This window comes from Camellia sinensis, chromosome 14 (assembly GCF_055761805.1).
Source record: "Camellia sinensis isolate YWXY chromosome 14, ASM5576180v1, whole genome shotgun sequence".
NCBI lineage: Eukaryota > Viridiplantae > Streptophyta > Magnoliopsida > Ericales > Theaceae > Camellia > Camellia sinensis.
In genome coordinates, this window is record NC_138974.1 from 85,983,069 (window position 1) to 86,055,157 (window position 72,089).

Sequence of the window (72,089 nt, forward strand, 5' to 3'; positions counted from 1 at the left end):
CCAAGAAGGAAGTCGCGGAGCGGACCTTGCTCGCCTTCCTTGGAGTTCCTTGACCGAGCTGATGTTGCTCCCCAAGAAGCAAGTCGCGGAGCGGACCTTGCTCGCTGACCTTGGAAGTTCCTTGCCGAGCTGATGTTGCTCGCCAAGAAGGAAGTCGGGGAGTGGACCTTGCTTGCCTTCCTTGGAGTTCCTTGCCGAGCTGATGTTGCTTGCCAAGAAGGAAGTCGCGGAGCGGACCTTGCTCGCCTTCCTCGGAGTTCCTTGCCGAGCTGATGTTGCTCGCCAAGAAGGAAGTCGCAGAGCAGACCTTGCTCGCCTTCCTCGGAGTTCCTTGACCGAGCTGATGTTGCTCGCCAAGAAGGACGTCGCGGAGCGGACCTTGTTCGCCTTCCTCGGAGTTCCTTGATCGAGCTGAAGTTGCTCGCCAAGAAGGAAGTCGTAGAGCGGACCTTGCTCGCCTTCCTCAGAGTTCCTTGACCGAGCTGATGTTGCTCGCCAAGAAGGAAGTCGTGGAGCAGATCTTGCTCGCCTTCCTCGGAGTTCCTTGACCGAGCTGATGTTGCTCGCCAAGAAGCAAGTCGCGGAGCGGACCTTGCTCACCGACCTTGGAAGTTCCTTGCCGAGCTGATGTTGCTCGCCAAGAAGGAAGTCGCGGAGTAGACCTCACTCACCTTCTTGGGAGTTCCTTGCCGAGCTGATGTTGCTCGCCAAGAAGGAAGTCGCGGAGCAGACCTTGCTCGCCTTCCTCGGAGTTCTTTGACCGAGCTGATGTTGCTCGCCAAGAAGGAAGTCGCGGAGTGGACCTTGCACGCCTTCCTTGGAGTTCCTTGACCGAGCTGATGTTGCTCGCCAAGAAGGAAGTCGCAGAGCGAACCTTGCTCGCCTTCCTTGGAGTTCCTTGTCGAGCTGATGTTGCTCACCAGAAGGAAGTCGCGGAGCGGACCTTGCTCGCTGACCTTGGAAGTTCCTTGCCGAGCTGATGTTGCTCGCCAAGAAGGAAGTCGCAGAACGGACCTTGCTCGCCTTCCTTGGAGTTCCTTGACCGAGCTGATGTTGCTCGCCAAGAAGCAAGTCGCGGAGCGGACCTTGCTCGCCGACCTTGGATGTTCCTTGCCGAGCTGATGTTGCTCGCCAAGAAAGAAGTCGCGGAGCGGACCTTGCTCGCCTACCTTGGAGTTCCTTGCCGAGCTGATGTTGCTCGCCAAGAAGGAAGTCCCGGAATTGACCTTGCTCGCCTTCCTTGGAGTTCTTTGCCGAGCTGATGTTGCTCGCCAAGAAGGAAGTCGTGGAGTGGACCTTGCTCGCCTTCCTCGGAGTTCCTTGATCGAGCTGATGTTGTTCGCCAAGAAGGAAGTTGGGGAGCGGACCTTGCTCGCCTTCCTCGGAGTTCCTTGACCGAGCTGATGTTGCTCGCCAAGAAGGAAGTCGCGGAGCGGATCTTGCTCTCCTTCCTTGGAGTTCCTTGACCGAGCTGATGTTGCTCGCCAAGAAGGAAGTCGCGGAGCGGACCTTGCTCGCCTTCCTCGGAGTTCCTTGACCGAGCTAATGTTGTTCGCCAAGAAGGAAGTCGCGGAGCGGATCTGGCTCGCCGACCTTGGATGTTCCTTGACTGAGCTGATGTTGCTCGCCAAGAAGGAAGTCGTGGAGCGAACCTTGCTCGCCTTCCTTGGAGTTCCTTGACCGAGCTGATGTTGCTCGCCAAGAAGGAAGTCGCGGAGCAGACCTTGCTCGCCTTCTTTGGAGTTCCTTGGCCGAGCTGATCTTGCTCGCCAAGAAGGAAGTCGTGGTGCGGACCTTGCTCGCCTTCTAAGTGCGGTCACCGTCTTGCAGACTAAGAACCGAGGAAGAGTTACCCCAGTCAGATAGGTAATCCCAGTCACGCTTGCGCGGATTGAATTAAGGGGCAATTGAGAGGGAGATTTATGATCTGGATTAGGCCGTGGTAATGGCCGGACAGATTTGGGCCAGACAAGATTGGGCCGAGGTAGCGCGGTCCTATGATGAAAGGATTTGCTCGGTTAAGGCAAGGCGTGATTGGACCGAGCTACATAGCTGCATGGTATAAAGGCCAGTCAAGTGAGATGTCCAGCGCCAGGAAAGGCGTGGTGGACCGGGGTTCATGAGTTAGCCCAGCAGGAAGGCCGACGTCAAACCAGCATGAGCTGTCCCGAGTTCGGCTCTGTCGGGATGCAGCCGAGCTCGGTCCTTATTAAGCGCGACAAGCGGAGCGCTCTGGCTAGTTGCATAGCACGGCCGTTGATAGTCAAGAAGATGCAGCCCGGCTGCCGAGCTCCCAATGCAGTGGGCTGGCAATCAGGTTAGGTGATGTTCAGTAAGATTTATGCTGACAGATGGGGTAGCAGAACCACGTGTCGAGAGATCACTGGGAGTAGATTTGGGGCGCAGAAGGTATATAAACAAGTCTGCGCCCCTATGCTGGACAGAGGAACACTTGGTAAGGAAATTCTTATACTCAAACACTCCTCTCTCTCTCTCTATCCTAAGGTGTGTGCTAACTTGATCGTCGGAGGGTTTTTCCGGTCACTCACCGCCGGGTAGCTCACCGTTATTTGCTCGTAGGTGATCGGACATAAACGGAGCTCGGAAGAAAGGAGTACGGGCTTGCCGGAATATTTGCTCCCCGTACACCAGCCGTTAAAAATATTGAACATTTCACGGCACACAAAAAGCCAACCGTTAAAATTATTACACTTTTTACGGCGCACAAAAAGTCAATCGTTAAAATGTACACTTTCCATGCCACACATATGCTAGCTGTTAAAAGTATTTTATTTTTCACGACATGCAATTTTTGTCGTGAATAGTATGGCCAAAATAAAAATAGGCACCAAAATAAAAATTTGAGTGCCAATCACCAAACAAAAATATATTAAAATTTTGAGTTTTTACTAAATAACTCTTTTGCTTTCTAATTCGTCCAAACAGAAAGGGAACATAGGGTTTCAATCTCTCTCTCTGTGATGATGATGAAGGTCGAATGAATTGTTGAGGGTTACTAGGCTTATCTCATCTCCTTTTCAGCTGTGAATCTGAAATCAAAGGAAGGTTTCAATCTCTCTTTGGACACCGCTTCTTCTTCTAGGTCTTCATCTTCATCTTGAACAGAACCAAAAAATCTCTATCTCTCTCTCACTCTCTGTTCTTCTTGAGCAGAACCAAAAAACACTACCTAGAAAGACCCACTCTTTGTTCCCTTACATCCCTTACAATCCTACGGATTTCAATTTACAACTCGCAAGGGATAAGATTTGTATTCAGTCGCTGTTGTACCGACGCTGCTTCCTTCGAACTCGCAAGGTAATTTCGAGTCGCTGTTGTTGATTATGTTGTTTCTCTCTCCTCCTTTGAACTCGGCTGATGACTGTTTTTGTTTTTTGCTGTGTTGGGTTAGCGTTCTTCTTTATACCATAGTTTTCCCCTAATATAATTGATTGATTTTGTGATCCCTCCCTATTTTGTATGAGTTAGTTTGTGAAATTTCTGACAGCTCACCGATTCTCTAGCCTTAATCACCGCATAGCCCGTCATCCAATCGTAATCTCTCATCTCCTTCCCTTCTCCCTCTCTCTCTCTCTACTAATTCCTCTCTCCATTTTCCTCTTCTCTTCTGAACCCATTTCCTCATATGGGTTTTTACTTTTTTTGGCCTTTCTCAAAGTTTTGTTTCGTGATATCAATCTTTTTGTTCTGAGTTATACATTCTAGGGATTTCACAGTTTCGAATATGTTCGAAACTTGAAATCTTCACCTGCTTATTCTTTATTTAGCTCTTTTCTATAATTTCTTTTTCTAGGTACCACCAAATTCACTCACTTTTCAATTGGTTTTGAGTTTCCAATCATTATTTTAAAAAAGAAAAAAAATTAAAATTAGAATTAGGTTCTGTTCTGGTCTTGTGGAAACAGAGATTAATGGTTAACAGTTACAACACAATTGAATCATTTTAAGGTCTCATAGTTTTTGACCAATTTTTATTATTGATAAAAAAATTTATCTCAGCCCTTTGTGTTCATGGTCATTTTGGAGTTTCTTGGAATTAATTCATTTTATTGTTAGACAAGTGTTTGGCTTGGAGAATTGAAGTAGGTTAGGATGGGCCAAACATAGATGCATCAGGGGCATTGGTGTTTTATTGGGCTTTCTCATTTGTTTGCAATATGATGAGGGTTAAGTTAAAGATAAAGAGATTAGAGAGCACTAGTAATCGACAAGTGACCTATTCGAAAAGAAGGAATGGAATCTTGAAGAAAGCTAAAGAATTATCCATATTATGTGACATTGACATTGTCCTTCTCATGTTTTCTCTAACTGGAAAGGCAACATTATTCCGCAGAGAGCGCAGGTATTTTCAAGTCTCCAATTATGCCTATATAAAAATGTTCATGAAATTTGATGGATGGCATGACAAATTAAATAAAATTCACTAGGATTTATGTGCACCATTTATCATTTCTTGAAATCATGTGTTTTTTTTTTTCAACAACATTGAAGAGGTTATTACAAAATTTGCTCAACTGACACCAAAATTCGCTCAACAAATTTGCAGCTGGAGTTCTTCTCTCTCTTTGCCCTATAAATTGCAATTTTTGTGCCCTAATTGATTTTTCCTTGCCAAATGCATTTTTGTTCTTTCCAGATTTCTATTTTAGTGCTAATTCCTCTATTAGTTTCATCCATTAGATCTGTCAATTAAGTTCTGGACTAAAAATCTCAAAATATTTCAAAAAGGAAATGACATTTTAAAAACTGCATTTTTTCACTTCAATTAATGAAACTAATAAAAGTCACAGTCTATTGAATATGGCATCTGCTAAATGCTAATAGCGAGAGCTTAAACTATTTTCTCCTTTTCATCTTCCCTGGAGAGCAGATAGAGTGGTTTTATGGGTTTGAATTACAATCTAAATATTTGTTTGTCTGGTGTTCGACTAGACTGTACACTATTGTTTTGTGCCTTTATGGTTGAACAGTAGCACTTTAAATCTTTCGGGTTTCTATTTTTATGGCTATGAAAATTCTGGCAAACAAGTGTTTCGATTGGATATTTATTTCTTGGTGGTGATGAAAGTTTAGGGTGCATTGCGAAAAAAGTGGTGAAGAAAGCTTAGAGATGGAATCGGTGTATGCACCGAAGTGCCACATATCACATGAAGTGAACCATTTACATGAGGGCTTAAGCATGTAAGTGCTATTGCTAAATTGATAGTATTATTTCTTTTCTGTTAAATCCTTGGTTTTTACGATGTTCTTGACCTGATTAACTCTTGCTACTTGTGTCTGAGTTTGAGTTCTGGTGCTTATGAGATGGACTCCCCGTCTCTCCAACTTGACGATGTCTCTTTCCTAGCAATCGTAATTATTATAGCTTTAAAAAATTTCATAATTTCAATGGAGTTACCCTAGACCTGACTGGTTTCTTTGCTAGTTATTGCAGGATATAATTTTAAGTTCATAACACCTTAAAGGGGAACTTAAAATAAAAAATTTCAAAACTATGACATGTTTTGCATTCATGAGAGTTTTATGTTGGAAGTACACATGATTTTTACTTAGCTAATTGTATTGAAGTGAAATTGCTATGGTTGTATTCTAAAATTATGTTTAAAGAATCTTAGTTTAAGTCATTAAAATTTTCTAGAAGATGCTGTTTATGATTAGGTAAGTTTACATTAATGATATTTGTTTTGGCCTTTTCTGATAAATTATTTAGTTTGTATTCTTGTATCATCATTGAGAGGGCAATTTATGAGTAAATCGGGCCGAGCTGGGTAATGGGTCGTTCTATGGGCCATAATAAGAAGGGCTTAGTAAGTGGGCCACAGTCCAGGTGTTAGCTCGGTCCAGGTATGGAAGGGACCTAGCATGTGTTAGCTCGGTCCAAGAATAATCACGGTCACCACGGCCGGAGTAGAGATAGTTGGCTCGGTCAGGGTATTCGAAGCTGAGGTATGGTGCTTTGACTTGATAGACCTCGTTCTGGTTGGCGCGGTGGAAGCTTGCCGAGGTTAGTTCGGTCTCAATGGGCACAACCGAGGTAAAAACAGATAAAAGAAGGGATGAGCTAAGGCATAGCTCGGTTTGAGTTGTCATTTCCGCATGACAATACTAGCTCGGTCGTGGTAGGCATGACAATACATGCCCCCTCGCCATTCAGAATATTGTGGTAGGCATACTACGCCATCGCAAGCAGAGAGTAGGAGCCTCAGAACAGGCGACACTCAATCAAGGACTTCCAGGACTCGTTACTCCAGGTCTGAGAGAACGAGAACATTGAGGTCTTACACTGAGGGAAGCACCTATCGGCCCTCACGTATGCACCAGACATCATCCAGGCAAACGGAGTTGCCTAGATTGTTCGACTTACAGACTGTGCTTGAAGAAAGGGCACGATGAAATGAGGATACCAGGGCATGCGACCCTCGCAGAGTTTCAGCCCTTGAGCGGTTGGCTCCTCGGACGCATGGAAGCGTCGAGGTGGGAATGCCAATACCACGTCTTGCTTACGAACCGACAGACAAAGCATTAGCAAAGCTACATAGCTCGTCGTTCGTTCCGGCGATTGAGAACGCACCATTACCTTCAGGCTTCATCTAGCCTAAATTTACGACTTACGAGGGGAAGACAGACCCTTACATGCACCTGAGCCACTTTTGTCAGGTCATGGCAGTATACTGACGGAACGAGGCTTTGATGTGCATCCTATTCCCATCTAGCCATGGCGACCTAGGTTTAACCTGGTTCGAAAGGCTACCAGAAGACAGCATAGCCTCCTGGGCGCAATTAGCGGAGACGTTCGTGACAAGGTTCAGAACGAACACCAAGACACCAGTAGAGATTGATCAGTTACTCTCTATTGACATGGGCGACAAGGAGACGTTGAGATCCTACAACAGTCGTTATTGGGAGACCTTCAACCAGATAGGAGATTGCCCCACAAAACTCCCCATCGCGCAATACAAAAGAGGTCTTCCAGTCGAAAACAGGCTGAGGGACTCAATTACCATGACGCCTCCTGTAGACGGCGCCCGCGTGGGCCTCGCTGCTACAGTTCGGACTCGATTTGTGTCGCGGTTCTTAATCTGAACCAAAGAGTCCAAATCTGGCAAATCGTTTTGAGAAACAGATTTTTGAAAAAGTAGTGCCAAACATGGACTGCTTTGCCAGATACAGAGTCGCCACCTAAATATTTTTTGTGGGAGAATTTAGGAAACCCTGACTCGGTGCCGAAGGCCACATGTCCGTCATCACCGGAGTTGTCTCGGCTCGGGAGCTTGGGTACGATCGGGGAAGGTCAGCTATGAGCACCCCCTTTCGCCCGGTCCGAAGACCGGCCTCTACTAACCGTGATATCCTTTTTTGAAAACTTTACGTGTTCTAAAACCAATTATTAGCCTAGAATTACTATGTTATGCGCACAACAAACAAGTATAGACTAGATTGCCTAATTTGGAAATAAACATTGCATATCCGTTCGGTTTGAAAATGCTTTGGAATTTGCTACTCGCAAGTAGGCTAAAATACGGATTTCAACGAGTTTTTCCAACTCAAACAATCCAACCTTCACCCATAGGCGTTCAAAATAGTTTAACACATAAGCATCTAGCCACATGTTAAGCATGCTGTCATGGCAATATTCACACTCATGTGATATGCTAAAGCGGAAACACTTACATAGTACTCCGTGCCAAAACAAAGAACTTGTTAGCAAACAGGCATGATCCAAGTCCATGTGAAGTGCCTAATGCATCGCATACAAAATGTTACTAGAATAGGCTAGGCTATCCTAAACATGTTATGTGAAAATGCACAATTGTCACATATTCAATTTTTTGATTTGAAGTACGAATGCAATTAGCATGATGTACCGAGCTTAATGCATGTAATACAAAATGCATGAATGCACGCATGCATAGCATAAGGTATGCTGAATTTAAACATGCCCTAATCTACCACCGTAAGCAGGTAAATAAAAGGGAAGAAAGAAGTGGGGTTGGAAGACATACACACCACCCACACACACTTATTACAGATTTACCCTCACTCGGAGGGACCGAATAAATATTACAAATTAATTAACTACGCAAGCTAATTAATATTACAAATTAACTAATTTAATTAACAAATTAAATAAATTAATTAAAGCAGGAAAACGCCTCGGGAAGCGCGCCACCATGCATGGGCTGCTTCTGTTTTCCTTCCTTTCCTCCTCTGGAGGCTGTCAAAGCCTCAGGACTGATCCCTTGGACAGAGAGGATCACCACCGGCTGATTGAAATTGCCACCGGCAGTGTGGTATGGCCATCGGCACAAAATTGAATCTGTCGGCAGAGAAAATGGTGCCGGTCGGCACATTACACTGCCGGTCGGCAGAGTATTCCTGCAGAACCTGCAACTCACAGCAACAGAGGGCAAAACAAAGCATGGCAACACAATTCAAGGCATGTACGCACCAACCACGTCCCTTATCATTGTGATGACTCAAAGGGACATGTACCTCGGTTCTCGGACCACCAATCACGCATTTCCATGCATGATGGCCCAAAGAACCAAGTATGCAACTTTGATTTCAAATGTATGCAAACCAATCAAACAAAACTCCCAATCCCTATCACCCAAGTCAAGGGACAAGGAATGCATGCAAGATGCAATGCAACCTAGGCATACAAGCTAAGGATGCAACATGGCATGGCAAAGCACTTATGCAAGCATACAAGCATACATATGGCAATGCAAATAAATGGAAAGATGGACTTATACATGAATTAGGCAGCTCGAAAATAGACCTAAAACAGTGGCCATAAGTGCTAAAGAGTGAGGGCTAAATGGCATACACACACACATGCACATAAGGACCAACACTTAAGCACAAATCAAGCAACATTCAAACACACTTGAAAGGGACAAACATGAACAATTAGCATGCATTATAAGCCTTGAAATCATGCTAATACATGGTGCCAAACCAAGCAACAAATCAAGCCAAGCATGCACCAAATGGCCTAAGTGTTCAAAGCAAATCAATGAGGCATTGAACTACACTTAACATGACCAAACATGGCATGAAAAGAAGGACCAAAATCAGAGGTTTAGCATGTTAAAACAAAGCTAAAGGACTACTTAGATGTCATCTAAGTGACTCAAAAAACAAAGACATGCATAAACAACGAAACTTGGAGCATTGCTACACAAGCTTCCAAAGCATTAAAGAGGCATGCAAGGCAATCAAACAAGCATGGAAATGAGACTGAAATGGCATGTAGAATGATCCCAAATCACCAAAACAATGCAAAGATGGCATGCTACACATGCACATACTCAAGGCCAACAAGCCCAAATACAAAGGAGCTATATAATGCATGCTAAAATCAACCCAAATACTTATGGACAGACCTAGAACATGGCAAAATAAGCACATAATCTTCACAAGACTAAGGCCTCGTTTGGCAAGAGGCTATTTTAGCCAATTAGCCAAAAAGTTACTAAATTAGCCAAAAAGCCAACAATCCATACCAAAAAGTCAAAGATTCTCTTTTCTCTCTACTTTTTGCACATCTTTTCGTAATTAGCCAAAAAGTCATCCCAAACATACAAGTTTTTTTTACTTACTTTTTTAGCCAAATAGCCAAAAAGTTACTAAATTAGCCTGTTCCCAAACGAGGCCTAAGCCTAAAACATGCTCCAACAAAGGCTAACAACCTAAGGCACATTAAGGCATTACATGGCAACTATGCTAAACATGCATGGAGTTCCAAAACTAACTTGAAATCATGTTATATTATGGATATATAAGCATGAAAAACAAACCAAACATGCTCAACACACACTCAAGCATAGGCTTCCTTAAGAGGTCAAAATATGCCCTTTTCAAGGACAACAAGGAGAGGGGGTGGCCCTCTCCTTCTTGGGACTTCAAAGCATCATCTTCACCACTGAAATCCCTCAAGATTTCAGTGGTGAAGAGACCTCAACACCAAAATCCCGGAGCTAGCACAAAATGGCTCAAAAAGAGGCCTTTTGAGGTCTAAGGGTGGTCAACAACCCTCAAACAACAAAACACTCTTAATAAACAATAAAGAGGGCCTAAAAAAAGAACTTTTTTATGTTATACAATAATCACAAAAACAGCTCTAAGATAGGTATAAAATCAATGCAAAAATGGGGAAAAAAAGGACTAGAATCTCACCCTTGAAGACCCCTTTACAAATGATGCTCCAATGACCTCCTTTGGCTTGAATCCAACACCAAAATCTCAAAACAAACCCTTTAGAACCTCAGCTCCAAGAGGAAGGTGAAACACTAGGTGTTTGTGTGCAATAGTGAGACACAAAACACCTAGTGAACAAAATGAGAGGGAAAGAGAGATAGAATGTGTATCTCACCCAAACCCTAGAACAAGAGCTCAACAATGGCTGTTTTGCTCTCCAAAATATCCTAAGTCTAACCTTCTCTCCCCCCTTTTGCCTTAGAGAGAGCTTCTCTCTATATGTCTCTTGTAAAGCTTACAAGACAAGCTTTGCAAGAGGGAGATCCCTCCGTACACGTGTATGGAGGGATGCAATAGCAAGACAGCTGTCTAAAAATATCTGCAAAAGCAGATGAACAGCAATCGGCCGGCCAAAAATGCCATCTTGGCCAAAAAGAGTGCCGGTCGGCAACAAAAAGTGCCGGCCGGCAAACTATATTGCCGGTGGCAGCAGACACCAGCCGGTGGCCTCTAGCCAATGCCGGTGGTGGGTGGGGATGGTCTACAAGCCCCACCCTGCCTCTCAAGGGCAAGATGCAAGTGTTTGGTGCAAAACCAGACACTAAACGGTCAAGTTCGGAGATCCTGAGGCAAGGCGCGCGAGCTGAGGCCTCCGGGAACTCCAAACGAACACAAACATGGAAGATCACCGTGTGTTCAAACAGTGACGTCCAAGTCTTGAGGACGGTCAAAAATGGGGTGTCTACAGTTGCCCCTCTTTGACAGAACTCGAAAGTCATAACAATGACGGGAGTGAATGTCAAAGCCCAGAGACGACCCATTTTTGACAAGGCCGAAGACTTAGACAAACATGCAAGACAAACAAGGTATGCGCCCAGAGGCAGGGGCAAAATGCAAGACAATGCACGAAGCCGAGCATAACTTATGATCATGCAAAGAAAGCTGTAATGAAGCAAACATGCGACAGTTTTAAGCTAGCATACCAAACTACACTACAATGCAGAAAGGATGTAAGAGAATTATGGAATTCTCAATACGTCTCACTCGGGAGATACAATACCTGTGCGGCTCGTCTGGTTGCACCAGCTTCAAATGAACCGTACATACAATATCGTGCCTGCAAAGAAAACAAACTTAACAGGCACAATATGGTTAGCAACATGCATGACAATGCAAAATGGATGCAAAACGATATGCAATATATACAAAACAATGTATAAATAATGCAAATGAAGATGCAATGTAATTGAAACAATGCAAGCTACATGCAAAGCATTTGAATCGTGATCCAATCACGAACGGTTCGAAACCACACCTATGTCAAATAGATTGATGGAGATAACAAGTCTGTCTACCATAGAACGGTCAACTGAACTATGAGTATTGTAGACAGACGCAAGAACAAGTATTGGGTGGAATCAACATAAGTGGGGAAACGACCCACTGGAGAAAGGACTACGATCCTAATGCCAGATGCAAAAATTACACTACAATGTAATACATGAATATGGCACGCGGGCCAAACCAAATCTTGCCTAGGAAAGGCATGTACGCATACAGGCCATGTGTAACACAGAAAAGGTGCTGCAACCCTCAACCAACATACCAGCGTGGAATCGGCGCGATACACATGCAGAACTGTGTTTTAACATGAAAAGTAAGGGCACATACCAGACCAAGCTCAACCTGGAAAGGCACAAGCCATAGGCGGAAGATGATGCAATGAATGCATGCAATCTACAATGCAATATCTACAAATATGCGATTGAGTGGATATTTACAACATGCATGACAATGCAGTGCAATGCGACCTACTGGGGAAAATGCAATGGATGCATGCAAGCTACAATGGAAATGCATGACAATGCACTATGATGCAATGACTATGATTGCAACTTTCCCTATCTAACCAACAGGGTGATATACTAGGTTGGTTCAGTATCCAGAACTGAGGCGCAGACAAGCTGCCTCAACCTATGGGGCTTCCATACAGATTTCAAGCCGAGGGTAAACCTCTAGGTATTTAAACCAGACTTTAGTCTCGGAACTCTCGAACCTTTGCGTTCTTAGGCATAAGCCGTTCGAACTCTAGTTTCCACCGTCCCAGTTGGTCTTCTAGGAACTCATCGCAAACATAGGTAGGTGGCTTTACCAGACCACCGAAAGTCGTTCGGGCATGACAAACACCAAAGCAATTGCACCTTTAGAGGATTTAAGGTCTCCTAGACCGGAATGCAAAATGTATGCATGACAATGCATGTTTTGTTGTTTTTTTTTTTGTTTTTGAAATGCAAATGATGTATGAAATGCATGTTGCATGGAATGCGCGACAACACGCGGCTCAAGAAGTGCACGGCAATGCGAACACTAAAGGTCTTACACCTTCCAAGGATTTAAGGTCTCCTAGACCGTACGTGTTTAAGGTCTCGCCAGACCATGCGTGTTTAAGGTCTCGCCAGACCGGCGGTATTGCACGACAGTATGATGCGCAAAATAGCGCAATGCGTTAGGCAACACGAGTGCACAGGACAGTGCGATGGAATGCATGCAAAATGCAATGAGATGCGCAAAATAGCGCGAAATTTGAAATGCACAGAACAGTGCGATGCGCAGAACAGCGCGAGATTTGAAATGCACAAAACAGTGCGATGCGCAGAACAGCGCGAGGTTTGAAATGCACAAAACAGTGCGATGCGCAGAACAGCGCGAACAATTTTGAAATGCACAAAACAGTGCGATGCGCAGAACAGCGCGAGGTTTGAAATGCACAAAACAGTGCTACGGTTTGAAATGCACAAAACAGTGCGATGATTCGAATTGCACAAAACAGTGCTACGGTTTGAAATGCACAAAACAGTGCGATGATTTGAAATGCACAAAACAGTGCGACGGTTTGAAATGCACAAAACAGTGCGACGATTTGAAATGCACAAAACAGTGCGATGATTCGAATTGCACAAAACAGTGCTACGGTTTGAAATGCACAAAACAGTGCGATGATTTGAAATGCACAAAACAGTGCGACGGTTTGAAATGCACAAAACAGTGCGATGCGCAGAACAGCGCGAACAACTTTGAAATGCACAAAACAGTGCGATGCACAAGACAGCGCGAGGTTTGAAATGCACAAAACAGTGCAATGCTAAGTGCGACATGCATGCCATACGGAATGTAAATGGGCTTAAATGCGCAACAACGCACGTATTCCAGAATGCATGACAATGCATGGAATGGAAATGCAATGATGATGCATGAGAAATGTGCACGATAATGCAAAGGGGTGCGTGTTGCAACGCATGTAACACGTGCATAACAATGCAAATGTGTGGCGCATGACAACGCAATGTAATGCACCGAAGTAGTGTGATGAACTCGTGCAACACACATGGGGCAACTTTTGAATTAAAAAAAGGATACAAAAAGGATACACCTTGCATGAATTCGAGTGCCACGCACTGGAGACACGGCCCGCGGTCAAAACGGAGGCCGGTTGAATGCCGGAGATGCACTTTCTTGCACTTTCTTGAGCTATGAAGACCACGAACTTCTCATATGGCCTAAACAAGGCCGTGGGAACCCCACCGGCTGAAATATGAGGCCACCGGCTGGCCATCGGCACAAAAACAATTCCATCGGCACAAAAAAAGTGCCGGCCGGCACAAAACATTGCCGACCGGCAAACAGTTGCTGATGCGGGGCAGTTTTGACTTTTCACCTTGGGTGTTATAAAATAGGGCTTCAAGCCCTATTTCCTCATTTCCTCCACGCCGAAATCCCTTTCTCTCTCTCTCTAGAGCTTTTTCTCTTCCCCGTTTCTCCGTTTCTTCGCGTTCTACGCCCGTTTCGTCGTCGGATTCGCGTTTCTCTTCGCGTTTCGGACGTTTTCGACCGATCACATTCTCGTTTCGGTGCCTCGTTTGGCGTTCTCGCCTTTTCGGGGTTTGTTCCCCTCACTTTCCTCTTCATTTCCGTGCCCTTTCACATTCCGGCCTTCCCGGCCATTTCCGACCTTCTCGGGAGTTGACTTTCCGGTTGACTCTTCGTATTCCGGCTCGGTTTTCCTTTTCCGGCCATTTTTGACATCACTCTCTACATGGCGGACGACATTCCACGTGGCGGGACTCCTCCGGACCACGAGATGGATCCCGGGGTCGAGCTCCTACCACTGAGCGAGCGCCCGTTCGACCCGGCGACCTACCGGCCGGCGATCCACGTTCTGCCCCCAGACGGCCTGCGTCAGTTCCGGAGCTTTGAGAGGTACGCGGCGCCTGAGCTACTACTACGCGAGCCTACCTCCCATCTGTCTTTCAGCACTTCCGAGGTAACTTTTCATCTTCTGTTTTACTTTCTGCAATGTAGGATACAAAACTGCCATAGTTAGTTGTATTGTCTAACTGCTGAAATCTGATATGCCGTAGACCGTAGTTGACTGTAAACATACATACAACTGATATCTGCTTGAGACTGACACATGCACACACACTGCACTAGCCCTGAATCATTCAAACACACTGCGCTCACTGTATTTCACTGCATACACACTGGCACCCAGTATTCGTCTGAATCTGTTAAATTTGCACACAATGCTATATCTGTTATGAAACACCCAAACACGTTGACACAGCACACGTATTCCACTGTAAGCGCATCGGCACCCGGTATTTGCCTGAAACTGACAAACTTGCATACATGCTATATCTGTCCTTTCAAAACTGCATTTTGAATGTTGTCCTGCAATTGTCATTTTCTGTTTGCAGGAGGGTTCCCATACCATTCGCGGGTATGGGAATACTGGTGCACGGGAGTGGTATGATGAGCTCCCTGATGCGGTCCAGCGCATCGTGGACCGGGCGGGCTTCGGCACCTTCTGCCGAGGGCTCTCCAGGTTGTCCACATGCAGGCCTCTCCTTGCCACTCTGGCGGAGAGATGGTGGGACACCACCGATTCTTTCCACTTCTCTGCTGCAGGGGACATGACGATGACCCCTTATGACTTCTCGATGCTCACAGGCATCGGGGTAGGGGGTGATCCGATCCCCTTCGACACCGACATGGATGAGTGGACCGCCGCTCAGGTCCATTTACTGGGGGAGGCCCCACCACTAGCTCGTCCAGGCTTCGTGCGGTACTCCTGGTTCGAGACACAGTTCAGGGTTCAGCCCGTTTTGGAGGAGGTGCAGATGACCCCAGAGGACGAGGAGAGGTATGCTCGCGGCTTCCTCATGTTCCTGTTCGGGACTACCATCTTCGCCGACTGGGCGAACACCGTGCCTCTCTGCCTTCTCAACGCACTGGTGGACGTCCGGGATATCTTGCACTACGATTGGGGCGGCGCTGCTCTGGCCACCCTGTACGGATATATGAGCTCGGCTTCTCGTGGCAACGGCCAGCTGCTTGGAGGTTACTGGCGGGCTTGGGAGGTACATTTCTTCTCCACTTTTTCATTCCTGTCTCGTACTTTCTGTACTCAGTACACTGCACACACTGTGGTCTGCTCTATACTTGCTGTATACTGTACACACGGCACACACATACATTCTGCTTTACACTGACTGTACATTGCTCACACTGTACACTGTACACAATACACTACACAACACACGGCTCTGCCATTTCTGCTTTATTCTGTATATTCTGCTTTTTCTGATAGTCATACTGACATCCGTTTTGCAGTTGTGGGTTTACGCCTACTTTCCTAGGCTTGCCCTCGTGCCAGTCGCGGAGCCTCCTCCGGCTGTCCCGTTCTCGAGTCGCTTCGACGGGAGATGCACCCGGCGACCACGGGAGATATTCGGCTTCTTCCGCCGATATTTTGACACCATCACCCCGGCCGAGGTATGCTTTACTTTCAGTTCATTTAGCTTCGCTTTCCCACTGCATGTTTCAATAACAGTAGATAACAAACTGTCCGTCACTTTCAGATCACATGGCGGCCATGGGCCTCCTTGCCGTCGGCGATGCGGGGTCGGTTCCCTGGTGCTGAGGAGACCTCGCGTTTCCGGATCTTGCTAGAGGGCCCGGTCTGTCGGGCTTGGTACCTGGGGGAGCGTTTTCTACGCCAGACCCGCGGGTTACCTGAGCAGATAGTCCCGGCTCACCCTCCTGCAGAGATGAGGGAGACTGAGGGGCTGACCACTGAGCAGCTGGATGATTACTCTATCGGTTGGGAGGAGGCCGGCTTCCGAGGCACTGGAGACTATCAGGAGTACGTGCGGACGTACCTGATGCGCCCCCTGAGCGGCCGTCGAGCAGAGGGGGCTAGGCCTGTGGCATCGGCGGCTGGGGCCGGAGCGGGAGTTGGAGTAGGGGCTGCGAGGAGGGCCCGAGTCCGTGGCAGGGGCGGAGTGCAGGGAGGACGGGGAGTTGGCTGGCCTGCCCTGCCCGCTGTACTGACTTTCCAGGGGCAGGGTGGGTCGACCTATCAGATACCCTTCGCCCCTCCACCGGCTGGTCACGAGTTCATTGATGTCCCCGACTTACCTCCGGTACGTATTACTGCATTTTTGTACAGTCATTCACCTCAGTTTACTTGATATTCCACAGAATATTGATGCATCTGATACTTTTTCAGGCCTCTTCTGAGTACACCCGTCAGTCGTTGGCGATGAATGCCTCGATGATGGGGATGCTCCAGCGGACTTTTGACCTCCTAGCCGTCTACAGCATACCGGTATGTCCTTCTGACACTGGCCTGAAACCATTCATACACTGCTTTACATAATCTGATGCACGGCACAACACATGATACACTGATCTCACAGTATCTGAACACTGCATACACTGCGTTCTGCACCGTACCCTACACTGATAAACTGCTCACGGCATTCATACACTGTACTCACGCACTGCATTCTGCACTGATAAACTGCTCACGGCATACTGATGCATTTCCCTTTTCGTGAACTTTTCAGCCTCCTTTCCAGATTCCCATGGCAGGAGGTGCTCCAGCTAGACCTTCTGTCCCTGCTCGGAGGAGAGATGAGGAGGGCAGGATATTTCCCCGTACCAGGGGAGGGCGTACTCACATCGGGAGTAGCTCGCGAGCTCCAGTCCCGGACGATGACGACGACGAGGAGTCAGAGGCGGAGGGAGGGTCATCGGAGGAGGAGACCGGAGACGGTTCTAGCTCGGGCTCTGATGACGACGCTGATGATGCTCCTGGACCCTCGTCCAGGAAGAGGACTAGGATGGACTGACGGCCCTTGGAGCGCTTGACATAGATGCAGATTTTTGCTATCTTTTCTTTCTTTTTTGTACTTTTCTTTTTGGTTGGTAGATAGATTACCTTGTACTGCCGCAGGCAGATTTTGTTTCCAAAACTTGTACAATTTAAAAGATAATGAAATGAAACGGACTTTTTATCTAAAAAAAGTGTTTACATTGACACATTTCATGCATTGCATCGCATCTCATCATGTTACACCTCAATGTAAATGGAATTGATTGGTTGTCTGAAAATTAAACGCTTGCACTGTAATAATCAGATAACTAAACAGCCAACAGCAAAATAACCCAAGCAACCCACTGCCTGATTCTGGACACACAGCCCTTGCTTTACTGGGGATTAATCTGCACACAGCCCATAACACAGCATTCGATTCATTCTGCACACGGCAATTTCTGAACAAACAGCCCAATCTGACAAGACGGCCTCAAAGGTGGAACCGGTTGAAGTTAAAACACGCTTGAATGTAGAGAATGGCACAGCATTCTTGAGCATAAATGATTTTTGAAATTGAATGAGGTTTTTTTTCAAACCGGGATATCGAGTCTACAACTGAACACAGCGGGGAGGACTCAAACAAAGAGGTACACGACCTAAACATAACGAGACACGCTCGGGAGAGACTCAAAACAAAAGACGAGACCGTCAAATGAAAGAGACACGACACACAGACGCGTAAACGAAGATGGGAGACCTCGGACCACGAGGAGCCAGTTCAATCTGGGTATTGTTTCCCACCCTGCCTGATTTGTGATTCTCACATCACTCGACTCTCAAGCTTGGATTTTTTTCTCGAAACCCTTTTCCTCACTTTTCTCTCAACTTACACCTCTCTATTCTTCATATCTCTCATTTTTCATCCCTCCCCGGGGTGATTGATGGATAAATAGAAAGGTGTGGGTTCACGCCCGATGCCGTTAGCTCACAGCTATTTCTTCCGGCGGGCAGAGCGCCCTTCTGGCAAGTACGTCGATGACGGGGGAAAGACAGAACGCCTGGCTCGACTGTGCCCCTAGTTCATCATTTTAACCATTCTTTGTTTTTGCTTTCTACTAAAACAGTTTTGATCAAAATGAGAGTCGGATTAATGTACTTGTTCGATTTTTGATTTGAAAAGCATGCAAGTCAGGCAGCAAGCACTGAAAGTTTTCCTTTTTTGGGTCCAAGACAATGGTCCAGTTTTGGAAAATGAAATAGTTTTCGAGAAAATAGTCAATCCTCAGTAAAAATTTTCAAAAACTATTTTTCAAACAGTCAATGCCCAACGAGCATGGAACTTACTCTTCGAGATGCGCGACCTCGGATCGGAGGCAATGGAAAATTGCCCCTGGTTTGAAGGGGGGTGGGAGGCAATGGAAAGTTGCCCCTAGTTTGAATGGCGGCTCACGGTGGCTTGTGGCGACGGAAAGTTGCCCCTTGTTTGGGATGGTGCCGCAGCAATCCGCGGACAGTCTTCATTGGCGGTGGTCGAGCTCTTAGACACAGACATGACGAAGACGGTCACAACACATATATGGACACAATCACCTTGAAGGGTGTTGGCCACTGGACTTTGGGGATGAAATCGAAACCATTGCATGGACTGAGACGCTTATGAAAGCGTTGGGGGCTGGACTTCATGATGAAGTTGCCTACGTATCCCAAACATGGGAATCAAGCCTTACGTAGTTCCGGTTAAGGTCCACTCGGGTATTTTAACCTTCACCTTTTTTTAGGCTCTCACTTTTGCCAAGGCGCCCAATGCGGGTTTTCGACCTTGCGAGCTTCTTTTCATTTTCTTTTGTTCGTTTCTTTTTCTTTTCTTTTTTTTCTTTTCTTGCTTTTTTTTCTTTTTTTCTTTTTCAATCTTTCTTTTCGTATTTTTCTCTTTTTTTGTATTTTTCTCTTGCTCTAACTTTTGCCTGGGCCGCCCTTCCGGGTTTTCGGCCCAGCGAGCCTCTCAAAGGGTAAAAGAGTAGCAAGTCCATGCCAAATGGTCTTTTTTTTTTTTGAAATTGAAGCCTCTCTGTGTCTAGGAGAACGGCTGTTGCACTGATTTGCGGAGAATCCATCCCGGTTGCTCTACGAGCTTCTTCCGACGAGATCTACTCCTTCTGATTCGGCTTTGGTGCCTCTTGCTCGAGGGCTGTTTCGAAACTGGCCACACGGGCCTCCATGGCGTTTGTCCGTTGAACTTTCTGAACATTCTGAACGGGTTCAAACTCGGAAAACAAATAGGTTGAATCTTGAGGCTGAGAGCGATCCTAGGCTGCGCAATCTCAAGAGCGATTCCACACAGGTCTTCGCAGGGCCGCGTAAAACATTTGTTTTTGAAAGTTTTTAAGAAAGCGACAAATCGCTCGCGCCGAAGATAGTGTGGAACCAATCTGGATCAGGCCAGGATCCTTCTCAGTACTCACGCCGACAAGCATGGTTTCATTCATAAAAAGGCTTAGCACGCCTTTCTTTCTCTCAAAATGATCAAAATTTTGCAAAACCCAAGGAATTCCTTCCTCTTCGTTTTCATCACCGCAGTGTTCAAAAAGTTTGTTTGTGAAAAACTTAGGTTAATGCAATGAGTTTGGCACACAGGAGAGCAGGCGAGATGTACTGTCAGCCCATTCAAATTCTCCGGCACTTATGCTGAAAGTAAGCATGAAGTTGAGACAGCAACAGCTGTTTCAATCGGTTCTGTTGGTGCAACTGGCCCCTTGGCAGAAACAGACTCAAAACAAAAACAGATAATAACAAAATGGCGTTCGGGACAACGACCCCAGAATCACCTGGTATTATATACAACCGGGACTGACTCGATACAACCAGACAGACCCTTAAGCAAAAAAGACTGACTCGATATCCAAGCCAGGATTTACAAAACTCGGTTTCACCGATGCTCAAAATGCGTGCCAGACGCTTCATCCGAAATACACCAAATGTTGCTCGCAGGCATTTCACTTCACATACTCGCAGTATCTGAGCCCTCGAAATCCAACAACTGAGTGGTGACGGGCTTGCCCGAGGTGGGTGGTAGGATAACCTTGTTATCAATCAAATCCTGCACTTCATGACGAAGGCGGGAACATCCATCGGTGCTGTGACCGGACTGTTGGTGGTACGCGCAGTACAAGGTAGCATCATGAGTGGCGGGGAGATTCTTCGGGAGTGGCCGGGCTCCAAAGGCTTAAGATGCCCATTCTTCGCCAATATTAGCAATGCCCTAGACAAAGGCATGTGGAGGTCGTGAAAGACCCTGCGCCCTCGGGGCAGGTACTTTGCAGTTTGAGGATTCTTGCCAGATGCGTTGGCGAAAGGATCAGCTGGCGCTGCCTTGGCCTTTTGAACCTTTCCCGGTGCAGGGTTGGGAACTACAGGAACTGTCTGGGCATGACGGGGCCCATCCCGGTTTTCTGCCTGGCTTGAACTGCCTTTGATCGGAGTGGGGAAAGCATCATCCACAGCTTTGGTCACTATTGCAGACGTTTGTTGCTTGTTCATCCCTCTGACTTTCAAAGCCTCGACTGCCCACAGCAGTTGCTCAATGGGGTCGGCATCTGCCTTCATTTTATCTTTTCCTCCGGCCTCAGCCTGGTCAAGGGTTTGGGTTGCTACTTCAGAGCGAAACCCAGTTGTTGCTGACATGTCGCAGCTGTAGCCGGAAGCCACCTCTGGCTGGCTGAGCTCTATCACAATCCACCCCAGTAGCGGGGGCTCCTGTGATACAAAATTCCCGGCACACGGCGCCGCTGGAGGTGAAGCCGACATTCCATAGGCGAGGTCTGCCACAGACCTTTGGAGATCGCCTATCATCCCCATCAATTCGAAGGTGGTGGGCTCACGAGCCTGGTATAACTAGGGAGCCCAAACCGGGTGCACAACGGGCGACCTGGGTGGGTATGACATACTGATGCTGGCCTCACTCTGCGGAACAGTCCCCTGCTCCAATGCAGCCGTCATAACCACAATTTCTTCTGAACTTTGTGTTGCCATAAATCTTGCCTCAGCAAAGGGGAGACACTGGCTGTTCTGTATCAACTCTGCAACTCTCTGAACCTTGAAAGAAAAACAGACAGCATTTCAGCCCAAACTGATCAATCACGGGTGTAGCCAAACAACTGTACCCTACTGCTGATCACTGTTCCCAGAAGTCACTGTTCCCGAAAGCTGAACCAATACCCGCGGATAACTGATTCTCACAACTGATACTGATACTGGTGTCCCCAGGTTTGATACTCAAACTTGCAAACTGACATGTGCGTTCCTGTAGAGCAACACTCTAAAAGCACATAGCAAGTAAAGAGAACAAAACACCCCTATGTTGGGGTAGGGTTTCCCTGTCCTATTTTGTCAGGAGCTAGGGTTTCACTACGCACATAGTGGTTTCAAACAACTTAGCATCGGGTAAACAACCTGTCCTAATTTGGAATGGTCACTATGGATCCGAATATGCACTAGGTCGAATGGTCAAAAAGGGTGCCCCGGTAAACCGGGGTTTGTGTTCCCATGCTGTCAGAGCCCATAGCCGGTCAGCCTTATGGACATGCCTTGACAAGGCAAGCCTCCGGCAAACCGTTCAGGAATGGCAGATGGCAAACACTGTGTTCCTAGGCGCACCAATGCACATGCTATGCAAAGAAACACATAAATGAGATCAAAACAGGATATCACGAGTTCGAGTCAAGCTCTCTAAATTTCCCCAGCAGAGTCGCCAGAAACTGTAGACGGCGCCCGCGTGGGCCTCGCTGCTACAGTTCGGAATCGATTTGTGTCGCGGTTCTTAATCTGAACCAAAGAGTCCAAATCTGGCAAATCGTTTTGAGAAACAGATTTTTGAAAAAGTAGTGCCAAACATGGACTGCTTTTCCAGATACAGAGTCGCCACCTAAATATTTTTTGTGGGAGAATTTAGGAAACCCTGACTCGGTGCCGAAGGCCACATGTCCGTCATCACCGGAGTTGTCTCGGCTCAGGAGCTTGGGTACGATCGGGGAAGGTCAGCTATGAGCACCCCCTTTCGCCCGGTCCGAAGACCGGCCTCTACTAACCGTGATATCCTTTTTTGAAAACTTTACGTGTTCTAAAACCAATTATTAGCCTAGAATTACTATGTTATGCGCACAACAAACAAGTATAGACTAGATTGCCTAATTTGGAAATAAACATTGCATATCCGTTCGGTTTGAAAATGCTTTGGAATTTGCTACTCGCAAGTAGGCTAAAATACGGATTTCAACGAGTTTTTCCAACTCAAACAATCCAACCTTCACCCACAGGCGTTCAAAACAGTTTAACACATAAGCATCTAGCCACATGTTAAGCATGCTGTCATGGCAATATTCACACTCATGTGATATGCTAAAGCGGAAACACTTACATAGTACTCCGTGCCAAAACAAAGAACTTGTTAGCAAACATGCATGATCCAAGTCCATGTGAAGTGCCTAATGCATCGCATACAAAATGTTACTAGAATAGGCTCGGCTATCCTAAACATGTTATGTGAAAATGCACAATTGTCACATATTCAATTTTTTGATTTGAAGTACGAATGCAATTAGCATGATGTACCGAGCCTAATGCATGTAATACAAAATGCATGAATGCACGCATGCATAGCATAAGGTATGCTGAATTTCAACATGCCCTAATCTACCACCGTAAGCAGGTAAATAAAAGGGAAGAAAGAAGTGGGGTTGGAAGACATACACACCACCCACACACACTTATTACAGATTTACCCTCACTCGGAGGGACCGAATAAATATTACAAATTAATTAACTACGCAAGCTAATTAATATTACAAATTAACTAATTTAATTAACAAATTAAATAAATTAATTAAAGCAGGAAAACGCCTCGGGAAGCGCGCCACCATGCATGGGCTGCCTCTGTTTTCCTTCCTTTCCTCCTCTGGAGGCTGTCAAAGCCTCAGGACTGATCCCTTGGACAGAGAGGATCACCACCGGCTGATTGAAATTGCCACCGGCAGTGTGGTATGGCCATCGGCACAAAATTGAATCTGTCGGCAGAGAAAATGGTGCCGGTCGGCACATTACACTGCCGGTCGGCAGAGTATTCCTGCAGAACCTGCAACTCACAGCAACAGAGGGCAAAACAAAGCATGGCAACACAATTCAAGGCATGTACGCACCAACCACGTCCCTTATCATTGTGATGACTCAAAGGGACATGTACCTCGGTTCTCGGACCACCAATCACGCATTTCCATGCATGATGGCCCAAAGAACCAAGTATGCAACTTTGATTTCAAATGTATGCAAACCAATCAAACAAAACTCCCAATCCCTATCACCCAAGTCAAGGGACAAGGAATGCATGCAAGATGCAATGCAACCTAGGCATACAAGCTAAGGATGCAACATGGCATGGCAAAGCACTTATGCAAGCATACAAGCATACATATGGCAATGCAAATAAATGGAAAGATGGACTTATACATGAATTAGGCAGCTCGAAAATAGACCTAAAACAGTGGCCATAAGTGCTAAAGAGTGAGGGCTAAATGGCATACACACACACATGCACATAAGGACCAACACTTAAGCACAAATCAAGCAACATTCAAACACACTTGAAAGGGACAAACATGAACAATTAGCATGCATTATAAGCCTTGAAATCATGCTAATACATGGTGCCAAACCAAGCAACAAATCAAGCCAAGCATGCACCAAATGGCCTAAGTGTTCAAAGCAAATCAATGAGGCATTGAACTACACTTAACATGACCAAACATGGCATGAAAAGAAGGACCAAAATCAGAGGTTTAGCATGTTAAAACAAAGCTAAAGGACTACTTAGATGTCATCTAAGTGACTCAAAAAACAAAGACATGCATAAACAACGAAACTTGGAGCATTGCTACACAAGCTTCCAAAGCATTAAAGAGGCATGCAAGGCAATCAAACAAGCATGGAAATGAGACTGAAATGGCATGTAGAATGATCCCAAATCACCAAAACAATGCAAAGATGGCATGCTACACATGCACATACTCAAGGCCAACAAGCCCAAATACAAAGGAGCTATATAATGCATGCTAAAATCAACCCAAATACTTATGGACAGACCTAGAACATGGCAAAATAAGCACATAATCTTCACAAGACTCTCCAACAAAGGCTAACAACCTAAGGCACATTAAGGCATTACATGGCAACTATGCTAAACATGCATGGAGTTCCAAAACTAACTTGAAATCATGTTATATTATGGATATATAAGCATGAAAAACAAACCAAACATGCTCAACACACACTCAAGCATAGGCTTCCTTAAGAGGTCAAAATATGCCCTTTTCAAGGACAACAAGGAGAGGGGGTGGCCCTCTCCTTCTTGGGACTTCAAAGCATCATCTTCACCACTGAAATCCCTCAAGATTTCAGTGGTGAAGAGACCTCAACACCAAAATCCCGGAGCTAGCACAAAATGGCTCAAAAAGAGGCCTTTTGAGGTCTAAGGGTGGTCAACAACCCTCAAAAAACAAAACACTCTTAATAAACAATAAAGAGGGCCTAAAAACAGAACTTTTTTATGTTATACAATAATCACAAAAACAGCTCTAAGATAGGTATAAAATCAATGCAAAAATGGGGAAAAAAAGGACTAGAATCTCACCCTTGAAGACCCCTTTACAAATGATGCTCCAATGACCTCCTTTGGCTTGAATCCAACACCAAAATCTCAAAACAAACCCTTTAGAACCTCAGCTCCAAGAGGAAGGTGAAACACTAGGTGTTTGTGTGCAATAGTGAGACACAAAACACCTAGTGAACAAAATGAGAGGGAAAGAGAGATAGAATGTGTATCTCACCCAAACCCTAGAACAAGAGCTCAACAATGGCTGTTTTGCTCTCCAAAATATCCTAAGTCTAACCTTCTCTCCCCCCTTTTGCCTTAGAGAGAGCTTCTCTCTATATGTCTCTTGTAAAGCTTACAAGACAAGCTTTGCAAGAGGGAGATCCCTCCGTACACGTGTATGGAGGGATGCAATAGCAAGACAGCTGTCTAAAAATATCTGCAAAAGCAGATGAACAGCAATCGGCCGGCCAAAAATGCCATCTTGGCCAAAAAGAGTGCCGGTCGGCAACAAAAAGTGCCGGCCGGCAAACTATATTGCCGGTGGCAGCAGACACCAGCCGGTGGCCTCTAGCCAATGCCGGTGGTGGGTGGGGATGGTCTACAAGCCCCACCCTGCCTCTCAAGGGCAAGATGCAAGTGTTTGGTGCAAAACCAGACACTAAACGGTCAAGTTCGGAGATCCTGAGGCAAGGCGCGCGAGCTGAGGCCTCCGGGAACTCCAAACGAACACAAACATGGAAGATCACCGTGTGTTCAAACAGTGACGTCCAAGTCTTGAGGACGGTCAAAAATGGGGTGTCTACAGTTGCCCCTCTTTGACAGAACTCGAAAGTCATAACAATGACGGGAGTGAATGTCAAAGCCCAGAGACGACCCATTTTTGACAAGGCCGAAGACTTAGACAAACATGCAAGACAAACAAGGTATGCGCCCAGAGGCAGGGGCAAAATGCAAGACAATGCACGAAGCCGAGCATAACTTATGATCATGCAAAGAAAGCTGTAATGAAGCAAACATGCGACAGTTTTAAGCTAGCATACCAAACTACACTACAATGCAGAAAGGATGTAAGAGAATTATGGAATTCTCAATACGTCTCACTCGGGAGATACAATACCTGTGCGGCTCGTCTGGTTGCACCAGCTTCAAATGAACCGTACATACAATATCGTGCCTGCAAAGAAAACAAACTTAACAGGCACAATATGGTTAGCAACATGCATGACAATGCAAAATGGATGCAAAACGATATGCAATATATACAAAACAATGTATAAATAATGCAAATGAAGATGCAATGTAATTGAAACAATGCAAGCTACATGCAAAGCATTTGAATCGTGATCCAATCACGAACGGTTCGAAACCACACCTATGTCAAATAGATTGATGGAGATAACAAGTCTGTCTACCATAGAACGGTCAACTGAACTATGAGTATTGTAGACAGACGCAAGAACAAGTATTGGGTGGAATCAACATAAGTGGGGAAACGACCCACTGGAGAAAGGACTACGATCCTAATGCCAGATGCAAAAATTACACTACAATGTAATACATGAATATGGCACGCGGGCCAAACCAAATCTTGCCTAGGAAAGGCATGTACGCATACAGGCCATGTGTAACACAGAAAAGGTGCCGCAACCCTCAACCAACATACCAGCGTGGAATCGGCGCGATACACATGCAGAACTGTGTTTTAACATGAAAAGTAAGGGCGCATACCAGACCAAGCTCAACCTGGAAAGGCACAAGCCATAGGCGGAAGATGATGCAATGAATGCATGCAATCTACAATGCAATATCTACAAATATGCGATTGAGTGGATATTTACAACATGCATGACAATGCAGTGCAATGCGACCTACTGGGGAAAATACAATGGATGCATGCAAGCTACAATGGAAATGCATGACAATGCACTATGATGCAATGACTATGATTGCAACTTTCCCTATCTAACCAACAGGGTGATATACTAGGTTGGTTCAGTATCCAGAACTGAGGCGCAGACAAGCTGCCTCAACCTATGGGGCTTCCATACAGATTTCAAGCCGAGGGTAAACCTCTGGGTATTTAAACCAGACTTTAGTCTCGGAACTCCCGAACCTTTGCGTTCTTAGGCATAATCCGTTCGAACTCTAGTTTCCACCGTCCCAGTTGGTCTTCTAGGAACTCATCGCAAACATAGGTAGGTGGCTTTACCAGACCACCGAAAGTCGTTCGGGCATGACAAACACCAAAGCAATTGCACCTTTAGAGGATTTAAGGTCTCCTAGACCGGAATGCAAAATGTATGCATGACAATGCATGTTTTGTTGTTTTTTTTTTTGTTTTTGAAATGCAAATGATGTATGAAATGCATGTTGCATGGAATGCGCGACAACACGCGGCTCAAGAAGTGCACGGCAATGCGAACACTAAAGGTCTTACACCTTCCAAGGATTTAAGGTCTCCTAGACCGTACGTGTTTAAGGTCTCGCCAGACCATGCGTGTTTAAGGTCTCGCCAGACCGGCGGTATTGCACGACAGTATGATGCGCAAAATAGCGCAATGCGTTAGGCAACACGAGTGCACAGGACAGTGCGATGGAATGCATGCAAAATGCAATGAGATGCGCAAAATAGCGCGAAATTTGAAATGCACAGAACAGTGCGATGCGCAGAACAGCGCGAGATTTGAAATGCACAAAACAGTGCGATGCGCAGAACAGCGCGAGGTTTGAAATGCACAAAACAGTGCGATGCGCAGAACAGCGCGAACAATTTTGAAATGCACAAAACAGTGCGATGCGCAGAACAGCGCGAGGTTTGAAATGCACAAAACAGTGCTACGGTTTGAAATGCACAAAACAGTGCGATGATTCGAATTGCACAAAACAGTGCTACAGTTTGAAATGCACAAAACAGTGCGATGATTTGAAATGCACAAAACAGTGCGACGGTTTGAAATGCACAAAACAGTGCGATGATTTGAAATGCACAAAACAGTGCGACGGTTTGAAATGCACAAAACAGTGCGACGATTTGAAATGCACAAAACAGTGCGATGATTCGAATTGCACAAAACAGTGCTACGGTTTGAAATGCACAAAACAGTGCGATGATTTGAAATGCACAAAACAGTGCGACGGTTTGAAATGCACAAAACAGTGCGATGCGCAGAACAGCGCGAACAACTTTGAAATGCACAAAACAGTGCGATGCACAAGACAGCGCGAGGTTTGAAATGCACAAAACAGTGCAATGCTAAGTGCGACATGCATGCCACACGGAATGTAAATGGGCTTAAATGCGCAACAACGCACGTATTCCAGAATGCATGACAATGCATGGAATGGAAATGCAATGATGATGCATGAGAAATGTGCACGATAATGCAAAGGGGTGCGTGTTGCAACGCATGTAACACGTGCATAACAATGCAAATGTGTGGCGCATGACAGCGCAATGTAATGCACCGAAGTAGTGTGATGAACTCGTGCAACACACATGGGGCAACTTTTGAATTAAAAAAAGGATACAAAAAGGATACACCTTGCATGAATTCGAGTGCCACGCACTGGAGACACGGCCCGCGGTCAAAACGGAGGCCGGTTGAATGCCGGAGATGCACTTTCTTGCACTTTCTTGAGCTATGAAGACCACGAACTTCTCATATGGCCTAAACAAGGCCGTGGGAACCCCACCGGCCGAAATATGAGGCCACCGGCTGGCCATCGGCACAAAAACAATTCCATCGGCACAAAAAAAGTGCCGGCTGGCACAAAACATTGCCGACCGGCAAACAGTTGCTGATGCGGGGCAGTTTTGACTTTTCACCTTGGGTGTTATAAAATAGGGCTTCAAGCCCTATTTCCTCATTTCCTCCACGCCGAAATCCCTTTCTCTCTCTCTCTAGAGCTTTTTCTCTTCCCCGTTTCTCCGTTTCTTCGCGTTCTACGCCCGTTTCGTCGTCGGATTCGCGTTTCTCTTCGCGTTTCGGACGTTTTCGACCGATCACATTCTCGTTTCGGTGCCTCGTTTGGCGTTCTCGCCTTTTCGGGGTTTGTTCCCCTCATTTTCCTCTTCATTTCCGTGCCCTTTCACATTCCGGCCTTCCCGGCCATTTCCGACCTTCTCGGGAGTTGACTTTCCGGTTGACTCTTCGTATTCCGGCTCGGTTTTCCTTTTCCGGCCATTTTTGACATCACTCTCTACATGGCGGACGACATTCCACGTGGCGGGACTCCTCCGGACCACGAGATGGATCCCGGGGTCGAGCTCCTACCACTGAGCGAGCGCCCGTTCGACCCGGCGACCTACCGGCCGGCGATCCACGTTCTGCCCCCAGACGGCCTGCGTCAGTTCCGGAGCTTTGAGAGGTACGCGGCGCCTGAGCTACTACTACGCGAGCCTACCTCCCATCTGTCTTTCAGCACTTCCGAGGTAACTTTTCATCTTCTGTTTTACTTTCTGCAATGTAGGATACAAAACTGCCATAGTTAGTTGTATTGTCTAACTGCTGAAATCTGATATGCCGTAGACCGTAGTTGACTGTAAACATACATACAACTGATATCTGCTTGAGACTGACACATGCACACACACTGCACTAGCCCTGAATCATTCAAACACACTGCGCTCACTGTATTTCACTGCATACACACTGGCACCCAGTATTCGTCTGAATCTGTTAAATTTGCACACAATGCTATATCTGTTATGAAACACCCAAACACGTTGACACAACACACGTATTCCACTGTAAGCGCACCGGCACCCGGTATTTGCCTGAAACTGACAAACTTGCATACATGCTATATCTGTCCTTTCAAAACTGCATTTTGAATGTTGTCCTGCAATTGTCATTTTCTGTTTGCAGGAGGGTTCCCATACCATTCGCGGGTATGGGAATACTGGTGCACGGGAGTGGTATGATGAGCTCCCTGATGCGGTCCAGCGCATCGTGGACCGGGCGGGCTTCGGCACCTTCTGCCGAGGGCTCTCCAGGTTGTCCACATGCAGGCCTCTCCTTGCCGCTCTGGCGGAGAGATGGTGGGACACCACCGATTCTTTCCACTTCTCTGCTGCAGGGGACATGACGATGACCCCTTATGACTTCTCGATGCTCACAGGCATCGGGGTAGGGGGTGATCCGATCCCCTTCGACACCGACATGGATGAGTGGACCGCCGCTCAGGTCCATTTACTGGGGGAGGCCCCACCACTAGCTCGTCCAGGCTTCGTGCGGTACTCCTGGTTCGAGACACAGTTCAGGGTTCAGCCCGTTTTGGAGGAGGTGCAGATGACCCCAGAGGACGAGGAGAGGTATGCTCGCGGCTTCCTCATGTTCCTGTTCGGGACTACCATCTTCGCCGACTGGGCGAACACCGTGCCTCTCTGCCTTCTCAGCGCACTGGTGGACGTCCAGGATATCTTGCACTACGATTGGGGCGGCGCTGCTCTGGCCACCCTGTACGGATATATGAGCTCGGCTTCTCGTGGCAACGGCCAGCTGCTTGGAGGTTACTGGCGGGCTTGGGAGGTACATTTCTTCTCCACTTTTTCATTCCTGTCTCGTACTTTCTGTACTCAGTACACTGCACACACTGTGGTCTGCTCTATACTTGCTGTATACTGTACACACGGCACACACATACATTCTGCTTTACACTGACTGTACATTGCTCACACTGTACACTGTACACAATACACTACACAACACACGGCTCTGCCATTTCTGCTTTATTCTGTATATTCTGCTTTTTCTGATAGTCATACTGACATCCGTTTTGCAGTTGTGGGTTTACGCCTACTTTCCTAGGCTTGCCCTCGTGCCAGTCGCGGAGCCTCCTCCGGCTGTCCCGTTCTCGAGTCGCTTCGACGGGAGATGCACCCGGCGACCACGGGAGACATTCGGCTTCTTCCGCCGATATTTTGACACCATCACCCCGGCCGAGGTATGCTTTACTTTCAGTTCATTTAGCTTCGCTTTCCCACTGCATGTTTCAATAACAGTAGATAACAAACTGTCCGTCACTTTCAGATCACATGGCGGCCATGGGCCTCCTTGCCGTCGGCGATGCGGGGTCGGTTCCCTGGTGCTGAGGAGACCTCGCGTTTCCGGATCTTGCTAGAGGGCCCGGTCTGTCGGGCTTGGTACCTGGGGGAGCGTTTTCTACGCCAGACCCGCGGGTTACCTGAGCAGATAGTCCCGGCTCACCCTCCTACAGAGATGAGGGAGACTGAGGGGCTGACCACTGAGCAGCTGGATGATTACTCTATCGGTTGGGAGGAGGCCGGCTTCCGAGGCACTGGAGACTATCAGGAGTACGTGCGGACGTACCTGATGCGCCCCCTGAGCGGCCGTCGAGCAGAGGGGGCTAGGCCTGTGGCATCGGCGGCTGGGGCCGGAGCGGGAGTTGGAGTAGGGGCTGCGAGGAGGGCCCGAGTCCGTGGCAGGGGCGGAGTGCAGGGAGGACGGGGAGTTGGCTGGCCTGCCCTGCCCGCTGTACTGACTTTCCAGGGGCAGGGTGGGTCGACCTATCAGATCCCCTTCGCCCCTCCACCGGCTGGTCACGAGTTCATTGATGTCCCCGACTTACCTCCGGTACGTATTACTGCATTTTTGTACAGTCATTCACCTCAGTTTACTTGATATTCCACAGAATATTGATGCATCTGATACTTTTTCAGGCCTCTTCTGAGTACACCCGTCAGTCGTTGGCGATGAATGCCTCGATGATGGGGATGCTCCAGCGGACTTTTGACCTCCTAGCCGTCTACAGCATACCGGTATGTCCTTCTGACACTGGCCTGAAACCATTCATACACTGCTTTACATAATCTGATGCACGGCACAACACATGATACACTGATCTCACAGTATCTGAACACTGCATACACTGCGTTCTGCACCGTACCCTACACTGATAAACTGCTCACGGCATTCATACACTGTACTCACGCACTGCATTCTGCACTGATAAACTGCTCACGGCATACTGATGCATTTCCCTTTTCGTGAACTTTTCAGCCTCCTTTCCAGATTCCCATGGCAGGAGGTGCTCCAGCTAGACCTTCTGTCCCTGCTCGGAGGAGAGATGAGGAGGGCAGGATATTTCCCCGTACCAGGGGAGGGCGTACTCACGTCGGGAGTAGCTCGCGAGCTCCAGTCCCGGACGATGACGACGACGAGGAGTCAGAGGCGGAGGGAGGGTCATCGGAGGAGGAGACCGGAGACGGTTCTAGCTCGGGCTCTGATGACGACGCTGATGATGCTCCTGGACCCTCGTCCAGGAAGAGGACTAGGATGGACTGACGGCCCTTGGAGCGCTTGACATAGATGCAGATTTTTGCTATCTTTTCTTTCTTTTTTGTACTTTTCTTTTTGGTTGGTAGATAGATTACCTTGTACTGCCGCAGGCAGATTTTGTTTCCAAAACTTGTACATTTGAAAAGATAATGAAATGAAACGGACTTTTTATCTAAAAAAAGTGTTTACATTGACACATTTCATGCATTGCATCGCATCTCATCATGTTACACCTCAATGTAAATGGAATTGATTGGTTGTCTGAAAATTAAACGCTTGCACTGTAATAATCAGATAACTAAACAGCCAACAGCAAAATAACCCAAGCAACCCACTGCCTGATTCTGGACACACAGCCCTTGCTTTACTGGGGATTAATTTGCACACAGCCCATAACACAGCATTCGATTCATTCTGCACACGGCAATTTCTGAACAAACAGCCCAATCTGACAAGACGGCCTCAAAGGTGGAACCGGTTGAAGTTAAAACACGCTTGAATGTAGAGAATGGCACAGCATTCTTGAGCATAAATGATTTTTGAAATTGAATGAGGTTTTTTTTCAAACCGGGATATCGAGTCTACAACTGAACACAGCGGGGAGGACTCAAACAAAGAGGTACACGACCTAAACATAACGAGACACGCTCGGGAGAGACTCAAAACAAAAGACGAGACCGTCAAATGAAAGAGACACGACACACAGACGCGTAAACGAAGATGGGAGACCTCGGACCACGAGGAGCCAGTTCAATCTGGGTATTGTTTCCCACCCTGCCTGATTTGTGATTCTCACATCACTCGACTCTCAAGCTTGGATTTTTTTCTCGAAACCCTTTTCCTCACTTTTCTCTCAACTTACACCTCTCTATTCTTCATATCTCTCATTGTTCATCCCTCCCCGGGGTGATTGATGGATAAATAGAAAGGTGTGGGTTCACGCCCGATGCCGTTAGCTCACAGCTATTTCTTCCGGCGGGCAGAGCGCCCTTCTGGCAAGTACGTCGATGACGGGGGAAAGACAGAACGCCTGGCTCGACTGTGCCCCTAGTTTATCATTTTAACCATTCTTTGTTTTTGCTTTCTACTAAAACAGTTTTGATCAAAATGAGAGTCAGATTAATGTACTTGTTCGATTTTTGATTTGAAAAGCATGCAAGTCAGGCAGCAAGCACTGAAAGTTTTCCTTTTTTGGGTCCAAGACAATGGTCCAGTTTTGGAAAATGAAATAGTTTTCGAGAAAATAGTCAATCCTCAGTAAAAATTTTCAAAAACTATTTTTCAAACAGTCAATGCCCAACGAGCATGGAACTTACTCTTCGAGATGCGCGACCTCGGATCGGAGGCAATGGAAAATTGCCCCTGGTTTGAAGGGGGGTGGGAGGCAATGGAAAGTTGCCCCTAGTTTGAATGGCGGCTCACGGTGGCTTGTGGCGACGGAAAGTTGCCCCTTGTTTGGGATGGTGCCGCAGCAATCCGCGGACAGTCTTCATTGGCGGTGGTCGAGCTCTTAGACACAGACATGACGAAGACGGTCACAACACATATATGGACACAATCACCTTGAAGGGTGTTGGCCACTGGACTTTGGGGATGAAATCGAAACCATTGCATGGACTGAGACGCTTATGAAAGCGTTGGGGGCTGGACTTCATGATGAAGTTGCCTACGTATCCCAAACATGGGAATCAAGCCTTACGTAGTTCCGGTTAAGGTCCACTCGGGTATTTTAACCTTCACCTTTTTTTAGGCTCTCACTTTTGCCAAGGCGCCCAATGCGGGTTTTCGACCTTGCGAGCTTCTTTTCATTTTCTTTTGTTCGTTTCTTTTTCTTTTCTTTTTTTTCTTTTCTTGCTTTTTTTTCTTTTTTTCTTTTTCAATCTTTCTTTTCGTATTTTTCTCTTTTTTTGTATTTTTCTCTTGCTCTAACTTTTGCCTGGGCCGCCCTTCCGGGTTTTCGGCCCAGCGAGCCTCTCAAAGGGTAAAAGAGTAGCAAGTCCATGCCAAATGGTCTTTTTTTTTTTTGAAATTGAAGCCTCTCTGTGTCTAGGAGAACGGCTGTTGCACTGATTTGCGGAGAATCCATCCCGGTTGCTCTACGAGCTTCTTCCGACGAGATCTACTCCTTCTGATTCGGCTTTGGTGCCTCTTGCTCGAGGGCTGTTTCGAAACTGGCCACACGGGCCTCCATGGCGTTTGTTCGTTGAACTTTCTGAACATTCTAAACGGGTTCAAACTCGGAAAACAAATAGGTTGAATCTTGAGGCTGAGAGCGATCCTAGGCTGCGCAATCTCAAGAGCGATTCCACACAGGTCTTCGCAGGGCCGCGTAAAACATTTGTTTTTGAAAGTTTTTAAGAAAGCGACAAATCGCTCGTGCCGAAGATAGTGTGGAACCAATCTGGATCAGGCCAGGATCCTTCTCAGTACTCACGCCGACAAGCATGGTTTCATTCATAAAAAGGCTTAGCACGCCTTTCTTTCTCTCAAAATGATCAAAATTTTGCAAAACCCAAGGAATTCCTTCCTCTTCGTTTTCATCACCGCAGTGTTCAAAAAGTTTGTTTGTGAAAAACTTAGGTTAATGCAATGAGTTTGGCACACAGGAGAGCAGGCGAGATGTACTGTCAGCCCATTCAAATTCTCCAGCACTTATGCTGAAAGTAAGCATGAAGTTGAGACAGCAACAGCTGTTTCAATCGGTTCTGTTGGTGCAATTGGCCCCTTGGCAGAAACAGACTCAAAACAAAAACAGATAATAACAAAATGGCGTTCGGGACAACGACCCCAGAATCACCTGGTATTATATACAACCGGGACTGACTCGATACAACCAGACAGACCCTTAAGCAAAAAAGACTGACTCGATATCCAAGCCAGGATTTACAAAACTCGGTTTCACCGATGCTCAAAATGCGTGCCAGACGCTTCATCCAAAATACACCAAATGTTGCCCGCAGGCATTTCACTTCACATACTCGCAGTATCTGAGCCCTCGAAATCCAACAACTGAGTGGTGACGGGCTTGCCCGAGGTGGGTGGTAGGATAACCTTGTTATCAATCAAATCCTGCACTTCATGACGAAGGCGGGAACATCCATCGGTGCTGTGACCGGACTGTTGGTGGTACGCGCAGTACAAGGTAGCATCATGAGTGGCGGGGAGATTCTTCGGGAGTGGCCGGGCTCCAAAGGCTTAAGATGCCCATTCTTCGCCAATATTAGCAATGCCCTAGACAAAGGCATGTGGAGGTCGTGAAAGACCCTGCGCCCTCGGGGCAGGTACTTTGCAGTTTGAGGATTCTTGCCAGATGCGCTGGCGAAAGGATCAGCTGGCGCTGCCTTGGCCTTTTGAACCTTTCCCGGTGCAGGGTTGGGAACTACAGGAACTGTCTGGGCATGACGGGGCCCATCCCGGTTTTCTGCCTGGCTTGAACTGCCTTTGATCGGAGTGGGGAAAGCATCATCCACAGCTTTGGTCACTATTGCAGACGTTTGTTGCTTGTTCATCCCTCTGACTTTCAAAGCCTCGACTGCCCACAGCAGTTGCTCAATGGGGTCGGCATCTGCCTTCATTTTATCTTTTCCTCCGGCCTCAGCCTGGTCAAGGGTTTGGGTTGCTACTTCAGAGCGAAACCCAGTTGTTGCTGACATGTCGCAGCTGTAGCCGGAAGCCACCTCTGGCTGGCTGAGCTCTATCACAATCCACCCCAGTAGCGGGGGCTCCTGTGATACAAAATTCCCGGCACACGGCGCCGCTGGAGGTGAAGCCGACATTCCATAGGCGAGGTCTGCCACAGACCTTTGGAGATCGCCTATCATCCCCATCAATTCGAAGGTGGTGGGCTCACGAGCCTGGTATAACTAGGGAGCCCAAACCGGGTGCACAACGGGCGACCTGGGTGGGTATGACATACTGATGCTGGCCTCACTCTGCGGAACAGTCCCCTGCTCCAATGCAGCCGTCATAACCACAATTTCTTCTGAACTTTGTGTTGCCATAAATCTTGCCTCAGCAAAGGGGAGACACTGGCTGTTCTGTATCAACTCTGCAACTCTCTGAACCTTGAAAGAAAAACAGACAGCATTTCAGCCCAAACTGATCAATCACGGGTGTAGCCAAACAACTGTACCCTACTGCTGATCACTGTTCCCAGAAGTCACTGTTCCCGAAAGCTGAACCAATACCCGCGGATAACTGATTCTCACAACTGATACTGATACTGGTGTCCCCAGGTTTGATACTCAAACTTGCAAACTGACATGTGCGTTCCTGTAGAGCAACACTCTAAAAGCACATAGCAAGTAAAGAGAACAAAACACCCCTATGTTGGGGTAGGGTTTCCCTGTCCTATTTTGTCAGGAGCTAGGGTTTCACTACGCACACAGTGGTTTCAAACAACTTAGCATCGGGTAAACAACCTGTCCTAATTTGGAATGGTCACTATGGATCTGAATATGCACTAGGTCGAATGGTCAAAAAGGGTGCCCCGGTAAACCGGGGTTTATGTTCCCATGCTGTCAGAGCCCATAGCCGGTCAGCCTTATGGACATGCCTTGACAAGGCAAGCCTCCGGCAAACCGTTCAGGAATGGCAGATGGCAAACACTGTGTTCCTAGGCGCACCAATGCACATGCTATGCAAAGAAACACATAAATGAGATCAAAACAGGATATCACGAGTTCGAGTCAAGCTCTCTAAATTTCCCCAGCAGAGTCGCCAGAAACTGTAGACGGCGCCCGCGTGGGCCTCGCTGCTACAGTTCGGAATCGATTTGTGTCGCGGTTCTTAATCTGAACCAAAGAGTCCAAATCTGGCAAATCGTTTTGAGAAACAGATTTTTGAAAAAGTAGTGCCAAACATGGACTGCTTTTCCAGATACAGAGTCGCCACCTAAATATTTTTTGTGGGAGAATTTAGGAAACCCTGACTCGGTGCCGAAGGCCACATGTCCGTCATCACCGGAGTTGTCTCGGCTCGGGAGCTTGGGTACGATCGGGGAAGGTCAGCTATGAGCACCCCCCTTCGCCCGGTCCGAAGACCGGCCTCTACTAACCGTGATATCCTTTTTTGAAAACTTTACGTGTTCTAAAACCAATTATTAGCCTAGAATTACTATGTTATGCGCACAACAAACAAGTATAGACTAGATTGCCTAATTTGGAAATAAACATTGCATATCCGTTCGGTTTGAAAATGCTTTGGAATTTGCTACTCGCAAGTAGGCTAAAATACGGATTTCAACGAGTTTTTCCAACTCAAACAATCCAACCTTCACCCACAGGCGTTCAAAACAGTTTAACACATAAGCATCTAGCCACATGTTAAGCATGCTGTCATGGCAATATTCACACTCATGTGATATGCTAAAGCGGAAACACTTACATAGTACTCCGTGCCAAAACAAAGAACTTGTTAGCAAACATGCATGATCCAAGTCCATGTGAAGTGCCTAATGCATCGCATACAAAATGTTACTAGAATAGGCTCGGCTATCCTAAACATGTTATGTGAAAATGCACAATTGTCACATATTCAATTTTTTGATTTGAAGTACGAATGCAATTAGCATGATGTACCGAGCCTAATGCATGTAATACAAAATGCATGAATGCACGCATGCATAGCATAAGGTATGCTGAATTTCAACATGCCCTAATCTACCACCGTAAGCAGGTAAATAAAAGGGAAGAAAGAAGTGGGGTTGGAAGACATACACACCACCCACACACACTTATTACAGATTTACCCTCACTCGGAGGGACCGAATAAATATTACAAATTAATTAACTACGCAAGCTAATTAATATTACAAATTAACTAATTTAATTAACAAATTAAATAAATTAATTAAAGCAGGAAAACGCCTCGGGAAGCGCGCCACCATGCATGGGCTGCCTCTGTTTTCCTTCCTTTCCTCCTCTGGAGGCTGTTAAAGCCTCAGGACTGATCCCTTGGACAGAGAGGATCACCACCGGCTGATTGAAATTGCCACCGGCAGTGTGGTATGGCCATCGGCACAAAATTGAATCTGTCGGCAGAGAAAATGGTGCCGGTCGGCACATTACACTGCCGGTCGGCAGAGTATTCCTGCAGAACCTGCAACTCACAGCAACAGAGGGCAAAACAAAGCATGGCAACACAATTCAAGGCATGTACGCACCAACCATGTCCCTTATCATTGTGATGACTCAAAGGAACATGTACCTCGGTTCTCGGACCACCAATCACGTATTTCCATGCATGATGGCCCAAAGAACCAAGTATGCAACTTTGATTTCAAATGTATGCAAACCAATCAAACAAAACTCCCAATCCCTATCACCCAAGTCAAGGGACAAGGAATGCATGCAAGATGCAATGCAACCTAGGCATACAAGCTAAGGATGCAACATGGCATGGCAAAGCACTTATGCAAGCATACAAGCATACATATGGAAATGCAAATAAATGGAAAGATGGACTTATACATGAATTAGGCAGCTCGAAAATAGACCTAAAACAGTGGCCATAAGTGCTAAAGAGTGAGGGCTAAATGGCATACACACACACATGCACATAAGGACCAACACTTAAGCACAAATCAAGCAACATTCAAACACACTTGAAAGGGACAAACATGAACAATTAGCATGCATTATAAGCCTTGAAATCATGCTAATACATGGTGCCAAACCAAGCAACAAATCAAGCCAAGCATGCACCAAATGGCCTAAGTGTTCAAAGCAAATCAATGAGGCATTGAACTACACTTAACATGACCAAACATGGCATGAAAAGAAGGACCAAAATCAGAGGTTTAGCATGTTAAAACAAAGCTAAAGGACTACTTAGATGGCATCTAAGTGACTCAAAAAACAAAGACATGCATAAACAACGAAACTTGGAGCATTGCTACACAAGCTTCCAAAGCATTAAAGAGGCATGCAAGGCAATCAAACAAGCATGGAAATGGGACTGAAATGGCATGTAGAATGATCCCAAATCACCAAAACAATGCAAAGATGGCATGCTACACATGCACATACTCAAGGCCAACAAGCCCAAATACAAAGGAGCTATATAATGCATGCTAAAATCAACCCAAATACTTATGGACAGACCTAGAACATGGCAAAATAAGCACATAATCTTCACAAGCCTAAAACATGCTCCAACAAAGGCTAACAACCTAAGGCACATTAAGGCATTACATGGCAACTATGCTAAACATGCATGGAGTTCCAAAACTAACTTGAAATCATGTTATATTATGGATATATAAGCATGAAAAACAAACCAAACATGCTCAACACACACTCAAGCATAGGCTTCCTTAAGAGGTCAAAATATGCCCTTTTCAAGGACAACAAGGAGAGGGGGTGGCCCTCTCCTTCTTGGGACTTCAAAGCATCATCTTCACCACTGAAATCCCTCAAGATTTCAGTGGTGAAGAGACCTCAACACCAAAATCCCGGAGCTAGCACAAAATGGCTCAAAAAGAGGCCTTTTGAGGTCTAAGGGTGGTCAACAACCCTCAAACAACAAAACACTCTTAATAAACAATAAAGAGGGCCTAAAAACAGAACTTTTTTATGTTATACAATAATCACAAAAACAGCTCTAAGATAGGTATAAAATCAATGCAAAAATGGGGAAAAAAAGGACTAGAATCTCACCCTTGAAGACCCCTTTACAAATGATGCTCCAATGACCTCCTTTGGCTTGAATCCAACACCAAAATCTCAAAACAAACCCTTTAGAACCTCAGCTCCAAGAGGAAGGTGAAACACTAGGTGTTTGTGTGCAATAGTGAGACACAAAACACCTAGTGAACAAAATGAGAGGGAAAGAGAGATAGAATGTGTATCTCACCCAAACCCTAGAACAAGAGCTCAACAATGGCTGTTTTGCTCTCCAAAATATCCTAAGTCTAACCTTCTCTCCCCCCTTTTGCCTTAGAGAGAGCTTCTCTCTATATGTCTCTTGTAAAGCTTACAAGACAAGCTTTGCAAGAGGGAGATCCCTCCGTACACGTGTATGGAGGGATGCAATAGCAAGACAGCTGTCTAAAAATATCTGCAAAAGCAGATGAACAGCAATCGGCCGGCCAAAAATGCCATCTTGGCCAAAAAGAGTGCCGGTCGGCAACAAATAGTGCTGACCGGCAACAAAAAGTGCCGGCCGGCAAACTATATTGCCGGTGGCAGCAGACACCAGCCGGTGGCCTCTAGCCAATGCCGGTGGTGGGTGGGGATGGTCTACAAGCCCCACCCTGCCTCTCAAGGGCAAGATGCAAGTGTTTGGTGCAAAACCAGACACTAAACGGTCAAGTTCGGAGATCCTGAGGCAAGGCGCGCGAGCTGAGGCCTCCGGGAACTCCAAACGAACACAAACATGGAAGATCACCGTGTGTTCAAACAGTGACGTCCAAGTCTTGAGGACGGTCAAAAATGGGGTGTCTACAGTTGCCCCTCTTTGACAGAACTCGAAAGTCATAACAATGACGGGAGTGAATGTCAAAGCCCAGAGACGACCCATTTTTGACAAGGCCGAAGACTTAGACAAACATGCAAGACAAACAAGGTATGCGCCCAGAGGCAGGGGCAAAATGCAAGACAATGCACGAAGCCGAGCATAACTTATGATCATGCAAAGAAAGCTGTAATGAAGCAAACATGCGACAGTTTTAAGCTAGCATACCAAACTACACTACAATGCAGAAAGGATGTAAGAGAATTATGGAATTCTCAATACGTCTCACTCGGGAGATACAATACCTGTGCGGCTCGTCTGGTTGCACCAGCTTCAAATGAACCGTACATACAATATCGTGCCTGCAAAGAAAACAAACTTAACAGGCACAATATGGTTAGCAACATGCATGACAATGCAAAATGGATGCAAAACGATATGCAATATATACAAAACAATGTATAAATAATGCAAATGAAGATGCAATGTAATTGAAACAATGCAAGCTACATGCAAAGCATTTGAATCGTGATCCAATCACGAACGGTTCGAAACCACACCTATGTCAAATAGATTGATGGAGATAACAAGTCTGTCTACCATAGAACGGTCAACTGAACTATGAGTATTGTAGACAGACGCAAGAACAAGTATTGGGTGGAATCAACATAAGTGGGGAAACGACCCACTGGAGAAAGGACTACGATCCTAATGCCAGATGCAAAAATTACACTACAATGTAATACATGAATATGGCACGCGGGCCAAACCAAATCTTGCCTAGGAAAGGCATGTACGCATACAGGCCATGTGTAACACAGAAAAGGTGCCGCAACCCTCAACCAACATACCAGCGTGGAATCGGCGCGATACACATGCAGAACTGTGTTTTAACATGAAAAGTAAGGGCACATACCAGACCAAGCTCAACCTGGAAAGGCACAAGCCATAGGCGGAAGATGATGCAATGAATGCATGCAATCTACAATGCAATATCTACAAATATGCGATTGAGTGGATATTTACAACATGCATGACAATGCAGTGCAATGCGACCTACTGGGGAAAATGCAATGGATGCATGCAAGCTACAATGGAAATGCATGACAATGCACTATGATGCAATGACTATGATTGCAACTTTCCCTATCTAACCAACAGGGTGATATACTAGGTTGGTTCAGTATCCAGAACTGAGGCGCAGACAAGCTGCCTCAACCTATGGGGCTTCCATACAGATTTCAAGCCGAGGGTAAACCTCTGGGTATTTAAACCAGACTTTAGTCTCAGAACTCCCGAACCTTTGCGTTCTTAGGCATAAGCCGTTCGAACTCTAGTTTCCACCGTCCCAGTTGGTCTTCTAGGAACTCATCGCAAACATAGGTAGGTGGCTTTACCAGACCACCGAAAGTCGTTCGGGCACGACAAACACCAAAGGAATTGCACCTTTAGAGGATTTAAGGTCTCCTAGACCGGAATGCAAAATGTATGCATGACAATGCATGTTTTGTTGTTTTTTTTTTTGTTTTTGAAATGCAAATGATGTATGAAATGCATGTTGCATGGAATGCGCGACAACACGCGGCTCAAGAAGTGCACGGCAATGCGAACACTAAAGGTCTTACACCTTCCAAGGATTTAAGGTCTCCTAGACCGTACGTGTTTAAGGTCTCGCCAGACCGGCGGTATTGCACGACAGTATGATGCGCAAAATAGCGCAATGCGTTAGGCAACGCGAGTGCACAGGACAGTGCGATGGAATGCATGCAAAATGCAATGAGATGCGCAAAATAGCGCGAAATTTGAAATGCACAGAACAGTGCGATGCGCAGAACAGCGCGAGATTTGAAATGCACAAAACAGTGCGATGCGCAGAACAGCGCGAGGTTTGAAATGCACAAAACAGTGCGATGCGCAGAACAGCGCGAACAATTTTGAAATGCACAAAACAGTGCGATGCGCAGAACAGCGCGAGGTTTGAAATGCACAAAACAGTGCTACGGTTTGAAATGCACAAAACAGTGCGATGATTCGAATTGCACAAAACAGTGCTACGGTTTGAAATGCACAAAACAGTGCGATGATTTGAAATGCACAAAACAGTGCGACGGTTTGAAATGCACAAAACAGTGCGATGATTTGAAATGCACAAAACAGTGCGACGGTTTGAAATGCACAAAACAGTGCGACGATTTGAAATGCACAAAACAGTGCGATGATTCGAATTGCACAAAACAGTGCTACGGTTTGAAATGCACAAAACAGTGCGATGATTTGAAATGCACAAAACAGTGCGACGGTTTGAAATGCACAAAACAGTGCGATGCGCAGAACAGCGCGAACAACTTTGAAATGCACAAAACAGTGCGATGCACAAGACAGCGCGAGGTTTGAAATGCACAAAACAGTGCAATGCTAAGTGCGACATGCATGCCACACGGAATGTAAATGGGCTTAAATGCGCAACAACGCACGTATTCCAGAATGCATGACAATGCATGGAATGGAAATGCAATGATGATGCATGAGAAATGTGCACGATAATGCAAAGGGGTGCGTGTTGCAACGCATGTAACACGTGCATAACAATGCAAATGTGTGGCGCATGACAGCGCAATGTAATGCACCGAAGTAGTGTGATGAACTCGTGCAACACACATGGGGCAACTTTTGAATTAAAAAAAGGATACAAAAAGGATACACCTTGCATGAATTCGAGTGCCACGCACTGGAGACACGGCCCGCGGTCAAAACGGAGGCCGGTTGAATGCCGGAGATGCACTTTCTTGCACTTTCTTGAGCTATGAAGACCACGAACTTCTCATATGGCCTAAACAAGGCCGTGGGAACCCCACCGGCCGAAATATGAGGCCACCGGCTGGCCATCGGCACAAAAACAATTCCATCGGCACAAAAAAAGTGCCGGCCGGCACAAAACATTGCCGACCGGCAAACAGTTGCTGATGCGGGGCAGTTTTGACTTTTCACCTTGGGTGTTATAAAATAGGGCTTCAAGCCCTATTTCCTCATTTCCTCCATGCCGAAATCCCTTTCTCTCTCTCTCTAGAGCTTTTTCTCTTCCCCGTTTCTCCGTTTCTTCGCGTTCTACGCCCGTTTCGTCGTCGGATTCGCGTTTCTCTTCGCGTTTCGGACGTTTTCGACCGATCACATTCTCGTTTCGGTGCCTCGTTTGGCGTTCTCGCCTTTTCGGGGTTTGTTCCCCTCACTTTCCTCTTCATTTCCGTGCCCTTTCACATTCCGGCCTTCCCGGCCATTTCCGACCTTCTCGGGAGTTGACTTTCCGGTTGACTCTTCGTATTCCGGCTCGGTTTTCCTTTTCCGGCCATTTTTGACATCACTCTCTACATGGCGGACGACATTCCACGTGGCGGGACTCCTCCGGACCACGAGATGGATCCCGGGGTCGAGCTCCTACCACTGAGCGAGCGCCCGTTCGACCCGGCGACCTACCGGCCGGCGATCCACGTTCTGCCCCCAGACGGCCTGCGTCAGTTCCGGAGCTTTGAGAGGTACGCGGCGCCTGAGCTACTACTACGCGAGCCTACCTCCCATCTGTCTTTCAGCACTTCCGAGGTAACTTTTCATCTTCTGTTTTACTTTCTGCAATGTAGGATACAAAACTGCCATAGTTAGTTGTATTGTCTAACTGCTGAAATCTGATATGCCGTAGACCGTAGTTGACTGTAAACATACATACAACTGATATCTGCTTGAGACTGACACATGCACACACACTGCACTAGCCCTGAATCATTCAAACACACTGCGCTCACTGTATTTCACTGCATACACACTGGCACCCAGTATTCGTCTGAATCTGTTAAATTTGCACACAATGCTATATCTGTTATGAAACACCCAAACACGTTGACACAGCACACGTATTCCACTGTAAGCGCACCGGCACCCGGTATTTGCCTGAAACTGACAAACTTGCATACATGCTATATCTGTCCTTTCAAAACTGCATTTTGAATGTTGTCCTGCAATTGTCATTTTCTGTTTGCAGGAGGGTTCCCATACCATTCGCGGGTATGGGAATACTGGTGCACGGGAGTGGTATGATGAGCTCCCTGATGCGGTCCAGCGCATCGTGGACCGGGCGGGCTTCGGCACCTTCTGCCGAGGGCTCTCCAGGTTGTCCACATGCAGGCCTCTCCTTGCCGCTCTGGCGGAGAGATGGTGGGACACCACCGATTCTTTCCACTTCTCTGCTGCAGGGGACATGACGATGACCCCTTATGACTTCTCGATGCTCACAGGCATCGGGGTAGGGGGTGATCCGATCCCCTTCGACACCGACATGGATGAGTGGACCGCCGCTCAGGTCCATTTACTGGGGGAGGCCCCACCACTAGCTCGTCCAGGCTTCGTGCGGTACTCCTGGTTCGAGACACAGTTCAGGGTTCAGCCCGTTTTGGAGGAGGTGCAGATGACCCCAGAGGACGAGGAGAGGTATGCTCGCGGCTTCCTCATGTTCCTGTTCGGGACTACCATCTTCGCCGACTGGGCGAACACCGTGCCTCTCTGCCTTCTCAGCGCACTGGTGGACGTCCGGGATATCTTGCACTACGATTGGGGCGGCGCTGCTCTGGCCACCCTGTACGGATATATGAGCTCGGCTTCTCGTGGCAGCGGCCAGCTGCTTGGAGGTTACTGGCGGGCTTGGGAGGTACATTTCTTCTCCACTTTTTCATTCCTGTCTCGTACTTTCTGTACTCAGTACACTGCACACACTGTGGTCTGCTCTATACTTGCTGTATACTGTACACACGGCACACACATACATTCTGCTTTACACTGACTGTACATTGCTCACACTGTACACTGTACACAATACACTACACAACACACGGCTCTGCCATTTCTGCTTTATTCTGTATATTCTGCTTTTTCTGATAGTCATACTGACATCCGTTTTGCAGTTGTGGGTTTACGCCTACTTTCCTAGGCTTGCCCTCGTGCCAGTCGCGGAGCCTCCTCCGGCTGTCCCGTTCTCGAGTCGCTTTGACGGGAGATGCACCCGGCGACCACGGGAGACATTCGGCTTCTTCCGCCGATATTTTGACACCATCACCCCGGCCGAGGTATGCTTTACTTTCAGTTCATTTAGCTTCGCTTTCCCACTGCATGTTTCAATAACAGTAGATAACAAACTGTCCGTCACTTTCAGATCACATGGCGGCCATGGGCCTCCTTGCCGTCGGCGATGCGGGGTCGGTTCCCTGGTGCTGAGGAGACCTCGCGTTTCCGGATCTTGCTAGAGGGCCCGGTCTGTCGGGCTTGGTACCTGGGGGAGCGTTTTCTACGCCAGACCCGCGGGTTACCTGAGCAGATAGTCCCGGCTCACCCTCCTGCAGAGATGAGGGAGACTGAGGGGCTGACCACTGAGCAGCTGGATGATTACTCTATCGGTTGGGAGGAGGCCGGCTTCCGAGGCACTGGAGACTATCAGGAGTACGTGCGGACGTACCTGATGCGCCCCCTGAGCGGCCGTCGAGCAGAGGGGGCTAGGCCTGTGGCATCGGCGGCTGGGGCCGGAGCGGGAGTTGGAGTAGGGGCTGCGAGGAGGGCCCGAGTCCGTGGCAGGGGCGGAGTGCAGGGAGGACGGGGAGTTGGCTGGCCTGCCCTGCCCGCTGTACTGACTTTCCAGGGGCAGGGTGGGTCGACCTATCAGATCCCCTTCGCCCCTCCACCGGCTGGTCACGAGTTCATTGATGTCCCCGACTTACCTCCGGTACGTATTACTGCATTTTTGTACAGTCATTCACCTTAGTTTACTTGATATTCCACAGAATATTGATGCATCTGATACTTTTGCAGGCCTCTTCTGAGTACACCCGTCAGTCGTTGGCGATGAATGCCTCGATGATGGGGATGCTCCAGCGGACTTTTGACCTCCTAGCCGTCTACAGCATACCGGTATGTCCTTCTGACACTGGCCTGAAACCATTCATACACTGCTTTAGGCCCTTCATGGATGGATCCCATTATAATGTTCTTAAAAGACGGCATCTTACCCGAAGAAAAGAAAGAAGCCACCAAGATTAGAGCAAAGTTGCAACGATTTTGGCTCTCTCCATCAATGGCCTTGTACAAAAAATCCTTTATAGGACCTTACTTGAAATACGTGTATTCCAGCAAGGTTGAGGCATTCTTGTTCGAGATATACGAAGGCGTATGCAGAAGCCACCAAAGGGGGAGATCATTGGCTTACAGAGCAATTTCGCAGGGATATTGGTGGCCTTACATGCAAACAGATTCAGAGAAGTATGTCAAAAAGTACGAGAAATGTCAGAAGTTCGCATACCAAATACATCAACCGGCCAGAGAGCTTCTACCATTAACTAGCCCATAGCCTTTCGCACTGTGGGGCTTGGACATAGTAGGACCACTTCCAACAGCACCCAGTAACATAAAGTTCTTTTTTGCAGCAACAGACTACTTCACAAAGTGGGTGGAGGCAGAAGCACTAGCATCAATAAAGGAAAAAGATGTGAAGAAGTTCGTCTAGCAGAATATCATCACTCGATTCAGCATACCAAAAGCTCTAATATCTGACAACGACACTCAGTTCGATGGCAAAATTTTCAGAGGCTTTTGCGAAGAATACAAGATAGAATTCTACAATTCTACACCGGCATACCCCCAAGCGAATGGCCAAGCAGAAGCATCAAACAAGGTCGTCTTAGATGGATTGAAGAAAAGGCTAGAGAAAGCAAAAGGAAAGTGGGAGGATGAGCTTCCTTATGTTTTATGGGCTTACCGTACCACACCTCGGCGGTCGACTAGAGAAACGCCTTTTTCCTTGGCCTATGGCATGGAGGCAATAATCCCACCGGAAGTTGGCCTCCCCACAATTAGAAGCGAAAATTTTGATCCAGACTTAAATGGAGAAGCCATAGCATTGGAACTCGATCTTGCAGAAGAAAGAAGAGAAAGAGCACTGGTTCACATCGCCTCATACCAACAGGAGTTATCCAGAAAATACAACAAGATAGTACATCCAAGGCAATTCAAAGTTGGAGATTGGGTACTACGCAAAGTAATGGGAAACACCTTGGTACCTGGAGACGGCAAGTTAGGGCCCAATTGGGTAAGACTTTACAAAGTGGTTGGGTTAGCAGGAAAATGGGCATACCACTTGGAAGACGAGGACAACAAAGTCATTCCCAGGCCATGGAACACTATCAATCTCAAACTATTTTATTTTTAGCTTTCTCTTTAGACATACTTGTAATTTTTCTTTTCTTCAATAAAACAAGTAGTTTTCTTTTCAGCATAATTATTTTATTTTGTAAAAGTTGTTTTAGTGAGCTAGGGACAATAAAAGCAGAGTTGGCCGGAATAACCAACTTTGCGCTCTCTTCAGCTAGGATTAGGATCTGGGCTGAAGAGGTTGGCTAGAAAAATCAACAAACACTTCTCCTAAACCTAGGATAAGGATCCAGGCTACAAGACATTTGGCCGGAAAAACCAAACACTTTACTTTAGGTTGGCAGGAACAACCAAGTTAGAGGTTGGTAGGAACAACCAAGTTAGAGGTTGGCTGGAATAACCAACACCCCTCCTAAGTCCATGATAAGGATCCAGGCTGCAGGACGTTTGGCAGGAATAACCAAACACTTTACTCTAGGTTGGCAGGAATAACCAACTTAGAGGTTGGCTAGAAAAACCAACACTTCTCATAAGCCTAGGATCAGGATCCAGGCTGCAGGACGTTTGGTCGGAATAACCAAACACTTTACTCTAGGTTGGTAGGAACAACCAACTTAGAGGTTGTCAGGGTTAACTAACTTAGAGGTTGGTTGGAAAAACCAACACTTCTCCTAAGCCCAGGATTAGGATCCAGGCTGCAGGACGTTTGGTCAGAATAACCAAACACTTTACTCTAGGTTGGCAGGAATAACCAACCTCGAGCTCTCTTCAGCTAGGATTAGGATCTAGGCCGAAGAGGTTGGCTAGAAAAACCAACACTCAGTACTCCTCAGCCGAGATAAGGATCAAGGCTGAAGAGTGGTTGGCTGGTAAAACTAACACTTAGTACTCTTCAACCAAGGTAAAGACCCAAGCTGAAGAGTGGTTGGCTGGAAAATCAACACTTATTGTTCTTCAGCCGAGATAAGAATCTAGGCTGAAGAGGTTGGCAGGTATGGCTAGTTAGATTGCAAAGTTAAGACCGGGATAAATATCTCGGCCAGAGAATGTCACACTACATTTAGATTACATTTGGAAGGTAAATACAAGCATGGAAAGAAACTGAACAAACAGTTGGAACAAAAGAAGATTTCATTGATAAGCGCAGATCAGAAGTACAAAAGGTAAGGCCTTAGCCCGGCTACAAATTATTTTGCTACACAAAAAAGAAAAATCAGGAGAAAAGGTCGTCTAGGTCGGCGTCCAAAACAATCTGGTCTTCACCCAGAGGTAGCTCGATTGTTGCAAGCACCTCTTGGTTCAGCTCGGTTGAAGGCACCGCATCAAACACTGCATAAAAAGGTAGGATGGAGACCACTGGAGTTGGGGAGATAGACTGGCGACCAGGCTGGGTGTTGTCTTCTAAAGCAGCATTTTCGTCCTCCTCTTGCAGAAATTTTTGCTGAACGGCAGTAGCGTACTCCGCTATAGAGCTCGGTATGAAATACGGAGGAGGGTTGAAGACCTCAGTCTCTGGGCTATGACCGAGCTGCGCCACAACAGCCGTCCATCCACACTTGAAGAAAAGATCTTTTGCAGCTTCACATTGCTTGATGTAAGTGGCCTCTCATTCCTTGTAACCACGGCCTTCCGCATCCTCAACCTTCTTCTCTAGCTTGATTATCTCGGCGTTCTTTTTTTCCCTTGAGCTTGGCCAGCTCGCGCAAGTATTTATCTTTCACCATGGCCATAGCCTTCTTCTTACCGGCTTCGGCTGAATTGACTAGGCCAGTGAGTCGGGCTACTTCAACCTGTAGCTCGGCCATCTTTTGCTGAGATTCTTTTAGTTCGGTCATTTTTACATTGGCCTCTGCCATAGCCTGCCTTGTAGTTTTCGAAGTTCCAGCACGCGTTTGTGAGCAATGTGGTTCTTCTGTAAGGCCTGCAAGGGGAGGGAGGCAGTATTGAGTAGGAACCAAGCTAAAAGATGTTGAAATTTGGAGAATGAAAAAGAGAACTTACCAACACCATTGACTTTGAATCCGAGCGAATGGCCTTCAGCTCGGTAAGGTGATCATGATGATTCATGTCAGCTGGAAGGCAGACGCTCTTGGCCAGATTGAAGGCCAGCAAATGATCTTTTTCCGCGACCACTGAATTGGAGTCAGTGATAGCGCGGTTCTTGAAGGTGACCTTTGGCACCCACTTGGAGGAGCTAGCTCGGTCTGAGCGCTCCAATTGTGGGCTTGGTGGAGTAGATTGTGGGAAAATGGTGCATTCTTCATTATCAAGGCGTGGCTCGGTTGTGGAAATCCGTGCACGCTTGCTTGCCCGCGATGTTGAAGGCTGATGGGTTAGTAGGGCTACCACGGTCTCCTGAGTTTGGCTGGCTGGTGGTACCTCGACCTGGTTTGTTTCAGTTAGAAGGGCCCTTACTGCTCTTTTCTTGGTCATCTCTTGCTTCGCAGTTAATGGGATCAAGTTGACTTGTGGAAGGGAAGGATCAGGTTCTGGGGATGGTTCTAAGAGGAAATCGGTCACCCTGGTCTTTCTATGGCTACTATATCGGCAGGTCGGTTCAAAATTCAGTAGCTCGGCCCAGCTCATATTTAGATATCGGAGTACGGCGGGAAGTGTGTTTAAGTTAGGGTAGCTATACTGGGACTTGAGAAAGTTCAAATCTGCATGAAAGAATGAGACAATAGTTAGTACGGTTAAAAGTAAGTACCGAAGTAAGAGAAAGAACATGAAATTGGGCCGAGTAGTTATACCGGTGACTCCTTTATTTAAATTAATTCGGTCGCCAAGGATCTGGGCTTCATGGTCTTCAAAGTTCCCAGAAACCCAGAAAAAACCATCAGCGTTTACATCCTTGTCCGGGGTATTCTTTATTATCTTTTCACATCGACGCCTTATTCTTAGATAGTAGACCCAGTCATCTTCATTTGATCCTATGGAATATTAGTGGAAGAGCTCAGCTAAACCCAGATTAAGGCCAGCCCAGCGGTTTAGCTTGGCGATACCATTTATTATGCGGTAAGAATTGGTGGAAAGCTGGGTAGGGCAAAGGTTTGTTTGTCTGAGGAATTCACAGAGAAGGGGCTATACAGGGAATCGCAGTCCGATTTCTACAATGGAAAGAAGGGTGAAGGGAACGAAGCCAGCGTTTCCCCAGGGTATGGTATCTAGGTCGGCCAAGGTAAGATGGACATCATCATGGATATGGTAGTCCCTTCAGAACTCGACCATGGCCCCTAGTGAGTTTACTAAAAACCTATATTTACCCATTTGCTATTAAGGCCCCGTTTGGGGACTTATTTTTTTAGCCAATTAGTCAAAAAGTTACTAAATTAGCCAAAAAGCCAACAACTCATACCAAAAAGTCAAAGATTCTCTTTTCTCTCTACTTTTTGCACATCTTTTCGTAATTAGCCAAAAAGTCATCCCAAACATACAAGTTTTTTTTACCTACCTTTTTAGCCAAATAGCCAAAACGTTACTAAATTAGCCTGTTCCCAAACGAGGCATAAATTATGAATAAATTAGCTTAAGTATTAGCTCGGTCGAGAAATGACGTTGAGTAGCTCGGTTGGGCGCTCAAAGGAGTGCCTGGCCAACCTAAGTCTACAGAGTAAAAGAGAAAGGTGTTAAGCACTGATTGTTGGACCGTGCTAAAAGCACAAAGGCAAGATAAATGAAGTCCTAGCTCGGCTACGCGGGATGTTATCCAGTCTTAGCTCGGATTGAGCAAAGGGCTTTAGTCCGGTTGAGCCTTTGGGGCAGCATTCTTAGTTCGGTTTGGACTAAGGAAGCTGGTTTAGCCCCAAGTCGTAGCTCAGTCAATAGGGGAGGTTTTCTAGCGCGGTATTGCGCGAACCTGAGACAGTTCGTTAGCCTGGATAAAGTATAGCGAAAGGTACTCATGATTATTGTACTTCAAGTTCTAGTTCAGTTGTTTAGTTTGGCTAAGCTTACACTTAACACAAACAGTATCCTAGTTTGGTTGAAATGAGATTTTGGATCAAAGGGAAAATAGTTTAGATTGTTCATATATACAGTGGTTACATTACGTGAGTTTTTTTTCTAGAAAAAGGGAAGCAAAAAATGGTGTATGCTTTGAAAAACATACAAATAAACATGCTATGTGTTGCGAAACGTGTGCGAAATCGACGAAAAAGAAGTAGATTTGGACCACTTACCAGTTCAAGATGAAGGCACTGAAGATGGAGGTAGCAATAGCAAGAAACACGAGCTCTGCAAATGTAAGGTTGAGGAGAAATGGAGGCTCAGAGAGAGAGAGAGAAGAAGATGAATAGTAGAAGTGATTGATTCAAAGCAAGGAGTTTAGTTTTGTGTAAAGAGAATGTGAAAATTGGGCGGGACTGTTCAAATCTCACGAAGTACGAAGATGGCGTGACAGCTATACTTGACGAATAGAAGCTAGCCATATGTCCAGGGAATAAAAAGTGATTCAGTTGCAGCGGCTGAAAAGACATTTTGACCGGACAGATAAGTAGCTCGGTGTAAATGTAGCCCGGTATGAATTTAGCTCGGTTGAAGGCTACAGTTTAGCTCAGTTAAAAAACTAAAGTGGTTAGCTCGGCTGGAAACGGGTAATCCCGATCATGCTACGTAGATGGAATTAAGGGGCAATTGAGAGGGTAATTTATGAGTAAATCGGGCCGAGCTGGGTAATGGCCCGTTCTATGGGCCATAGTAAGAAGGGCTTAGTAAGTGGGCCACAGTCCAGGTGTTAGCTGGGTCCAAGTATGGAAGGGACCTAGCATGTGTTAGCTTAGTCCAAGAATAATCACGGTCACCACGGCCGGAGTAGAGATAGTTGGCTCGGTCAGGGTATTCGAAGCCGAGGTATGGTGCTTTGACTTGATGGACCTCGTTCTGGTTGGCGCGGTGGAAGCTTGCCGAGGTTAGTTCGGTCTCAATGGGCACAACCGAGGTAAAAACAGATAAAGGAAGGGATGAGCTAAGGCATAGCTCGGTTTGAGTTGTCATTTCCACATGACAATACTAGCTCGGTCGTTTGGTCGTACCACCGAGCTAGGACCATCTCACTTGGTTTAAGCAGTGAGGGGGGTATTGAAAGATAAGCATTATCTTTCAGGAATGTGACTCCTAGTAGGACTCTACATGGAGGAATAAGAGTCCTACAAGGATTGTGCCATACAGAACCTATAAAGGCTCACAACATAACCTTTGGAAGAGGTAACACAACTTTGATTCTCGAATACACAGAGCTTTTGTCTATTTGTCTATTTTGCTGACTTAGGCATCGGAGAGGTATCCGGCACACACCCGCCCGCTAGCTCACGTTTGTGTTTTCAGGGAGTAAAGCGACGACGTTTGGAGGAGCGCAGACTTGATCAACAGGATTATACAAGAAGATTATTTCTTGCTCGTACAATCATTGAACTGTCAAGTACGAATAAATCCTCAAATAGAAAAAGAACATCTTTGAACCTGGACATATTTTCAAGTTGTAGTTCCATGAAATAGCAAAGAGAAATAGATGCCTCCTCAGTTGGTGGGTCAACAAGATTTTGGCTAAATTTATTCTGCAAAAATGACGGCACAATCAACTTTAAAATGATATTAAGGGTGGGCATCACCTAAGCCTAGACTATGCTAGGAAAAAATTAAAAATCTTGTGCCAAGCCCACCCATTAGGCCTGTAATTTACCCATTAAAATGAAATAAAACAAAATGTGTCAGCTAACACCCTTTGAGCTATAAGAAATAAATAAAGAAAATTTAATTGGAATAGCCATTTCATTTTAAAAATAAAAGAATCTGATAACCAATCATTTCTAATGGAAATACATGAGCTCCATTCAAGGATTCCTCTTCCATCCCTTTCTTTCTTGTTCTTTTTCCTTTTGTCGTTAGTAGGTAATCTCCAATTCTTGAGATTCTCCATCCAAATGAAATAAACAAACCTGTAAACATCTTGTCAATTAATTTATAACATATGCTTTTTAGCAAGGTGAATCTACTTGGGTTTGAAGCATTATTTCTTTTCGTAGATTCTCAATAATCTCTACCCTCAATCTTGCAGTAGCGGATCTAGTTGACAGTATATTGATTTACTCCATGCAGGGTCTGAAATCAGAATCAGAGAAGACTTTTCCTTCTTTGGGCTGCAGTGTGATTTACTTTTTGTATTTATTGAATTTTATTTCCTTCATAAATAAATGGACCTTATTTGTAGAAGTTTTTATCATAGTTGAATCTTTTGGACTACTTGTTATCTTAAAATTTTATCAGAGCCAAGGTTGCTTTGTGGACAATATAGCCTTTAAATATATGACAGGATGTTGAAGAATGTTGGACACAACTTTTGTACACCCTCTCTCAATCACTTAGATCACCAGGTTCCAGGTATCTTTTTCTTTGCTAGAGGCATTAAATTACTTTGATTTTGGATTGATGTGTTGTCTGTAATTGGTTAAAATAAGTTCATAGTTTTTAGTTATAAGCTAAATCCTTGAGATAGTCTTTTAAATTCTTGGATACCTTGCACAGTTGGTGCACCAATTCAATAATATCAATGTTTGAGTTTATTTTTTTCATCAATTACCATAGTATCTTATACTATTAGCAGATGCTTACCTATTTTTTCCTCTCTCTCTCTCTCTCTCTCTCTCTCTCTCATGCTTAATGTGACTCTCTTTCAATGAAATTTAGTTTGTCCTTTTTTTTCTCTCTTGGAAACCTTGTTTATTCCCCCTTCATTTCATGAGATTTGTTATGCTATGCTTCTATCATGTGTAGTGCTCACTCAAAATTTTGTCTCTTCTTTTTAGACAACTTGCTGTGTTTGTTAAGGATCATCGGTTTTCTTTTTTCTTTTTTTTTTTGTAAGTATTGGTTTCTCTTTAATTCTAATGCAATCGTCTTCGATAATTTTTATTTGCAGCGAAAATATGGATACCATAAGGGCACTCTTCGGTGTGGAACTTGCTAGCAGGTATTTTTCTGATAGTTGCTTTTTTTTTTTGGGGGGGGGGGGATATATATATATATATATATTTAAATATAGCCATTAGAAACATGTGGTGATGTTGTTTAATTTAATATTCTGGAATTTCTCCTGTGGAATTTTCGTATATGTTGGTCTTATTTGATGTTTAAGAAATTGTGTATGTAGATTTATCACATTGATAATTGAACATAGGTAACGAAGATGTTCACTTTTTGTTATCTCATAGTTTTGACTCCAGTAGGCCTCACAAATGGCCAACTGAACACCTCGCTTGTTGCTGTTGAAATGGGATTGCAATTGTGGGATTTATTTGACTTTCATTGCTATTTGGCATTAAGTTTTTGATCTTCAACATATCAAGAGTCTCAACATACTTCTGCACTCTTCTCACCTTCAAGAGAGTGATGTCAACATTGAAAATTTAGTATCTTAACTATCTATAATTTAGAACTTTTTTGGATGGTTTTGAAGTTGAGGACAATTTTTGATGTTTAGAAACTTAGTTTTTGGATGGTTTGGAATGTACAGACAGTTTTTGGATGTTCGAAACTTATGAATAATTTTTTTGATGTTTGAAATAATATTTTGATGCTTGATTGATACTTATGTATATATATATATATATATATTTGTGAATTTTGTTTGTAATGTTTTTTTAGATTGTACAGAACAAGTGAAATAAAACCTACTGAATTTAAAAAAAAAAATTATACATATTCTACGACGGTCAAAATAGGCCGTTGTGTTAAATATTTAATAACTAGCATTAAGTCGTTGTATTACATATTTTACGACGCGCAATTAGCGCCGTTATTTGTCTCACCAATTAACGGCATTGTAGACACCCCATTTTTTACCGCCCTTAAGACTTGGGCACTACTGATGGTTTACTTGGTGGAGAAAGGTGTGCAAGGCAAAGGTTCAGTTTCTTTGGCAAGGAGAGAGTCAAATCTCAACTTCACACCCCTTTTGGACCGAAACAATCTTGATCAAAATATTTTGGACCTTGAAACCCTCTCTTTCAAAATGTTTTGAAAATAAAGTTACTACGATGTTCTGACGCTCACATTTCGTTAAATGTTGCGTTTTTCGGTAAACCGAGCAAGGACAAAGTGGAAATGAATGAAAGAGAGATGAGATATTTGAAAAATATTTCAAAACACCTTACTTAGGGGTTTGGAGTTGAAGAAAAGAAGAGAAGGGGGAAGAAACCTAGTTCGGGGAGAAAATGGGCATGAACCGTTAAGAGATGGACAAGCAGTCCTCGCTGAATTAGGCCTATTCATTTGTATACTTGGATTTCAGCTATGAGGCCACCACCAATGGAAAGCTTACTTCCGGGGCTTCATTTTTCACTCAAGAATCTCCTAAAGCCAAGTCCGGACGGGGGAGATATGGTTGATTGAAGTAGGGCATCACTCCGGTTAGACCGAATCTGCGCGGCTTCACCAAAAAAGGCATAACTTTTTTCACAGGAGGAATTTTGATGCAAGGCTGGTGCCATTGGAAAGCTAACTTCTGGGGCTTCAATTTGGACACCTGGCCGACCACTTTTGGACTTCCCAATCACTGTCCGACCACCTTTCTTTCTGGCGGACCAATTTTTTGTCATGAAAAACCAGAAAAAGTAGCAGGCCAACTAGAAAAGGTGGTCGGCCGACCACCTGAACCTTTTGACCTAGTTGCCCGACCAGGGAAAGTGGTTGGCCGACCACCGGAACTGGTCGGCCAGCTTTCTCCTTTTTTGTCTCAATGAGTTGAAGCCAGCTGTGCCAACTGGAAGCCTCAGAATGCATCCTCCATACACGTGTATGGAAGATGTTTAAGCTAGCTTTTAAGCTTCTTGGAGAAGCTTTAGACCTTCTCCTCTATAAAGGAAAGGGCCTTCTTCCATTGCTAGGGTTCAGAACCTGTTTTGAGCATACATACACTTTCCCTCCATATCTCTATATTCCAAACTCCAAAAACCCTTGTTCTTGGTCCCATTGCACTACACCTCCAAGCACAACACCTCCATAATCAACCTAAGCACCTAGGAGCTCATTTTTAGAGGTTGGAGAGTTCTTATTTTGGTCCAGAACTTGCTACATTGCTGTGCTACAAGGGTAAGTCATCATTTCCCTCATTTTTGCATTATTTTGCTTCATAACTTAGCCCTATTTGCAAGAATTTTTGGGTTTCGTCTTAAACTGAAAAGTGTCTTATTTTGGGCTCCTCTTGAAGTTTGATTAAGGGCACTTTTCTGTTTGAGGTCATCTACCTCCTTGTATGCTTCGTCCCTCTTTGTAGGCTTATTTTGCTTCCTTTCTTAGCCTTGCTTGAAAGCATTTTCGAGGTTTGTCATAAACTGAAAAGAGTATTTTTTTTGAACCCCTCTTGAAGTTTGGTTAAGGGAATTTTTCTGTTGGGGGTCATCTACCTCCTTGTATGCTTGTTTGCCTCTTGTTTTGAGCCTTGCACCTAGGCCTTTATTTCATGCTTTGTTTGGCCTCCTAGCCACTGAAATCCAGTGGATTTTCAGTGGCTATAACACTATTTTGAGAGGCAAAATCAGAGGGGGGGTGACCCCCTCTCTCCTTGTCCTGATTGTTGGCCTTTTTGGCCTTCTAAAGGGGCCCCTACTTGCATGTTGTGAAGTCACATTTCAGGCCCTATTCGGTGAGTTTTAAGGTCTGCCTTAGCTCTGTACAAAGCATTTTTGGCCACATTTTGTGTCCCTTATGCATGTGTAAAGCATTCCTCCTCAAGGCCTTTCAAAGGGACCTTTCATTGCATGCATCATTGACCCATTTCAGTCCTTTTTCAGTGAGTTTTAGGGCTTTCATAACCTCTTTCCAGAGGTAGTTTTGCCACTTTGTATGTCCATCATGTATGTGTAGAGTAATCCACCTCATGGCCTTCCAAAGGAACACTTCATTTTTGAATGCATTGATTGAGTTTTAATGGTTATTTGGGCATATTTTGGCATGGCATACTTCTGTTTTTGGCTGGTTCAGTGAGCCCTCATGTGCTTCACATACTTGTAGTGTAAATCGTGGTTCACTGACTTATTTCGCATGCTTTGTTGACCCTTGATTTTAGCTCCTTTTGGCCTTGCCTTAAACTGATTTTGTGCATATTTTGGACTACCCTAGCTCTATTTTTGGGTCTTCTGGTGGAATGATGTTTGTTTTGCATGCTTGTAGTTCAATACCCATGCTTAACTTTGAGTTTTGAGGCTCATTACATGTATATACTGAGGTGTGTTCATGTTTTGGGTCCATTTTACATCATATTTCAGAGCTTGTATCAATGCCATATTGCCATGTTTTATACTCTTTAAATGCGTTTGAGAGTTGGGCTTGGATCCCCCGTTTACCGACCATTGAATGAGCTCTATTTCGTTGCATTCCGAGCCATCATTTTAGGCCATTTGCCCACTATTTCATACCTGCCTAGGATCTGTTTGGGGTTGATTTTTCCATTGGTGCATTGCTTTGGGTACCTCTAGTGTAACGCACTTCACTAGTTTCGGTACCCGGGCCCCCTAGCTTGCATTGTGTGCCATGTTTGCATGTTTCGGGACCATTTCGTATCATGTTTTAGAGCTGGAATTTGTGTGTTTGTATGCCATATTGCATCCTTTTCCATGCTTTGGTAGAGTGGCATTTGATGCCTTAGGATCGATCCCTTGCATCGTGCATGTTTGCATGTGTTTCGGGTGTCTCATTTCCATCATACGGCCACTGATGTGAGTGTGGCTGAGGTCCACTCATATTGGTGTAAGTCCATCTTGCATTGTGTACGCCATGTTGCAATGTGTTGTGCATGTTATGTTGTTAGCATTGTGGATGCCATGTCATTCCTCGCATTGTGCATGCTAGGTTGTCAGTCGCATTGAGTATGCCATAGTTCATGAGCATTGTGCATGCCATATAGTGTTAGCATTGTATATGCTAGGTGCATGTTTGCATTTTCATTCCTTGCATGTTTGCGTCATTCAGTGGCATTGCATCTAGTTTGCATGTTAGAGTTACATTCATGCATGTCATGCATATTGCATTTCGTTTGGAGTAGGGTGTAGTCCAAACACGGGAAACGAGGGATGTTTCGTACTCCAAGTGACGAATCGTGCTTCGATTCTCGGTCGCCAGCACTCTTGACTATCCATGATAGAGTCGTCGACTTTAGTTGCTTATATGTGCATTCATGTCCCATTGAGCCGTGCAATTCGACTCCTCGGCCATTATGCATCGAGATACGTGATTGGTGGCACGAGAATCGAGGACTACACTCCCTAGAGCTTGTGCAATGATAGGGAGAATGGTCATGCACACATTTGTTGAAAACACATTGCCCGTTTTCTCTCTTGCCTTTGTTGCAGAAAAAAACAGAATCCAAGGGCAGAAAGTGGTCGGCCGACCAGCTTTTCTGGCAGGCCGACCACCCTTTAGGGTTTCTCCCACAAAAGGTGGTCGGTGGGTGGTCTCCATAGCCAAGGGCTGGTCGGCAGCCTTCCCACAGTCTTCCAGGGTGGAGTTTTAGCCTCTTGGAGCTTTGTGCAAGTTTCTAAAATCAATTGCACACAAAGGCGAGATGAGACATCGCGATGGATTTCCCGACGAGGCGAATCAAGCATGCATGCATCCATTGTCATCCAAAACAGAGCCGAGGCAGTCACATTCATTTAGTTTACATGCTTACTTAGCTAGTTTGTTAATTAGTTAATGTTGTGTAATAATTAGCTGTAGTCCGTTATTCATTTGGTTTTGTATTATTCGGACCCTCTGAGCGAGGGCAATTGTGTAATAAGTGTGCGTGTGTGTGATGTATGTCTTCCAACCCCACGTCTTTCTCCCTTTTATTTACCAGCTTATGATGGTTAGATTAGGGCATGTTTCAATTAGCATTTATATGTTCGCATGTTTGCATTCATTCATCTATATTACATGCACCGGGCTTGGCGCATCATGCTAACTGCATTGTATTTCAATTCCAAGTTGAATACATGTATCGATTGTTGTCTCTCATATGCCATCTTAGAATAGCCGAGCCTATTGTAGTTGCATTTTTGCATGTGTTGCATTAGGCATTCTTAACATAGTTAGGATTCATGCATGATTTCTAATTAGCTTCTTTCTTTGGCTTGGAGTACTCGGTAAGTTTTATGCTTTAGCATCCTTGCATGCGTGTGAGTGACTGCCATGATAGCATGCTTACCATGAGGCTATTTGCTTATGTGATATACCTACCTGAGTGCTTGTGGGTGAAGGTTGGGTTATCTGAATTGGAATAATGCGTTGACTGTGAGTTTTAAGCCCACTAGATAGTGGCAAAATCATGTTTTCTAAGCCCACCCGAGGGTGGAAAAATCCATGTCTTAGCCTACTTGCGAGTAGCAAATCGTTTTTCAAAACGAACATGAGATGTTTTGTTCCAATTCAGGCGACCCAGTCTATACTTGTGTGCTGTATGCATCACGTAGTAAATCTAGGCTAATAACCGGAATAAGAACACATAATGTTTTCAAAACTCGATATCATGGTTAGTAAAGGCCGATCTTTGATCGGACGAGCGGGGGTGCTCTCGAAGTGACCTTACCCAATCGTACCCAAGTTCCCGAGCCAAGGCAACTTTGGTGATGACGGACACGTGGCCTTAGGCAAACGAGTCAGGATTTCCTAAATTCCCTAAAATAAAATATTTAGGTAGCGATTCTGTATCTAGCAAAGCAGTTCATGTTTGGCACTTCTTTCAAAAAAATCTATTTTCAAAAGCGATTTGCCGGATTTGGACTCTTTGATGATTCATCAGTCTTGCATTGCACTCTGCGAGATTAGATACAAAATCGTGACATTTAAGTCCTGAACTGTAGTGAGCCCATATGAACAGAACGGGGGGGATTCCCTCCTGAGGCGTTCAGGGACGTCTATAGTTTCTGGAAACTCTGCCGGGGAAGTTAGAGAACTTGACTCGAACTCATGATATCTTATTTTGACTACACTTATGTGTTTCTTTGCATTTCATTTGCATTGGTGCGCCTAGGACACAGTGTTTGCCGTATGCTATTCCTAAATGGTTTGTCGGTGGCTCGCTTCGAGAAACGTGCCATAAGGCTGACCGGTAACAGACTCTGCCACGACAGGAACACAAAACCCGATTTTACGGCGGCACCCTTTTTGACCATTCGACCTAGTGCATATTCGGAATCCATAGTGACCATTCCAAGCTAGGACAAGTTGCTTACCCGAGTTTAGGTCGTTTGAAACCGCTGTGTGCGTAGTGAAACCCTAGCTCCTGACAAAATAGGACAGGGAAACCCTATCCCACCATAGGGGTGTTTTGGCTCTCATTTTCTTACTATGTGCTTTTAGAGTGCGTCTCTACAGGAATGCATGTATCAGTCTGCGAGTTCGGGCATCAGGCCTGCAGGCATCACTATTTGGGGAATCAGTTTTACCCAAGGGTATCAGATTTGAGATAGAATTTTGGGGCAAAAATCAGTAACGAGTGCAGTCATTCAGCTATGCTCAAATCTGTTCTGGTGAAATTGGGCTGAGATGCTGTCTGTTTTCTCTTTTGCTAGGGGTAGTCTTGGAACCATAGCTTTAGAAGGCTCTGAGATCCCCTAGATTCATTGGACTTGTGTTGATAGACTTTGTCGGGTCAGAGATTCAATTCAAAGGCAATTAGTGTTCTTTTTCCAGAGGCAGGGTAAAAGGGCCAGTCAGGCACAGATCACCAGTTCAGCAGTTACCAGATTAGTGGCCCTTATCCATCCCACTAGTGAACAGTCAGGCTGAGGCCTCAGTTTTTATCACAGAGATAGATATACCAGTCAGTCAGCCGGAACAGCAGAACATGGCAGGGATGAAGGAAATGATGCGTCAACTCCAAGAAAGTATGAAACTCATGCAGCAAGACGCTGCCCGCCAGACAGAATTTGCCAAATAGTAGGCTGCGATCATGGCCTAGCAGGCTGAGCTAATCACCAGGCTGCAATAGTAAAACGGAGCATCTGCTTCGCATCAAGCTCCTCCCCCACCAGGAGCTCCAGCACCTAGGGAGACACCAAATGTCCAGGAAGGTACGGACATTCCGACGGGGCCGACTCCGCCCACAATCTTACCCCAGCAGTATAAAGCACCAATCAACCTACCGGACTCTCCCTTTGAGTTCGAGATAGACCATACAGCGTTGAAGTTGAACAAGCTTGAAAAGATGTTCAAGAAATCTCAGGGAGTAAAGTCTATCCCGGACATCGAGGATGGGTATACCAATGCAGCTGTGACGCTGCCGGACAGATTCAAAATGCCGCATATCGATCGCTTTGACGGCTTTGGAGACCCAAGGGTGCACCTCCACCTGTTTTCTGATATCTTAAGGCCAATGGGTTTGACCACAGCTCAGAAGTTGTCTCTCTTTGGCCAAACCATGTCTGGGATAGCCGCAATTTGGTATGCGAAATTGGAGGACTCTGTGAAACGGAACTAGGAAGAGCTGGCTGAGGCCTTTATTGCTCAGTACTCCTACAACACACAGATCGAGGTCACAACTCGTGATCTCGAAGTCACCCGCCAAGAACCAAAAGAGGGTTTCTTAGAGTTCGTGATGAGATGGAGAGCAAAGGCCTCAATGATGACTACAAGGCCTTCCGACAAAGATCAGATCAGGATGATTGTTCGGAATTTACATGGCATGTTGTTGCAAAAAATGATCATACTACCACTGTTTACCTTTCCAGACCTTTATGGAATGGGGGTTCAAATCGAAGGATGCCATCCGACAGGGATCTTTGCAGAAGATAATGAGCCGTTGAAGAGAAATGTTGCTCGTAGTTCCAATGCTACTACTGATGATAGTGCAGCTGTGAAATGCTCAGAAGTAGACTCTATCACCACTTTCCTCAATGGCCAAAAAACCGCCACTTCAAATCGGCCCCAAGCCCGAAAATTCCATCCTCTTTACATGAGTCTCTCTCAAGCTTTGAAAAAGCTGCGAGAAGAAGGGCACCTAGAACTCCTAGAACCCCAACCCCTTCCAAATCCTCTTCCACCAAGATATGATCCAGCTAAATACTGTGCCTATCATCAATAACACGATCATGATACGAACCGTTGCATCAGCTTCCGTCATAAGATTCAGGATCTTATTGATGAAGAGACCTTAGCTTCACCCAAAGGACCTCAGGTTAGTACTGACTCGTCATCTCCCCACCTCAACCTCATCCATACACTACCATCCACCTTCGACCCCAACGTATACATCACCCCGGCCCATCTACCCAAGCCTAAGGTATTCATTCCAGAAAGCATGGACTTATGCATGATGGATGCACCTAGACCCCAATCATCTCAAACCCATGAGCCCACTACTTCTGAGTTGATAAGAATGATTGAAGATCTTCAAAGAACTGTGACAGGTCTGGCCTCCGAGACATTGGCTCCCTCATCGACCACATCACATACCGGGAATTTCATGACAAAAGGCTCCCTAATCTTGGGACTGGCTGCATTTGAAGAAAGCCAAACCCTTGGCAAAGGGAAAGCAGGTGGTAAGAACAAGGTAGGGGCAAGCATTGGTCTCCATGAACACCTTCAACGAGCTGTTGAGGCTTTGAAGGCCGAAGGACTAAACAAACAGCAAGTGCTTGCAGTGGTTGCAAAAACTGTAGATGATACTTTTGCCACTCAAGTTGGGGGCAGTCTGAATCAAGGGGCAAGCTGAGACAAGAGATGTTGTACCAGAAACACCCCTTTCAGCTCCAATCCTACACTGGGAAAAGATCATCAAAATTCAGCACCTACCGACCCCTTCGCCGGTACATCCAACACAACCAGCTCACAACCTGCCAAATACCCACCTCGGGGCCAAAGGGTGTTCACCCCACTGGACATGTCTCTGTCAACGGCCCTGAGGGTCCTGATCGAAAAGGGGCATCTGAAGCCCCTGGAGCCGTGGCCATTATTGAATAAACTTCTTCTCTCCCACAACCCGGCGAAGTACTGTGTCTTTCATCAACAAGTTGGCCATAACACTGACATGTGTCTTCGTCTTCACCATGAAATACAAGATTTGATTGATAAAAAGGTCATCGTTGCGTCAGGTCCTGCAAAGTCTATCGGCGCTCGATCGGTGAACTTGGGGGATAATGTGACCATGTGATCAGGGGATGAACCAGCTGCGGGTGGCGCTTGATTTACTCCAGACGTGGGAATGACACGCATTGTTTTGAGCATTTGCGAGTGCTTGCTTTTGTGCTTTCTGACTTGGGTATTGGGTCAGTCTTGTCGTTTTATATTGAGTCAGTCTTTTCATGTTAAGTCAGTAGGGTCTGTCTAGTTATACCGAGTCAGTCCTGTTTTGTTGAAGTCGGGTGATTTCGAGGGTGTTACCTCGGACATCACTTGTTTGTTTTGTGTTTGTCTTTTCGTTTTATTTTGAGTCTGTTTCTGCTTTGGAGCCAGTAATGCTAATAGATTTGAATGAACAGCAGTGGTCTTTTATGCTTTTGTGCTTGCTTCTGCCTTGTGCCAGTTGTGCCAGAAAGTTTGAATGAAACGGCAGTACTTTTTGCCTAATTTTCTGTGCCTCAAACTCATTATATTGACCTAAGTTTTTCAAAACTTTTTAAACATTGTGATGAAAACGAAGAGGAAGGAATTCCTCGGGATTTGGAAAATTTGATCAACTGAGAGAAAGAGAGGCGTGCTAAGCCTTTAATGAATGAAATCATGTTTGTTAATGTGAGTATTGAGAAGGACTCTGGCTTGATCCAGATTGGTTCCACACTATCTTCAGCACGAGCGATTAGTCGCTTTCTTAAAAGATTTCAAAAAATATTTTGCGCAGTCTTACAAAGACCTGGGTGGAATCGCTCTTGAGATTGTGCAGCTTAGGATCGCTCTCAGCCTCGAGACTCGACCCTTTGCTTTCAAGCCTCGAACTCGGACTCAGAATGTTCAACGGTCAACTACAATGTGAGGCTTGTGTGGCCAGATTTGAAGCAGCCTATGAACTAGGGGCAAGGAGGTCAGAAATAATCAAAAGGAAGCTTGCGAAGCTAGAGCAAAAGCCCTCGAACTAGGGGGCAAAGATGTCAGATGTGCTCGAAGAGTCAAAAAAAATTGGGGTGTTTCTCAAGCTAACAAAGATCGGCAAGAATGTCAAATCCCAGAAGGGAGGAAAGAAGAAAGTATTGCTGAAGGATAACTAAGTTCCTACCCACAACACTAAGGGCAGATTCAGCCTCCCTTTGGATAGACTCCTACATTGTCAGCAAACAGTAGCCATTCTCCTGGATTTAGATGACTTCAGGATCTCAAAACCATTTGACATGGACAAAGCTATACTTTTACCCTTGAGAGGCTCACTGGGCCGAAAACCTGGAAGGGCGACCCAGGCAAAAGTTAGAGTAAGAAAAAGAAGAAAAAAAACAAAAAAAAAGAAGAAAAATGCAAAGAATGAAGAAAAGAAAAGAAGAAAAATGAAGAAAATAAAAAGAAAAGATGAAAAAAGAAGAAAAGAAATGAAATGAAAAGAAGAACAGAGCTCGCAAGGTTGAAAACCCGGAAGGGAGGCCTTGGCAAAAGTTAGAGCGCAAAAGGAGAGGTTAAATACACGAGTGTACCTTTCCCAGAGCTACGTAAGGCTTGATTCCCATTTTTGGGATACGTAGGCAACTTCACTCTGAAGTCTAGCCGTAAAACATTTCAAATTCGACTGTGTCCATGTGATGGTTTTGGTCATCTTTGTCTTCTCTGTATCCGAGAATGTGGTTGTAATTGTCACTATGAGGACTGGTTGCCATGTGCTACGGCGCTAGTGAGGACTAGTTGCCATGTGCTGCGGCGCTATTCAGACTAGGGGCAACTTTCCGTTGCCATACAGTGTACCGCGGTGCTATTCAAATAAGGGGCAACTTTCCGTTGCCATGCAGTGTCCTTCAAGCAAGGGGCAATTTTCTTTCGGATCTGAGGTTATGTATCTCAAGAGTAGGTTCCGCGCTCGTTGAGCAGTGGTCGTTTGCAAAAATAGTTTTTCAGAATTTTTATCGAGGTTGACTGATTTTCTCGAAAAGTATTCCATTTTTCAAAACTGGACCATTTTTTGGACCCAAAAAAGGGAAATTTTCAGTGTTCATAGCCTGACTTGCATGATTTTAAATCAAAAAATTGAACAAACATGTTAATCTAACTCTTATTTTGGTCAAAATTGGTTTAGAAGAATGCCAAAAAAAACAAAAAATAGTCAAAATGATGAACTAGGGGCACAGTTGAGTCAAGTGTCCTGTCTTTTCCCCGTTGTCAATGCATTTGCCAGAAAGAGCACCATATTTGCCAAGAAGGGCACTCTACCTGCCAGAAAGGGGCGCAACTGAAGCTAACAATAAAGGGCCGAAAAGCTCTCTCATCCTCCAAGCAGCGAGGTATCATATCAAGTGCGAAGCACGAACTGGAATGGATCAAGATATTCCACTCCCTCATCTGTACAGATCCGATCACGTCCAAACTCCCCAACATAGCATCGTCAACCAATGTCAGCTGCAGATTTGCTACATACCCAGTCTTAGCGCAACCCCTCTGTGGGAGGAACTCACTGGCTGTGAGCGGAAGAAAGAGAATCTAGTAGCATGCTAGGGGTAAGAGCCCGCAACTTCATGCTTACCCACCAACCACCCAGGGGAGGGATAAAAAATGAGAGACTGAAGAATAAAGAGATGTATGCTGATAGAAAAAGTGAGGAAAATGGCTTTTTCAGAAAAACAGAGCCTGAGGGCCGAGTGATGTGAGAATCACAAATGAGAAAGGGTGGGAAACAATACCCGGAGAAACTGACTCCTCGTGCACCAAGAGGTCTCTTGACTTTGTAACACAACTGAGTGTGGTGTTTGTGTGTTTTTATTTGTCTCGATTCTTGTTTTGAGTCATTTGAGTGTCAATAAATGTGTTGAGGTTGTTTTTCCTTTGTTGAGTGGTGTTTAGGTTGTTCCACTTTTGTTTTCCGTTGTTGAGTCGTTGTGGCTGTGGTCAGTTGTAGGCTCAATACCTGGTTGAGAACCCTTTTCTCATTTTAATCTCAAAAATGAATCGTCTTGTGCTCAGAGTGCCGTGCCGTTCTCCACATTTGTGCAAAACAAGATTTTGTTCTTTCAAAAACCGCAGGGTTCAACCCAGGTCATGTGGGAACAGTAAAACCATGACCTATCTGAAGCTATGAAAGTTCCAGGCTGCAAAGCAAAAGAAAAGAGGGAAAATGTCAGGCATCTGAGTTTGTTTCAGCTTCTGCAAGTTCCGTCATTGCACCCCGTGTATTCAGAATGAGCAGTGTCTTATATAAGCCGTGTGTTCAGAATAAACAGAATACTGTGTTATGAGCTGTGTGCTGATACGAGCTGTGTGTTCAAAATGAGCAGTGTGCTAATACGAGCTATGTGTTCAAAGTGAACAGAGTACTGTGTTGACTGTTTCACTGTTGCAAGCCAGAATGGCGATTAGAAGTGCTCTCCCTGAGTACCATTCCCCGTCAGGGTAAAGCAGTTTACCGCCACTCACTCCATGAGGTGCTTTCTAGAGTGTCGTTTTGTCTGTTTATTGCATTCCCTTAGCATCATGCTCTACATCGCTTGTAACATGTACTGTATCATCGCACTTATTGCGTTTATTTGCATCTTGTGTTATCTTGTACCATTTATCCTTTTACGCCGAGCTGCGTCTAGGATCGTTGTCCTCCGGGACTTTCTCAGGTTGCACCGAGTACGCACCTGATACTTTGTTTCGGACCTCTTCTCACGATTTCAGCGTGGTTTGAGTGTCTCGTTCCTTACGCGATTTCAGCGTGTTTGGAATTTATCTCAGGTTGCATCGTGTACGCACCTGGGCAGTTTGTTTCGGACCTCCTCTCACGATTTCAATGTGGTTTGAGTGTCCCGTTCCTTACGCGATTTCAGCGTGTTTGGAATTTATCTCAGGTTGCGTTGTGTACGCACCTAGGCGGTTGTTTTCAAGCCTCTTCTCACGATTTCAGCGTGGTTAGAGTGTTCTTTTCCTCACACGATTTTAGCGTGTTTGGAATTCATCTCAGGTTGCGTTGTGTACGCACCTAGGCGGTTGTTTTCAGTCCTCTTCTTACGATTTCAGCGTGGTTTGAGTGTCCCGTTCCTTGTGCGATTTCAGCGTGTTTGGAATTTATCTCAGGTTGCGTTGTAGACGCACCTGGGCAGTTTGTTTTCAGACCTCTTCTCACGATTTCAGCGTGGTTTGAGTGTCCCGTTCCTTACGCGATTTCAGTGTGTTTGGAATTTATCTCAGGTTGCGTTGTAGACGCACCTGGGCGGTTTGTTTTCGGACCCCTTCTCACGATTTCAGCGTGGTTTGAGTGTCCCGTTCCTTACGCGATTTCAGTGTGTTTGGAATTTATCCCAAGTTGCGTTGTAGACGCGCTAGGCGGATTGTTAGACTTCCTTTCACGTTTTCAACGTGGTTTGAGTGTCCCTTTCCTCACACAATTTCAGTGTGTTTGGAAATTGACTTAGGTTGCGTCGTATGCGCGCCTGATTGATTGTTTTTCCTCCTCTCATGATTCCAGCATGATTGGAGTATTTTCCCTTTTGCATTCACCGTTGCATTTTGCATGTATTGCATCGCACTATCTTGCGCACCTTACCTGTATCGCACTATTTTGTGCATTCACCCTACTCGCACTGTTTTGTACACCTTTAGCTCGCACTGTCTTGTGCACTCTTTGGTCTGGGAGACCTTAAATCTTCTAGTCTAGGAGACCTTAAATCCTCCGGTCTAGGAGACCTTAAATCCTTTAAAGGTGCAATTCCTTTGGTATTTGTCGTGTCCGAACGACTTTCGATGGTCTGGTATAGCCACCTGCCTGTGTTTGCGGTGAGTTCCTAGGAGACCAACTGAGACGGTGGAAACTAGAGTTCGAATGGCTCATGCCTAGAACGCAAAGGTTCAGGATTTCCAAGACTGAAGTCTGGTTTAAATACCCAGGGGTATATCCTCGGCTTGAAATCTGTATGGCAACCCCATAGGTTGAGATAGCATATGTATGTGCCTCAATTCTGGATACTAAATCAGCCTAGTTTGTCACCCTGTTGCAGAATAGGGAAAGCTACGACTACAGTCAGGGAGAAAAGTAGTACCTACGGTTGAACTGAGAAGAATGAGAAGTTCCCCAGCAGCATGAAGCAAGTCATTGCCAATTGCCCCTGTAAGGTACCTTCACTTCCTATATATTGCATCACATTATGTTTAATACATTGCATATCATTCGCATTGTATCATTACATTGCATTGCATAAACCCTGAATTTTCAGACCGGCTTCGCTAAGTGTATAAGTCCAATTATCAAACCGGCTTCGCGAAAGCGTATAAGTCCAATTATAAAACCGGCTTCGCGTAGCGTATAAGTCTAATTTTCAAATCGGCTTTGCGTAGCGTATAAGTCCAATTATCAAAATCTTCCCACATATCATTTTGCATCCTGCCTCTGAACTACGCTGGTTTGATTCTTTGCAAAGGGATACATAGGCAGCCTGCGGGCACAACCATTTATTTATCTATATTTTGTTTGTTTGTCCAAGTCTTCGGCCTCGTCAAAAATGGGTCGTCTCTAGGCTTTGACACTCACTCCCGTCACTTCTTGACTTCTGAGTTTTGTCAAAGAGGGGCAACTATAGACACCCCATTTTTGACCGCCCTTAAGACTTGGGCACTACTGATGGTTTACTTGGTGGAGAAAGGTGTGCAAGGCAAAGGTTCAGTTTCTTTGGCAAGGAGAGAGTCAAATCTCAACTTCACACCCTTTTGGACCAAAACAATCTTGATCAAAAGATTTTGGACCTTGAAACCCTCTCTTTCAAAATGTTTTGAAAATAAAGTTCCTACGATGTTCCGACACTCGCATTTCGTTAAATGTTGCGCTTTTCGGTAAACTGAGCAAGGACAAAGTGAATATGAATGAAAGAGAGATGAGATCTTTGAAAAATCTTTCAAAACACCTTACTTAGGGGTTTGGAGTTGAAGAAAAGAAGAGAAGGGGGAAGAAACCCAGATGGGGGAGAAAATGGGCATGAACCGTTAAGAGAGGGACGAACAGTCCTCGCTGAATCAAGCCTATTAATTTGCATACTTGGATTTCAGCTATGAGGCCACCACCATTGGAAATCTTACTTCCGGGGCTTTATTTTGCACTCAAGAATCTCCAAAAGCCAAGTACGGACGGGGGAGATATGGTTGATTGAAGTAGGGCATCACTCTGGTTGGACCGAATCTGCGCGGCTTCACTAAAAAAGGAATAACTTTTTGCACAGGAGGAATTTTAATGCAAGGATGGTTCCATTGGAAAGCTAACTTCTGGGGCTTCAATTTGGACACCTGTCTGACCACTTTTGGAATTCCCAATCACTGGATGACAACCTTTCTTTCCGGTAGACCAATTTTTTATCCTGAAAAACCAGAAAAAGTAACAGGCCAACCAGAAAAGGTGGTCGGCCGACCACCTGAACCTTTTGACCTAGTCGCCCGACCAGGGAAAGTGGTCGGCCGACCACCTGAACTGGTTGGCCAGCTTTCTCCTTTTTTGTCTCAATGAGTTGAAGGCAGCTGTGCCAGCTAGAAGCCTCAGAATGCATCCTCCATACACGTGTATGGAGGATGTTTAAGCTAGCTTTTAAGCTTCTTGGAGAAGCTTTAGACCTTCTCCTCTATAAAGGAAAGGGCCCACTTCCATTGCTGGGGTTCAGAACCTGTTTTGAACATACATACACTTTCCTTCCATATCTCTATATTCCAAGCTCCAACAACCCTTGTTCTTGGTCCCATTGCACTACACCTCAAAGAACAACGCCTCCATAATCAACCTAAGCACCTAGGAGCTCATTTTCAGAGGTTGGAGAGTTCTTATTTTGGTCCAGAACTTGCTGCATTGTTGTGCTACAAGGGTAAGTCATCATTTCCCTCATTTTTGCATTATTTTGCTTCATAACTTAGCCCTATTTGCAAGCATTTTTGGGTTTCGTCTTCAACTGAAAAGTGTCTTATTTTGGGCTCCTCTTGAAGTTTGATTAAGGGCACTTTTCTGTTTGAGGTCATCTACCTCCTTGTATGCTTCATCCCTCTTTGTAGGCTTATTTTGTTTCCTATCTTAGCCTTGCTTGAAAGCATTTTCGAGGTTTGTCATAAACCTTAAAGAGTCTTTTTTTGAGCCCCTCTTGAAGTTTGGTTAAGGGAATTTTTCTGTTGGGGGTCATCTACCCCCTTGTATGCTTGTTTGCCTCTTGTTTTGAGCCTTGCACCTAGGCCTTTGTTTCATGCTTTGTTTGGCCTCCTAGCCACTGAAATCCAGTGGATTTTCAGTGGTTATCACACTGTTTTGAGAGGCAAAATCAGAGGGGGGTGACCCCCTCTCTCCTTGTCTTGATTGTTGGCCCTTTTGGCCTTCCAAAGGGGCCCCTACTTGCATGTTGTGAAGTCACATTTCAGGCCCTATTTGGTGAGTTTTAAGGTCTGCCTTAGCTCTGTACGGAGCCCTTTTGGCCATATTTTGTGTCCCTCATGCATGTGTAGAGCAATCCTCCTTAAGGCCTTTCGAAGGGACCTTTCATTGCATGCTTCATTGACCCATTTCAATCCCTTTTCAGTGAGTTTTAGGGCTGTCATAACCTCTTTCCAGAGGTAGTTTTGCCACTTTGTATGTCCATCATGTATGTGTAGAGTAATCCACCTCATGGCCTTCCAAAGGAACACTTCATTTTTGCATGCATTGACTGAGTTTCAGTAGTTATTTGGGCATATTTTGGCATGGCATACTTCTGTTTTTGGTTGGTTCAGTGAGCCCTCATGTGCTTCACATACTTGTAGTGTAAATCGTGGTTCACTAGCTTATTTCGCATGCTTTGTTGACCCTTGATTTTAGCTCTTTTTGGCCTTGCCTTAAACTGATTTTTTGCATATTTTGGACTGCCCTAGCTGTGGTTTTGGGTCTTGTGGTCAAATGATGTTTGTTTTGCATGCTTGTAGTTCAATACCCATGCTTAACTTTGAGTTTTGAGGCTCATTACATGTATACACTGAGGTGTGTTCATGTTTTGGGTCCATTTTACATCATATTTCAGAGCTTGTATCAATGCCATATTGCCATGTTTTATGCTCT

The 72,089-nt window shown here is 45.5% G+C and overlaps 1 protein-coding gene and 1 long non-coding RNA gene across 6 annotated transcripts; both read left to right on the plus strand.

Moving 5' to 3' along the window:
• The first annotated feature begins 2,912 nt into the window (after positions 1–2,912).
• On the plus strand, positions 2,913–55,539 carry LOC114289807 (uncharacterized). Of its 5 annotated transcripts, none has more exons than XR_014350839.1 (5): positions 2,914–3,318; positions 5,095–5,202; positions 54,056–54,337; positions 54,876–54,926; positions 55,168–55,539. It is a non-coding gene; the product is annotated as an uncharacterized LOC114289807 (long non-coding RNA). The 5 variants fall into 5 exon arrangements; XR_014350842.1 differs by having other exon boundaries at positions 2,914–3,066; positions 3,175–3,318; positions 54,056–54,926; XR_014350840.1 differs by having other exon boundaries at positions 2,913–3,318; positions 54,056–54,926; positions 55,134–55,539.
• On the plus strand, positions 31,321–32,516 carry LOC145807814 (uncharacterized). The gene is made up of 3 exons (XM_082906775.1): positions 31,321–31,624; positions 31,711–31,809; positions 32,051–32,516. The coding sequence occupies exons 1-3, from the start codon at positions 31,364–31,366 to the stop codon at positions 32,333–32,335; spliced, it is 645 nt and encodes a 214-aa protein (XP_082762901.1). The 5' UTR covers positions 31,321–31,363; the 3' UTR covers positions 32,336–32,516.
• Positions 55,540–72,089: the final 16,550 nt, after the last annotated feature.

Coding starts and splice junctions, on each gene's coding strand:
- LOC145807814 (XM_082906775.1), top strand. CDS start 31,364: ATGCGCCCCCTGAGCGGCCGTCGAGCAGAGGGGGCTAGGCCTGTGGCA. Junction 31,625..31,710: donor ATGTCCCCGACTTACCTCCG/GTACGTATTACT, acceptor ATACTTTTTCAG/GCCTCTTCTGAGTACACCCG. Junction 31,810..32,050: donor TAGCCGTCTACAGCATACCG/GTATGTCCTTCT, acceptor TGAACTTTTCAG/CCTCCTTTCCAGATTCCCAT.